Source organism: Euphorbia lathyris, chromosome 3, assembly GCF_963576675.1.
Source record: "Euphorbia lathyris chromosome 3, ddEupLath1.1, whole genome shotgun sequence".
NCBI classification, from domain to species: domain Eukaryota; kingdom Viridiplantae; phylum Streptophyta; class Magnoliopsida; order Malpighiales; family Euphorbiaceae; genus Euphorbia; species Euphorbia lathyris.
The window spans coordinates 18,677,896-18,749,984 of record NC_088912.1 but is presented as its reverse complement, the minus strand read 5'-3'; the positions used below and the strand labels follow the sequence as shown (position 1 = coordinate 18,749,984).

At 33.9% G+C, this 72,089-nt stretch overlaps 4 protein-coding genes and 1 non-coding gene across 7 annotated transcripts in view; 4 read left to right on the top strand and 1 right to left on the bottom strand.

The window, feature by feature from the left end:
- The window catches only part of LOC136223713 (uncharacterized), a 4,660-nt gene extending 2,414 nt beyond the window's left edge, over positions 1-2,246 (top strand). The window contains exons 5-9 of one of the 2 annotated variants that reach the window (XM_066011849.1): positions 1-110; positions 341-496; positions 1,220-1,299; positions 1,704-1,753; positions 1,995-2,246. The exon at positions 1-110 is cut by the window's left edge and continues 128 nt beyond it. In XM_066011849.1, coding sequence (XP_065867921.1) covers positions 1-110; positions 341-496; positions 1,220-1,299; positions 1,704-1,753; positions 1,995-2,125 — 527 coding nt within the window. In that variant the 3' untranslated portion in view covers positions 2,126-2,246. The remainder of the gene's footprint in view (positions 111-340; positions 497-1,219; positions 1,300-1,703; positions 1,754-1,994) is intronic. The other variant, XM_066011850.1, reaches the window with a different exon arrangement.
- Positions 2,247-3,864: 1,618 nt separating this feature from the next.
- TRNAC-GCA (transfer RNA cysteine (anticodon GCA)) lies at positions 3,865-3,936 on the top strand. Its single transcript has one exon. It is a non-coding gene; the product is annotated as a tRNA-Cys (tRNA).
- Positions 3,937-28,580: 24,644 nt separating this feature from the next.
- On the top strand, positions 28,581-36,177 carry LOC136222178 (uncharacterized). The gene is made up of 9 exons (XM_066009694.1): positions 28,581-29,029; positions 29,470-29,656; positions 30,155-30,288; positions 30,396-30,508; positions 31,790-32,027; positions 33,896-34,048; positions 34,856-34,935; positions 35,309-35,358; positions 35,559-36,177. The coding sequence occupies exons 1-9, from the start codon at positions 28,649-28,651 to the stop codon at positions 35,714-35,716; spliced, it is 1,494 nt and encodes a 497-aa protein (XP_065865766.1). The 5' UTR covers positions 28,581-28,648; the 3' UTR covers positions 35,717-36,177.
- A 658-nt stretch (positions 36,178-36,835) lies between these two features.
- On the bottom strand, positions 36,836-39,749 carry LOC136222179 (glycosyltransferase family protein 64 C3). 2 transcript variants are annotated; one of them, XM_066009696.1, is made up of 2 exons: positions 39,479-39,749; positions 36,836-38,186 (listed from the first exon to the last, which is right to left on the bottom strand). In XM_066009696.1, the coding sequence occupies exon 2, from the start codon at positions 38,160-38,162 to the stop codon at positions 37,161-37,163; it is 1,002 nt and encodes a 333-aa protein (XP_065865768.1). In that variant the 5' UTR covers positions 38,163-38,186; positions 39,479-39,749; the 3' UTR covers positions 36,836-37,160. The 2 variants fall into 2 exon arrangements, with proteins under 2 accessions (XP_065865768.1, XP_065865767.1); XM_066009695.1 differs by having other exon boundaries at positions 36,836-38,181; positions 39,479-39,747.
- An 8,002-nt stretch (positions 39,750-47,751) lies between these two features.
- Positions 47,752-54,257, top strand: LOC136224221 (uncharacterized). The gene is made up of 9 exons (XM_066012492.1): positions 47,752-48,087; positions 48,206-48,392; positions 49,517-49,650; positions 49,755-49,867; positions 50,309-50,561; positions 52,489-52,641; positions 52,763-52,842; positions 52,988-53,037; positions 54,069-54,257. Exons 1-9 carry the CDS (start codon positions 47,830-47,832, stop codon positions 54,224-54,226), a joined length of 1,386 nt encoding a protein of 461 aa, XP_065868564.1. The 5' UTR covers positions 47,752-47,829; the 3' UTR covers positions 54,227-54,257.
- The last annotated feature ends 17,832 nt before the right edge of the window (positions 54,258-72,089 follow it).

Here is a 72,089-nt window from a genome sequence, read left to right as displayed (position 1 = left end):
GAACTGATATTCTTGGCAGAATTGCCGCAGGTTTTCATCGGTATTCTGGGAAGGGATGCGTCGAGATAGTTTCACATGGTTTTAGCAATAAGAGTGCTTGGGATTGGCAGGTATTTAAGCATTAGCGACATCTATTTTCATCATAGATTGCCAATGCGCTACTTATTCTATATAGAAGATATAACCAACAAAAAAATGTTAAATTTTGCGTTGCACATTACCGTCGCTAATTCTAATTGTGGGTCAATAACGCATTTGCGACTCCCTTCCCGTGCCCCTATTTGAAGTAGTACTAAGTACTAACCAAATTAACTTAAATTCATCTTGCTTTTTCCTACAGACATGTACTGAACACGTAACAAAAATCGGATATGGGTACAATGAGACAATGTTCCAAGCCTCCCCTTTTGATATGAAAAGCTACATCAAAGAATGTTTTGAAGTTTTTGGTATTAAGCCAAGGCCTCATTGGATCACAACAGAATTTGGTGGTCATGTAAGTAGTCTTCGTTTTGATAAAACGAAATTATGACAAATGTTCGTTTTTGGGGAATTTTAAATATATCCCTTACTAATGGGAAAAATAGAACAAAAATTTTAAGGGTCAATGATTTTTTTTTTTATTAAGAATACACATTTTCTTTATTAAGAATCAGTGACGAAATAATATGTCGCTAAATCATTCAGTACTACAACCGGTAAAATACACCTATGGCCTATCAATTTTGGTGTTACAAACTTGACGGTTCTTAAATTTTAAAACCAAACAAAAAAGTTGTTGAGATTTGACATACAATAACATACACGTGAAATGCCGATAAATCACACACATTGAAGAATAATCATGTTAGTACCTCAAAGTTGAGGTGCCATCATGTCAGTATAAGGAGCGATTTACCAATATTTCACATGTATTTAACCGCTATTTATATTGGTCAAGTTCTATTAGGACTTTTATGTTAGTATATGTCGATGCAAGATGTTAGTTTAAATTAGATTTTAATTAGACTAATCAACAATATAACTATGATCATAATTAACAACATGCCATGAAATTGATCCTAGATTAAATGTTAGGCCTAATACATATAGGAATGTTTCATAGATTAAGGCATATTTGAATTTCCCCAAAAACGTTAGGAAAATATTTGATTCGTAACCCTAGATTCAAATTACAATGTAGAAATTTAGAATATATAAATTATATTTCTTGTTTCAGGATATAAAAACTGTACTTGAAAACTTTGGAAGCAACATCATTTTCTCCAACGGACTGCAAGACCCATATAGCATTGGCGGGTAAACCACAAATTATAAACTCATTCAAACTTCTATTGAAATAAGAGTAAAATTTTCTCCCAAAGTTATTGGAGAAAATCAGTTTTACTCTTATAGTACAAAATAACCCAATTTCGATCTCGGATAGAAATTTAGCTTTAGTTTATTTTATCGTTATGATAGAAAACCTAGTTCAAATTTATCCTTTTTTAAGTAAATGCTACGAAACTTAGTGACAGAATTCCTTATAAAGGATAAAATTGAGCTAGGATTTCTACTATGGGCGAGCTGTTTTGTACATTGAAGGCAAAATTGAGCTTCCCTGATAACCTTTGGAGAAAATTTCACCCTTATGCCTATTTCTATATCTCATTATGATATATAACCATTCTTCTTCTTTCTTGTTAAAAAAATAAAAATTACAGAGTTCTAGAAGACATTTCAGATAGTGTTGTTGCGGTATATACAAAACAAGGTTTGTTCCGATTCAAGGAAATTGTTTGAATTTAATAAGCTATATTCACATCTTGCTAGATTTTGAATAGAGCTGTTAATATTTGGCACGATAACATTATTTATAGAGATATTATTCGTTTGACACAATTATCATTTTTGTTACATTTATATCATATGGAGTATATAGATTAATCAATATGATTATGACACGATGATTCATTTTTATGCCCTAATTAATTGAGATTTGTTGTGATAATTAGGAGCCCATTGTTTGGATATAGTTTCATCTACTCCACATGATCCTGACTGGCTCATTGCGCAACAAGACAAAGAGATCAAAATCATTGCAGTTTGGATTGCAGAATACTATGCTAAAATTTCAAACAAGTAGTTAATTTAGTAGCGAATTTAATTGTACGCATGCGGACGATGCATCCAATCAATTAAAAGATGGTTGTATATTGATTTGTTAAAGATGATTGGTCGAAATGAATAATAGTTGATAAGTGGTTTCATTCTATTATCTTTGCGCATCGTATTATAAAATTTCACTTCAGAAGAACTTGAGAGATTGAAATTTGTATTAAAAAGATTCCCAAATTAGAAGGTATGAATTATCTATGTGTCGGAATTGGAATCATCTCATTTTGAGTTTGAATTTGAAAGATATGTTGTAATCTTAACCATTATTATAAAATAAATAGTTGAGATTTAATTGCTAAATTCTACAAATTAATAATTTATTTATTAAATATAAACCATTAATTAATGGTTGAAATATATTAAACCAACATTTCAAATGCCCACACGATATCAACACCCCCACATAGCAAAGGGCTAAGTTGGTTGAATAACCCTCGTGGCCGTGGCAAGGAATTGTATGATTGGTGCAAAATGTTTGCAATCCGAGCATTTTTGTACTAATTCAGCTGCATCTGTGACCATTTCAGATCCTTAAGAAAATAAAGAGGCTGAACCAGTTACACAGGAACCTAGAAGGTCTGATAGAACACGTCATCAGCCTGAGAGGTATGGCTTCATCGTTCAGATGGAAACCTTCATAATTGAATCATGGTCTGTGCAATGCAGGGGCATATCAATAAGGTGGATATCGAACTCACAATTGCATAAGTCCACCTCAGATAATTGGTTCACGCCTTCCACTTCTCTCAGACTAACTAATTCTCTTTCCGTATCTTTTGAAGATAACATTCTCCCTACCCGTTTCTTTCTTGCATTTGTGTATGTATTTGCATTCAGGGAGATCTCTATTTCTTCGTCTTCAGAAAACTTTTATCGCTTCCACATCTCCATTAAATCCTCCACCATCAGACAATATAGTTAACGATATTCACAGGTCACCAGAAAGTTAGGGGTGGCCAGAAAACCTAATTGCACTCAAAGAGTCCAATAGGCGGAAACCGCATGTTAAGGCTCATATATAACATTAGTTAGGTGTTATAGTTAGAAAAACTTTATTACCATGTGAATGATAGAAATCCTTAAGCAAGTATCAATTTGAAGAAATATATATAAAAAAAATCCTCTAAATTTATTTCCTTAACTCCAATTAATTTTTGTAAAATATATATATTTTAACTATACAATTGGAGATAAATTATATTTTTTTAAGGCAAATGATATATACAACCCTAAGGGTTGTATATAAGCATTAATTCTCCACATGTTTTCAATAAAATAAAATAAAAATCTTAATTTTAAAGCATTTATTTATATTGAAAAGATAATTAATTTACTAGTTTTTATAAATATTTAATAAAGTATTAATAAATTTTATTATAAAATTATCTTAAAAAACCAAATTAATACTAATAATAGTAATTAATAAATTTTTATTTACAGCCCTTAGGGCTGTAAATATCAGGACCCTTTTCTTAATAATAGAGATGAATCATATCTAGCTAATAATGTAGTATGCGTGGTTTTTTTTTTTTTTGATCCATAATTAAAATGATTCATTCCAAATAATTTAAGATTCTATTTTGTTGAGGATAAAGAAAAATGTGTATCTCTAATGGTTTCATCGTAATTTTCAACTGTCTAAATAAATATCTTTCAGTTACACTTTACTGTCTGTTAATATATATATTTTGCAAGCATTAAGCACATGGGTCCTTAGCTCAGTGGTAGAGCATTTGACTGCAGATCAAGAGGTCACCGGTTCGAACCCGGTAGGGCCCTTTTTTTGTTTTTATTTTTTCTGGATTTTAAACGCTTGCCACGTTACCCATCTTCCTTATCAGTATTACACATCCCACCTTCTTCTTCTTCTTAGTTTGTATTTTTCTTCTTCAAAGATTTTTTTTTTTAATTTAACAATATATATTAAACTCATTGGTATTAATCACTTGCCATTATTAAAAGGAACTTTTTTTTTATGAAAGTTAGATAAATTAGTTTTTTTAAGGAATTTTTTTATGAACTTTTTTTTCTTTGAAATTTGGATAAATTAAATTCCTTTTAAGCCAAATTAAACTGATTTAAGCTAAGACTAAATTTAATAAAATTTCATATAAAACTAAATTTAAACATATTTAAATATAATTTTATAAAGCATTATAATTAATATTTTAGAATAATTTAATCAATTTAATTTTCTTCCCCATTTTTTTTTTCTATTTTTAGTTTTTTTTTCTTTACCTAATTATATCAAATTGTTCGTATGTTGCCTTTTTTTTTCAATCATTTAGTCCAATTTAAGATAATTTAACATGATAAGAGAATATAAAAAATAATAATATTCATTCTATTTCTGTAATTGTGATAATAAGAGAATATGAAAGACAATAATATCCAGTCTATTTCTGTAATTATAATAATAAGAGAATAGAAAAGGCAATAATATACAATCTATTACATTAAAATGTTACAAGTGAAATATTAACTAGAGCCCGTACTTTTTGGATACACATAATATTACATGTGATTGAATTTGGGTGAAACCCAATCAAACACGATAAAAAAAAATAAACAATAAGTAAAAGTGGTTTTTTTTGCATGAAAGATTGGGACGCAATTAAGTGGTTAGACATCCCAACTAGGTTGGCACCCCTAACACACCAAATCAACCCGAAATATTATTAATAAAAAAAAAGAAAAATTACAAAGGGAGGAAAAGGAAAATAAAAAAGGTTCAAAACAGAAAAATTAAGGAAAACGAACATGAGCAACATTACATAGGTCGTCAAAAACAGACGATTGACAAAAATGAGGAGCCGAATGCCACTATGTAAGAGCCGTAGCCGTCTTGCCAAAATGGGCAAGTTGATCCGCCGCCTGATTGTCCTCTCGATAGATATGAGTGACTTTGCAATTCATATTCGAGAATCTAGATAAACACTGAAGCCAGTCTTGTCTAATTTTCCAGGGAGCCATGGTAATCCTTTTGTTTAGCATATCCACCGCATATGTAGAATCCGATTCAATCCAAAGATTGTGCCACCCCCGTTCCCAGGCAGATTCTACTGCAAAAATAATGGCAGACAACTCAACAATGTGCGCATAGAAACTAGAGAGGTTAATAGCATAGCAGTCAATAACAAAACCACGAGAATTTCTGAAAATCCTACCAACTCCGGTGATACCCGGCGCACCATCCGTCGCGCCGTCGGTATTAACTTTTATCCAACCCGACGGCGGCGTGCACCATCGACCAATGATAGGGTCTGGCGGAGGCCTAGCACGGCTCGGCAAATTGACAATCCATTTTGGTTCCTGAATGTAAAAGTGAAGCCGATTCTGAAGGATTTGGATTGAAGGGAGATCATTTTCAAAAATAGCTATATTCCTGATGTACCAAATGTACCAAACAGCAGTTATAAAAGCCAAATTCTACCATTTTCTCATAGAAATATGTAAACAGATAGCTCTAATCTCCCGGAAAAGATTATAAGTAAAAGTGGTTGAAAGTATATAAATGTGACTTAAAATTTATGCAAGTGATTGAAAGTATATGAAATTGATCGAATTTTACTAAAATTATTTTGAATTATAAACTCCAATGTTTCATAAAATTACATTTGAGTTAGTGAAATTAACTTCAATGTATCCATACATTTTTTATACACATAATGTTCTGAAATATTAACATCAAGGATTCCATGCATTTTGGATACACATAATATTACAAGTAGCTGAAATTAGATGAAACTGAAAGAAAACCAAGAAAAAGATAAACGATATATATCATGTGATAATGATTGAAAGTGTATAAAAGTGGCCGAAAGTATATACAATTGATTGAAAATGAATGAAATTGGTTAAATATTGTTAAAATTATTCTGAAATATTAACTCTACTGTTTCATAAAATTATACTTGAGTGACTGAATTAGATCTAGTTTTTATCAATAATTAAGAACATATTGAAATTTTAAATTTGACAAGTGTAAATTTGCAAGACTGTTTTTTTTAATTCACTTATTTGTAAGTACTTCAATATTAAATTTAATAGCTCTAAAATTGTGATAAATTTTTTGAATACAACGATAAATTAATGTTATACCTCGTAAACTTGCGAACAACATTTCTAACAACGTTTTAATTGGACTCTTAAAATATGAGGAGAGATAGAGAGAGTTAGAAATCAATTTTAACAGTTTTTTAGTAACTTCTCAAATCACTTTTTCACATCCTTTCTATTATTGAGGAACCTCTTTTCATTCATAATCCTCTCCTTATTTCATTTTTTTTATTAATACTTTATTATTGATGAGTCTATTTCCTCTCACTATTGGTAAATATAACAATTTTTAATAATTTTAAAATAAAATAACAAATAAGGAATGTGTATGATGAGTATTCTTGAAGATGATAGTTATTAGTCACTCCTCAAATTACTAAAAATCAATTGTTTATATTATTTTTAGGAAGTGGATTAAGAGTAACTCTAGTTACAAGTTTTGTTCTGAATTTTAAGCATTTTTTTTTTGAAATTTTATTCTGAAGTTTTGCCACTACGAAAATTTCGATATTTTAATGAATATCTCTATTTACAAATTACAAGTAGAGAAACTCTCACATACACATACACATCGTGATGTCGTTGATGACGATGCCACTCCAATATCTAAGTTAGCAGAGTGTAGAATATAGTACTAAGCAATGTGTACGTGTACCTGCTTATAACGTTTAGGTCGTATTTATAGGATATACATGGCAGATTCATCAACGATGTTATTTTTAGATTTCTCAAAAGACACCTGAACGTATTTTAGGTAATTTATGTTATACCTGATTTGGGTTTCCTTTATCTTGACGAGTTTTAATCTGAACCAGATTCAGATGTCTTTCCATTAGTACACATGTCTGATAGACGATATTTCTATTTAATTTAATTTGGAGACTCCTTTATTCCAAATGTCCTTATTAATCTACTACGAGAATATGTGTTTATGAATATTATTTTATACCATAACAATTTTGTAAACTTTTAAATCACAAATACACAAAACTGCATCCTTATTTTTGTAATACATCCATTAATATTTTTGAAAGGGTTTTTTTTTTCAAATATATAAAAGGGATGAGTCAAAGACTTTGAATGCAAATGATAAAAAAGAATGTGAATGTGTGGAAAATGGGGGTGGACCATTATTGAGTCTACTTCAAGTTTACTTAAGTTGGATAGATAATACTTTTCTTCTTTCTTCTATGGAAAACTCAATTTTATTATATTTGAAGTGTGAATTGGAACCTTTTTACTTATTTTTCTTACACAATCAATTATATAAGGTGATGGCATTTCTAGCAAGCAATAACTTTTCATCAATACTAAATAGTGCACTCAATTGAAAGCTATCAAAACCATTAAAATCTATATTTCACAAAAAGAAAAACAAAAGGCTTGGGGACTTAAATTTTTTCTTTTGGTTCGTAAGGGTATCCACCGCCGACAGTAGTGACTATCACCTTTTGCAGATGGTTTGCATTCTATGGATGAGATTGCTAGCCACGGAAATTCTTTCCATTCCCAAAGATGAGGATCGAACCCTAGGCTTTTGGTTAATGAAGGAGGAGCCTTTACCACTCCACCATAACTTCATGGTTTTGGGACTTCAATTATATATATATATATATATATATATATATATATATATATATATATATATATATATATATATATATATATATATATATATGTAACTACCACTATTTGAAAGAAGTAAAGCTAATGACACGTGGATGAGTTAAGGAAGATTGTGAAGTCATGCATATTTAATCATAATTTTACAGAGTAAATTATATACGTGGTGTACAACTTTTGCCTTATTTTATAATTTGGTTTACACCTTCCATTTTGCACATAAAAGTGTACAGTCTTTTGGTGACCTCCCACTAAAGTGTATAACCGGTAATTACGATCGATCAACACGAAGTCAACGCACCACGTCAGTAATTTGACCTCCCTAAAAGTCAAAATTACGGACGTGGCACGTTAACTTCATATTGACCAATCAAAATTGCTGACGTGTCGCGTTGAATTCGTGTTGACCGGTCAACTTTTGACTTTTAGAGATGTCAAATTGCTGACGTGATGCATTGACTTCATGTTGACCTGTCACAATTATTAGTTGTACACTTTAGTGGGAAGTCACAAAAATGTTGTACAATTTTATGTGCAAAACTGAAGGTTGTACACCAAAGTGTGAAAAATGACAAAGATTGTACACCACATATGTAATTTACCCTAATCTTACGCCTTGAATTACGAATGATGATTGTGTCTTGTACTATCGTTATAGGTTGAAACTAAATTTTTTTCATTAAGTAGTTGCTACGTGGGCTCCAACTCATGTAGGATGCACAATTTCATCGCTCTCTAAATAAAAAGGTACACAATACACCAAAAGGTAACATTCTCTTTGAATATTGCCTACGTACTTTTTTTTGTCTCATTTTCCCCCATTAGCTTTAGTGACTTAAGCACGGAGTAGGATCATTGGTCCATAGCCCCTCTTTGATCATTTTTCTATCTTATCTCAAACATTGAAATGATTCCAAAAATCTCACATTGGAATAGTCCACATCAAATATGTGTGGCGAGCATGGACGAAGGAATGAAATCATGACTCAACTAAACAGTCTTTTAATCCATTCAACATAAAACTAGTCATAAAGATCCAGAACTCTTGTGGATGCAAATGACATTTCAGACAGCCTTTTGTAAGTTACCTCTAAATTTGATATCGTATTTGGACAAATCTCTTCCTCTACGGGGAGAAGGGATTTCTGCTGAGATCTGTATCGACTTGCCTTCTTCTAGCAAGAAAAATTCTAAGGCCCTGACTAGTTTTGCCCTTTTTTATTTCTTCCTCGATGGGCTTGACTTCTAATGGCTTTGTTTTGAGTGATGCTATGTATGTTTCTTGGGCCATCAATTTATTTCCCTAGGCGATGGTCATTCCTCTAGATGTGGGGATCTACCATGCTTGGTGCTGAATGGAAAAGGTGCCTCCTGAATTAGACATTAGGGGTCATCCTACTATCACAATATATGGTAGACCAACATTTATAACCACGAACTCCTCTTTCAACCGCTAAGTGGGTTGGTCATCCCTGATCTCGACTTTCATGATAACACTAGCCAATAGAGGGATTGAGTATCTGCTAATTCCTATTAATGGATCTTTCGTGGGTCTCAACCTACTTAGTTCAAGGTGAGGTGCCTCGTAGGCTTTCTCATGATGATGTTGGATGAGCTTCCAGTATCCACCAATAACTTACAAACCTTGAAGTCTTCGATCCGAACTTGGATTACCACCTCATCATCATGTGTTTTTTTAGGGGTATTCATTGTTCTTCCAAATGAGAAGTTTTACCTTAACGCATCGAGCCTCTCATTCTCAGAGAGCCTTTTTCTTTTAGATGACCGCATAGGACCAGGTCCTCCAGAGATGACATTAATAATGCCTCGGGTGTGTTTATCCTTATCATGTATATATTTCTGCTTGAATTCCAAGCCTCGCCCTATTTTTTTAAAAATGATCTAGCTTTCCTCAGGCAGCCAACTTCTCTAGCTCGATAATGAGCTTCCTACGATCTTTTGTGTCGTACCCTTCATTTTTATGGAAGTTGCATTATGCCCCATTATTGTGTGAAGGCGATTTCTTCATTTTTGGAGGATAGGTTATTGTTCCTCTCTATCCAGTACAAGACTTCTTCCCTAGGAGTGTTCAAGGAGATCGTTGATCTCTCCAAATGCTCTCGTGACTTTTTTTTTAGTCTCAGTCTCTGTGGTTGCTAGGCTACCTATATACGTTGGTGGAGGTGGCCCTATCTTTCAATAAAAGATTTAGCTTGTGAGCCTCCCATTTATAGAAATGCCTTGCCCAAGTCATTAGGGCCTTGAAGGTTTGAGGTATATTGGTGGTTAGCTCTCAGGATAACTCTTTACTAAGGCAACTGTTCCTTCCATATTCAGTACTTTGACCTGAATGGCTTCCTACTGAAATCTTTCCATGTAGACTTTGAGAGTTTCATTTTCATGTTGGACTAGATAGTTGAGATCCTGCATGGTTTTTCTATCAGAGATAGACATTACTAAGTGGTCGGTGAAGAGTCCTAAAATCTCATTGAAGCTCATGATTATTTCTGCTGGGCTGCTCATATCAGTAGGAGGCAACATCCTTTAAGGTAATGGAAAATAGACAGAACATCACATCATCCGTTGTCATGGTAGTATCCATAGCTCGTCAGGAATTTTTTTTATGTGAGTAGTGAGGTCCCCTATCTCGTTTTGCTCTTTTAGCAGCAAATATTTGAACCATTTGGTCATGGGTTCGGTCATGATCCTCTTGCATAACAGTATTTCTACCTCTGTTATGCCAGGATGCTTGGAGACTATCCCTCATTAAGTGATTATACTCTTGAGTTTATCCAATTCTTTTTGGATTGCATCAAACTTGGCCTCAGAATGCTCGCCTTTTACCAAGAGGTTCCTTTCCTTGGGCGCCCATCGATCCTAACTTTTGGGTTCAATTATCTTTTCCAGACTGACAAAATAGGACTCAACAGATCTTTGTCTTGTCCTTCTATAGTTTGAGTCTAGGGTCCTATTGTTCGGGGAGGGTTGTTTTTCATCTCCAAATGGCTCGATCTCTCGAGGGATTGCTTGTTGACATTCCTTGCGTTTTGTGTGGGGGGAGTTATGTATCTGTGGAGCCTTATTAGGGAGTCTTCGTGTCCCCTTGATTGGTCTGTAAAATCCCTTAGTCGATCTCTTGGTGATCCGTCTTGCTGACGATGACAACTTCGGATAGTGTGGTTTCCGTGTCAGCAGTTGGTATTCTCAAATTTGTTCATGTTCCTGATAGTTTCCTTTACTATCTCTAGCTTATCTTTAACTTCTACTATTTGGATGGTGTGTTCTTGTCACATAACACTAACAACGTCATGAAGAGATCTCAGGTTTTCTGATGTTCGTCCGAAGATTGCGCCTAAGAGCCTTTGTTGTTAGGCATCTAGGGCTTCAGTATCCTTCACCATTTCTAGAGCTAGGTCGTGATCGACCTAAAGTTGTCGGCGTGCTTCTTCTTCCGATACAATTTGGACTCAGTCGTAGGGAGTGCACTCAAGGATGAGAGTTGGATGGAACTACTTAAGTAAGTCATTATTTTGTTCCATGTTCACCGCACTGCACCAATTCGATGTGGTTGAATCATGTAAGTCCACTTGTAAATCTGCAATTGGACAGAAACAATGTCAAAGGGGTCCATAGTCCTGCTAACCCACTTTGATATCTAAGTTAGTTTGACATAAGACTCGAGAAGGAACATAATAGTAAATAAAAGCTAATATAAGCTTAATGAATGAATGAAGTAGTGTATCTTGTATTCATGTATTTGTTCCATATTCACTGTGCTAATTTTATGTGGTTGAATAATGTACATCCACTTGTTAACCTGCCAGTAGAGAGAAATAAGGTTAAATGGGGGCCATTTTTCGGGCTAATCCACTCTGATACCTAAATTAGTTTGAGTTAAGACTTGAGGATGAACACAACAGTAAACCAAAGCTAAGGTGCAAGCTTAATGAATGAATGAAGTAATGTACATTGAGTTGTTCTTGTTGGTCCCGTGTGATTAGTTCCAAGGGGGGGGGGTTAGGAACTAATGTAACTTTTTCGTTTAATTAATGCGCTGACTTAGTTATTTGGTGAGTTTGTCAACTCAGCTTTTGGTCAGCTTGGCCAGATATGTTACAAGACAGCTTTGACCGGATATTGACTAAGGCTGTTTTACTTTGTGAGTTAGATATTGACACTCTTGGAGGTCAGCTTCTATCTCAACACTTACAATTACACAGAGTCAACTCTAAACACTTTTATATGCTGAGTAAACTTACAACATATGCAAATATATATATTGAGAGAGGGTTAGAGATTACTCAGTATCACTTATCCTGGTTCGGCCTCTCTGCCTACGTCCAGTCCCCAGAGTCCTCCGGGCTTTTAGAATCCAATACTGAGCTCTTTAAAGGTAGAGCACAAACCGATTACAAGGCAGTTGAATATGCAAGAATACCTTCCTCTATTCGTCTACTCAACTCCTACTAAGTGCTACAACCCAGCACCTAGATTTCTCTACCACTGAATGTTTACAACCAAACACTCATCACAACGCTCTCAATGTTACAATTGATAAACACTTGTTCCTTTTCAAATAAAGAACACTTTAGAAGATTACAAGTAATCGCTCTAGCATTTACACAAAGAATGGAAGATGGGTGTAAGATCTCTTTTTGTATCTAAGTGCTTTTGTATCTTTTCTCTCTTGTACTTTTGTTTTTTTCAATCGGCAATGATCCAGGGATTTTGATTGTCCTTATATAGGAGAAAATCTGGGATCGGATCATTTTGAAATGATGTAGCCGTTAATGTTAAAACGGCTCTTTTAGGAGACAGCCTCTGGTCAGCTTCAGAATTCTCAGACCAATCCTTTTCCTCTGATTTCTTCAGATGCCAGGTTTGTCTTTATCTTGCAGACTTGTCTTTTTATGCCAGTTGTCCTTTACCAATAATCCATTGACCCATACATCTCGGAATGCGTCTTTTACGCAATTCAAAGGTTTCAATTATTGGCGCAGAGGGTCGGCAATCTTTGTCGTCTTGCGAGCAACTCTTTCATGCTGTCCTGAGGATTCACTCAGCTTTGTTCATTGTCTTTGGCAACTTCTATGCTGAGTTATGTTTTAGTTAGCTCTTCTTCGTAAGACAGTTGTTAAGACGGCTTCTCATGCTGAGTTCTATCTCACTTAGCTCTGTTTGATTTTAAACCTCAATCTTTTGATGCTGGGTTCGTTTCCACTTAGCTTGGTCATGAGACTTCTATACTGAGTATTATTCCGCTTAGCTTGTTCTGTCATCTCATGCTGACTTTGTCATGTTTTACTTTTATTTTATATTTATATTTATACTCAACATTGAACAAACGGATTAGTACAATTAAAATAAAGCACTTAAATTTAATTGTCTCTTAATCATGGATGATTTTGTCAAATCAAAATCTTGTGGAAAGGTGTTTCAACAAACTCCCCCATTTTGATGTTGGCAAAATGCAAAATTATGGAACTCAGTTTTGAAATTCCCCATGATTGATTTATTTTTCATATTTCTGAAATTGCTCCCCCGTAAGGGTTGCATCTATTAACTTAACTCTAAATTTTCCAAGAAAAGATGTTTGTACTGACTAGGTTCAATCCTAGACCTTCTGAGATCTACTAGATCAGTTTTTCAGAAATGATCATTTTTAGAAACATTTTATTACTTCAGTTTACTTATGTGTGAGGATGTATACTGAGTATGTTTCATTATGATTTGTTTGTTCAATTTGGACAGATCAGTATATCTACTAAGCATGGTATGTAAGACAGGTTGGATAAAGTGATGCTTGCCATAAATTTACCATAAATGTACTTGATATAGGACACAAATATTTAAGCACAAATTTTAAACTAGACTAAGCACAAATTTTAAACTAGACTACTTCTTCTTCTTCAGACTGGCTTCAGCATACTTGCCTTTCCCTTTGTCTTTACTTCCTAATGCACCACCGGCATATTGAGTTCCATCTTAGCTTTTCTCCCCCGTTTTGCCATCATCGGAGGGAGGAGGAATGAACGTATCATTTCTAGCAGCTCTAGACAGAGCGTTGGAATAACGCTTCAACCTTCTTGTACTCTCACTTAAGCCATCAATAACTGGAACACAGTCATCCTGAACATTTCGAGGAACTCATAAGGAGCTGCTCATCATGCTGATGAGGCATTCATGAGATTTGCTGATCCAAGAGATGGACGCAGTGAGCTGAGAAAAGGATTGATGGTACATCTTGAGGAGAGCTGAGTCGTAGAATTACCGTTGAGCATTTGTGTAGCGTATTGAGCGAAGTATGGTTTGTGAGAAGCTCAGAAGGGTTTCATGAGTGATGGGGTCAACATCCATCTGTGCTTTGTTTACGTTGAGTAGACTTATCGCTTCACTCAGTTGGTCAATTGTACACTGAGAAGAAGAAGAAACTAACTCACGTGTACAAGTAAGATCAGCAGTCAGCTTGGCAAAGCATTCTTGTAACTCAGCAGATGTGGCAGATTCAGGATTTCCCATAGACGGTAGATGGGTCAGCTCTGTAGTCAGCTTAGCAAAGTGTTGGGCTAACTCAGCTGAAGTGACATATCCTGGATTGACCATAGAGAGAGTGTTGATTTTTCCTTCAAGTGAATCCATGTGATTGACCATGAGAAGGAGCAGCTCGGCCATCTTCGCAATTTGGTCTTGCTTGGGTTGCTGTGTTTGAACTGATGTCATAACACTTATAAGGTCCTTAAGCCCCTTGATTTCATTAAGAAGTTGAGCGATGGATGAGGTGTTAGATGACTCAGGATGAGCAGACCCAGCAGCATCAGAAGTGTTGAACTCCTGGAGAAGGGATTGAGCAGTTTCTACGATGCGACGGCCAGATTGAGTTGCACTAAGATAGGAAAATTGACCAGTTGGATTTGTCTCAGAAGCAGGTATGGAAGTTGAGCTGGATGGTGGTGGAGTTGGCTGCTTATCAGCTTGAGTTGAGTGATCAACAGTTGTTCCTTGAGGTAATTCAGTACCAGGAGCTGAGTTTTGAGCAAGTGGATTTATGGTTTGGTCTCCTTTTTGAGTAGCTGTGACTTCGAGTTCTTGCTCGGCAGATGTTGGATCCTCTGGAGTCTTGGCTTGTTCCTCAATATGAGTAACAGAGGCTTGATTGTTGGCCGGTTCTTTAGGAGGAGACTCAATGGTGTGGGAGAAGTATTCAAACTGAATATCAGACATATCGGTGATTGGGTCCAGAGGCGGAGAATCTATGAGTAGATCAATAACTGGTCCCTTGAAGGCCTTCTTCTTGAGCCTTTTGAATGACTTAGCTTTGGGAGGAGACAGGTCAGCTTGAATGTCATCTAGACTTTCATGTTGTGTGAGCCTATCCTCTTACTGATCATCTCCTTCTTGTTCAGCATCTTTTGCTTGATGTTGCTCAACATTATCTGACTCAGTATGAACTTCTTCCTCAACATCAGGCTGATTGGCATCCTGTTGCTGTTCTTCCTCTTCTTCTATTTGCTCAACTGGAGTTTTCTCCAAGTCAATTCCAAGACTTTGAGCGTAGTGTGTCTTGGATGTTACAACCCAATCAATGGGATCAGCTTCAACAATATTCAAGCCAGAAATTCGACGCTTCTTCTTTAGAGGTTGTTCTGGGGTGTCATCACTTCCTTCTTCAGGCTCAGCTTGCCCTTTTCTTTTCTCTGCTGACCTAGGTGTAACCTGAGGTTGGTCAGTATCAACGTTCTTGCCCTTAGCTATGGCCCGCTTCTTCTTTGGGACGGAAGAGATGTCCTTGGTGCACGTTTCAAGTGCTTTCCTCTTCTTCTTTGCCTTTGGTGACTCAGCAAGGACTTCCTTTCCTTTCTTAGGTTCACCTTCTGGCTCAGCATCATCTGCTTCTTGCTCAGCTTCGATTTCTTGTTCAGCATCATTTTCTTCCTCATCTTCCTCAGCACTTTCAATTCCTTTCAAAGGTTGGTTGAATAGCAACCCAAACAGCAGAGCCACGGTTATTTCTGTTCCCAAACTCTTAGTCTCAGTGATTGTCTCTATTTTGTGATCTTCAAGGATTTTGGTGATTAGAGAACCTAGTCTAAGTTTCTTACCTCCATGTTGAAGTGCACCAACCAGAAACATGGGCATATTGAGTGGGCTGTAGGTCAGCATGTGCCATATAAAGCACTGCTCGAAGTTGGAGGCAGACGAGGCTGAGTTGAGTTTAGGGAAGATGAAGTTGGTCAGTATGGAGTGTGCCATCTTCTGGTTTTGTCCCATACAGGTACTGGGTATCTCTCCTTTGTGGTTTTTGGGTTTGCAGAATCCCTTGACATGATCAAGCTTTTCCTTTGTTGTTCTAAACTCAGTCCCTTCTTCTGGTAGATTTAGCAGGGTTGCCAAGTAGGATGGTGTGATTGTTATCTTGTGGCCCTTGACATGGGTTACCAAGTAGTCTACATCGTCTTCATCCACAAACAGACTGGAGTAAAATTCCCTAACCAGGCGAGGATAGGTAGTTCCGGGGAGAGAGAAAAGTCCTGCCCAACCGTTTTTCTCGATCCACTCACAGAATGGTTTCTCGGGGGTGATGAAGCTGGGAGAAAACCACCGGCATTTTAGGACTTTGAGATTGTTGACTTTCTTGTGAACCTTTACCATGATTCTAGCCTTGGGTTGTTGTTGTTTCGAGGAGCTTGCTGGGTTAGCTTGAGGGTTTTTGTTAAGAACAAGGGATTTGGGATTTTCATCGGTGTGATGTTTGCCGGAATCACCACCGGAGACATTTTGAGAGTTCAACATTTTCTTTCTCAGAGATTTTGAGGAATTTTTATTTTTAGAGAGAGAGGGGTTCGAATGCCAAAAGATTCAAGTGTAAAGAGGATTAAGTGGGAAATCTTCCACTATTTAAAGAGATTGACATTGATCCTATTCGTTGAACTAGCCGTTTCACCTAGGGACGTTCAATCGACAGAGATTCTGTCATTTATGACACATTCGGCGAATGGGTTTTCCCATTATTGCTTGAGTTATCCTATGAGCTATTTATTACACGTGTTAGCGTTTAATGGTGCAAGTGGGTTTTAACTCAGCTTTGCTAGCATTTGTGATACTGAGTACCTAGTTCTATGTAGATGAAGTTCTTCTCTTAGTAACTTAGCATGGGATAATCACTTCAACATGTGTATCTACTCAGCATAGGGTGATTACACAGCATGTGCATTTACTCAGAATAATCACTTAACATGTATATTTACTAATTTTGAATTAACTCAGCATGGCAATCACTCAACGTTCAAATTTTCACATAGAATTTACAGAAGAGGATTAGACATACTGATAGCTTCACTTAGTATGTTGAATTGTTCACGAGCCAATGGCTTGGTGAAGATATCTGCAAGCTGTTCATCTGTTGGCACATAGGTCAGCTTGATCTCACCTTTTAGTACGTGATCTCTGATGAAGTGATGCCTTATGCTGACATGCTTCATCCTGCTGTGTTGGATTGGATTTTTGGACAGATCAATGGCACTTTTGTTGTCACATTTGATCTCTATTGTTTCGGTTTTTACTCCATAATCCTCAAGCTGCTGCTTAATCCATAAAACTTGTGCAACACAGCTTCCAGCAGCTACGTACTCAGCTTCAGTTGTAGACAAGGCTACTGATGACTGCTTCTTGCTGAACCAAGATATTAGACAGCTTCCAAGGAAATGACATCCTCCTGAAGTACTTTTACGTTCTAGCTTATCTCGTCCATAGTCAGCATCAGTATATCCAATGAGTGTGAAGTCATTTGAGGTTGGATACCATAAACCTGCATTAACTGAGCTTTGCAAATATCTAAAAATTCTTTTTACAGCAACTAGGTGAGATTCCCTGGGGTCAGCTTGATATCGTGCATAATAACATACTGAGTACTGTATATCAGGTCTACTAGCTGTGAGATAAAGTAAGGATCCTATCATACCTCGATAAAGTTTACTATCTATTGACTTACTCTTCTCATCTTTGCATAGGACAGTATCAGTACCCATTGGGGTTGACATGGGTTTGAAATCTTCCATATCGAATTTCTTTAACATTTCTTTTGTGTACTTGGACTGACTTATGAAGATGCCATTCTTACCTTGCTTAATTTGAAGTCCAAGGAAGAAGTTGAGTTCACCCATCATGGACATCTCGAACTCAGTTTGCATCTGTTTGCTAAATTCTTTACACAAAGATTCGTCAGTAGCACCAAATATTATATCATCCACATATATTTGTGCAAGTAGGGTATGTTCACCTTTTTTCTTAATAAACAGGGTTGTGTCAGCTTTTCCCCTGACATAGTTCCTGGTCAGCAGGAAGTTGGTCAACCTCTCATACCAAGCTCTTGGAGCTTGCTTTAGGCCGTACAAGGCCTTTTTGAGTTTATAAACATGGTTTGGAAATTTTGGATCTTCAAACCCAGGAGGTTGATTAACATATACCTCTTCATTTATGAACCCATTAAGAAATGCACTTTTAACATCCATTTGGTATAACTTAAAGTTCATGAAGCTAGCATAAGCACACAATATACGTATTGCTTCTAACCTAGCAACTGGTGCAAAAGTTTCTCCATAGTCAATACCCTCTTGCTGACTATATCCTTGGGCTACAAGTCGAGCCTTGTTTCTTATTACGTTTCCGTGCTCATCTAGTTTATTTCTAAAGACCCACTTGGTTCCTATAGGCTTTTGATTCCTAGGTTTAGGTACTAAATCCCATACCTCATTCCTGGTGAATTGATCAAGTTCTTCTTGCATAGCATTGATCCAATATTCATCGTGCTCAGCATCAGCAAAGTTCTTTGGCTCATGCATCGAGACGAATGCTACGTTGCTGAGGAACTTCCTAAGCTGATCTCTAGTCATCAACTTGTTGTAAGCAGCATCAAGAATAGATTTTTCTGAGTGTCCTCTTGGGATTTTTATTTCCTTAGGTAGTGTTGTGTCGTTTGGAACATGTGTTTCTACAATCTCTACAGGAATAGACTGGTCAGCAAATGTAATTTCAACTTCTTGCTTACCTTTGGTCAGCCCTTGTATTGATGATTCAGAGGCTCCATTTTGATCAGCGGAAGCTGAGCTTGGTTCATCTTCAGTGAGCTGAGTTGACTTTCCTGCAGGGTCAGCTTCATCAAACTCAACATGGACAGACTCCTCAACAACCTGAGTTCGTTTATTATAGACTCTATATGCTTTACTGTTTATTGAGTACCCTAAGAAGATCGCTTCGTCAGCTTTAGCATCAAATTTTGCAAGATTGTCCTTTGTATTGAGTATAAAGCATTTACACCCAAAGGCACGAAAGTACCCAATGTTGGGCTTTCGTCCTTTCCAAAGTTCACATGGGGTTTTCTTAAGTATAGGTCTTACTAGAGCCCTATTCAATATATAGCATACTGTGTGGACAACTTCACCCCAGAAGTACTTTGGAAGCCTATTTTCACTCAGCATGGTTCTAGCAATTTCGACAATAGTTCTATTCTTCCTCTCAACAACCCCATTTTGTTGAGGTGTTCTAGGAGCTGAGAAATTGTGGTCAATACCACTGGCTTTACAGAATTCATCAAACTGTTGGTTTTTGAATTCTCCACCATTGTCACTTCTGATATGAGCTACTTTTAGGTCTTTGTCAATTTCAAGCCTTTTAATCAATGTGGTGAACATCTCAAATGTTTCATCCTTGCTACTCAGCAAGATGATCCAAGTGTACCGAGAGAAATCGTCTACAATGACTAAGGAAAATTTCTTACCTCCCAAGCTGAGTGGTTGGATAGGTCCGAAAAGATCCAAGTGTAGTAATTCCAATGGTCTCTTGGTTGAGACAATATTCTTACTATGAAATGACTTTTTAGTTTGTTTGTCTTGCTGATAAGCTTTACACAGTTGATCTTTTTCAAATTTTAATTTGGATAATCCCTCAACTAATTGCTTTCTAGATAATTTGGCAAGAAGGTCCATGCTGACATGCCCAAGTCTTCTATGCCATACCCAGGAGTTATCCTCTTTGGACACCAAGCATATGTTTTTGGAAAACTGTTTTTCTAAATTTAGTATGTACACATTTTCTATACGAGGGGCAGTTAAAATTAATTCATTTGTATTTCCCTCGAGTATTTGACACTTGGTATCATCAAATACAACCTTTCTATCACTTTTGCAAAGCTGAGCTACACTCAGTAGATTGTATTTGAGACCTTTGACTAAGGAGACAGACTCAATAGTTGGGTTACCTCCGATAGTACCTGAGCCGACTATCTTACCCTTCTTATTGTCTCCGAAGCTTACACTTCCTCCTCGTTTAAGCTCTAGTGTGATGAATTGTGTTTCATCACCTGTCATGTGTCTTGAGCATGCACTATCTATATACCATAGCTTTGACTTCTCCACGCATGTCAAGCTGACCTGCATTTTAAACTATTCATCTTTAGGTACCCAATTCTTTTTGGGTCCTTTCTTGTTAGTATAAACAGGTGCAAAGTCATATTTCAGTTTGTGACGACATACTTTTATAGTGTGGCCATTTTTACCACAGAAGTCACAATAACTTACTCTTTTAGGGTGATGCTGAGTGTGATCAGCATTGTTATGTTGAGCATGCCAACATACCTTAGTGGTATGTCCTTTTCTTCCGCAGAAGTCACATTGGACAATCCGCTTGTTGAACCAACACACATCTTTTGTGTGTCCCCTTTTCCCGCAACAGTCACACTAGGTGAACTGTTTATGCTGACTAGTACTTGAGTACTCAGCATGGGATTTATGTTTATTTAAGCCTTTTACTTGACTCTGTAAGGTTGTAATGTCCTTTCTAAGTTTCTTTGACTCAGATTGAACCTCCGTGATAAACTTATGCATTATTTAAATGTTGCTATGTAAGTCTGCATTATCTTGGAGGAGATATCTGAGGTCACTCAACTTGACCTCTTCAATCTCGTCACACTGCCTGCTGAGTGATTTGATTTTCTTGTTACACTTCTTAGTTAGTGTATATAAATCACTCAAGGCATTTACCATTTTGTTTCTAAGCAAAAGTAGGGATGTTACCTCATTGTTGTGTTCCTCCTGGTCAGTTTCATCAGAGAGGTCAGCTTGCTCAGATTGAGAGTGATCAGCATCATCGGCCATAAAGCATATGTTTGCCGTTTCATTTGCATCAGCTTCGGATGATGTTGACTCATCACTGTCACTCCATGTTGCTACCATTGCCTTCTTGTTTCCCTTCTTATCCCTTTTTAGGTTTGGGCAGCTTGACTTGATGTGCCCAGTTTGGTGGCACTCAAAACATGTGACAGACTTGGAGCTGTCCTTCTTATATTTGTCACTAGACTCAGCTTTGTACCTATCGCCTCTCTTGTATAGCCGTTTGCTGTTTCTGTCATTTCTTCTGAACAGCTTCTTCATCTTTCCAGTAAACATAGCCATTTCCTCATCATCAGTTGACTCAGCTTCTGTGGAGTCAGCTTTCATCACTAGTGGTTTCTGCTTCTTATCCTCGGATTTTTCTTTAGCTTCAAAGTTTTTCATAGAGATTTCATGGGTCAGCAAGGATCCGATCAGCTCGTCATATTTATAGGTAGTCAAGTCTTGAGCTTCTTCTACGACTGTTTTCTTTGCTTGCCAGCTCTTAGGCAGACTTCTCAGGATTTTCTTCACATGTTCCTCTTCAGTGAAGTTCTTTCCAAGTCTTTTGAGCTCGTTTATAATGTTTGTGAATCTTGAGTTCAGTTCTGAGATGTCTTCATTCTCATTCATCTCAAACAGCTCGTAGAGTCTCATATGTTGATTGACTTTTGACTCCTTAACCTTACTTGTGCCTTCATAAGTCACTTCCAACTTCTTCCAAATCTCCTGTGCTGACTCACATCCTGAAATCTTATTGTATTCTACAGCATCTAAAGCACAGTGAAGCATATTTATAGCCGAAGCATTATTTTGTAATTTTCTGAGGTCATCCTCTGTCCACTCAGCTTCACTTTTAATAATTTTCTCATTGTTAACAGTTTTATAATGCACATGTGGACATTGAACAATTGCAAGCCATGCACTCATGTTTGTGGCTTGAATAAAGTTTTTCATCCTATTCTTCCAGAATGTATAATTGGACCCAAAGAATAGGGGAGGTCTAGTGATTGATAATCCCTTAGGGAGTATCTGTGTTGTTTGGTTCCCTGGAAGGAAACGAGTGCTGTTCTCAGCCATTTATGGGGATCCGCTCAAGATGGTTATATCTTTGAGTAGTGAGCTTAGGCTTTGATACCACTTGTTGGTCCCGTGTGATTAGTTCCAAGAGGGGGTTAGGAACTAATGTAACTTTTTCGTTTAATTAATACGCTGACTTAGTTATTTGGTGAGTTTGTCAACTCAGCTTTTGGTCAGCTTGGCCAGATATGTTACAAGACAGCTTTGACCGGATATTGACTAAGGCTGTTTTACTTTGTGAGTTAGATATTGACACTCTTGGAGGTCAGCTTCTATCTCAACACTTACAATTACACAGAGTCAACTCTAAACACTTTTATATGCTGAGTAAACTTACAACATATGCAAATATATATATTGAGAGGGTGTTAGAGATTACTCAGTATTACTTATCCTAGTTCGGCCTCTCTGCCTACGTCCAGTCCCCAGAGTCCTCCGGGCTTTTAGAATCCAATACTGAGCTCTTTAAAGGTAGAGCACAAACCGATTATAAGGCAGTTGAATATGCAAGAGTACCTTCCTCTATTCGTCTACTCAACTCCTACTAAGTGCTACAACCCAGCACCTAGATTTCTCTACCACTGAATGTTTACAACCAAACACTCAGCACAACGCTCTCAATGTTACAATTGATAAACACTTGTTCCTTTTCAAATAAAGAACACTTCAGAAGATTACAAGTAATCACTCTAGCATTTACACAAAGAATGGAAGATGGGTGTAAGATCTCTTTTTGTATCTAAGTGCTTTTGTATCTTTTCTCTCTTGTACTTTTATTTTTTTTCAATCGGCAATGATCCAGGGATTTTGATTGTCCTTATATAGGAGAAAATCTGGGATCGGATCATTTTGAAATGATGTAGCCGTTAATGTTAAAACGGCTCTTTTAGGAGACAGCCTCTGGTCAGCTTCAGAATTCTCAGACCAATCCTTTTCCTCTGATTTCTTCAGATGCCAGGTTTGTCTTTATCTTGCAGACTTGTCTTTTTGTGCCAGTTGTCCTTTACCAATAATCCATTGACCCATACATCTCAGAATGTGTCTTTTACGTAATTCAAAGGTTTCAATTATTGGCGCAGAGGGTCGGCAATCTTTGTCGTCTTGCGAGCAACTCTTTCATGCTGTCCTGAGGATTCACTCAGCTTTGTTCATTGTCTTTGGCAACTTCTATGATGAGTTATGTTTTAGTTAGCTCTTCTTCGTAAGACATTTGTTAAGACGGCTTCTCATGCCGAGTTCTATCTCACTTAGCTCTGTTTGATTTTAAACCTCAATCTTTTGATGCTGGGTTCGTTTCCACTTAGCTTGGTCATGAGACTTCTATACTGAGTATTATTCCGCTTAGCTTGTTCTGTCATCTCATGCTGACTTTGTCCTGTTTTACTTTTATTTTATATTTATATTTATACTCAACATTGAACAAACGGATTAGTACAATTAAAATAAAGCACTTAAATTTAATTGTCTCTTAATCATGGATGATTTTGTCAAATCAAAATCTTGTGGAAAGATGTTTCAACAGTTCTTACTCTATTTATACTATGATCGAGTTGTAGAAGACGGTCATGAGTTTAGGGACGAGATGTGCTAGGTGTAATCTATTGATTGGTGAACATGCGTCCGATTTTGGGATCAGATATCCCTTAATCCCACTAGGTCTATGATTTACGGGATCAAATGTGACTCAAGTAGTGGATGGATCCTTACCTAGGTCTTTTTATACTTTCCGAGCCAAGGTCTCAAATACGGAGTCGTATTGACCAGCTTTGTCATGGTGACGTTACATTTTCTCTTTTTCCGGGTGATGGCTCGGGTTTCGTAAATGCCACGTGGCGAGTTTATATTCGTGTGATAATACCTTCTTTGATTTAATCTGGAATCAGAATCAGATTTCTTTTTGTTCTTTAATTATTGGAATAAAAATTAATACAAAACTTAATAATAATAATAATAATGTTGTATATACTTTAATATATATTTTATAGAAAGAGAGTAGAATATCTTAATTTATTTGCAATATCAATAATAATAATAACTATCAACTTGTGTAGTTAAGGGTCTAAAATCTAAAATCTATAATCTAGATTTCGAATTCGAATCCTAACATACACAGAAAGTTTAATTGGAAGATGATCATATAAAAGAGTAGCACCATATAAAAATACTTATTAAATGATATATAGTGACATAATTTAGAATAGGGAAAAGTACAAAAATAAACCTTGTGGTTTGACCCATTTTCGAACTGCACCTCTGTGGTTTAAAAGTTTGCAAGTTGGTACTATGAACTTCACTCCGTTAGCAAACATATACCAAATTGAGTAACGGTGTTAAAAGTCAAATGAAAAAGAGTTAATTTGGTCCTTATATTTATTTATTTTATAAATTAACTCCCCTTATTATCTACTTAACACAAACAAACCCCAAAATTAAAAATAAGAATCAAATACACCATCTTCTTCACCTCTCTTTTGATTTTTTGTTTCTTTCTCACTCCTCTCCCAAAATTAAAAATAAGAATCAAATACATTCAATTAATTAGAATCCACTACTTTAATCAATTCAAAGACCAGCCCTTTCAGTTTCCAACTTCCTCCAACTTCCATAGAGAAACAAAGCCCTTTGAAAAGAAGAACTATCGTTTTACCCTCTCAATTCCAAGATCTGCTAGGGTTCTTCAACAAATCATGCTATTCTTTCTATAATGCATATCTTTTTCTCAAACGATGCTATATTTTTTGAAGTTCGCGCTCACTTTCTTGCTTCTTCCAGTATCTGTTCTTCCTCAAACCTGCGATGGCCGGAGCATCTTCACTTTCAAGATGCACCATCGTTTCTCCGATTCACTTAAAAACTGGTCTGCTTCCGTCAATGGCTACTTCCACTTAGGGAAATGGCTAGCTAAACGAAGTTTTGAGTAGTATGAGGAATTGGCCCACCGTGATCATATCTTACGCGGCCGTAAACTCTCCAATGGAGATTCTCCGCTTGCTTTCTCCGATGGGAATACCACGTTTCGAATTAGCTCTTTAGGATTGTGCGTTTCGTTCTTCCATTTGATTCTTGAATTGTTTTTTTTGTTAATTATAAAATAGAAGTAATTCCTGGTGGATATTTTTGTAGTTTGCATTACACGACGATGGAGTTAGGGACGCCGGGAGTGAAGTTCATGGTGGCGCTTGATACCGGTAGCGACCTGTTCTGGGTTCCTTCCGTCAATGGATTGGGTGAAGTGTTGGGTCAAGTAAAAGTGAAAGAGACCGAACCATTGACGGAAGAGGCAGTGAGGACTACTTTGAGAAGGGCTATGAATTACTATTCACGTGGATTCTAATTAATTGAATGTATTTGATTCTTATTTTTAATTTTGTGAGAGGAGTGAGAAAGAAAAAAAAATCAAAAGAGAAGTGAAAAAGATGATGTATTTGATTCTTATTTTTAATTTTGGGGTTTGTTTGTGGTAAGTAGATAATAAGGGGAGTTAATTTATAAAATAAATAAATATAAGGACTAAATTAACTCTTTTCCTTTTGACTTTTAACACCGTTAGTCAATTTGGTATATGTTTGCTAACGGAATGACAACTTGCAAACTTTTAAACCACATGGATGCGGTTCGAAAATGGACCAAACCACAAGGTTTATTTTTGTACTTTTCATTTTAGAATAAGTAATGCTGACCTCAAATAGTGCGATCATATATTATATCCAATTTCTGTCATTATTAATCCCTTCCTCACAATTTATTGCGTATTTAGTTGTCATAATCTTTTTTCTTTTCTAAGTTTAATGGAATTTATATGGAGAGAAAGCATTACTATAAAATAAAAAAATCACTTTTATTTGATACCACATACTAATAAAATATAAATAGGGATAATTTGCACAATTTTCCCCTATTATTCTAATTATATGTTTGGAATCTTTTAAAAATCCCATTTTTATTACTCTAACAGATAATTAATTCTAATTAATAATAAAAAAAGAACTTTGAGTCATTTTTTTTCCTTCCATATTTAGTTAAACAAATTAATAAATTATGTCTATAAAACATCAACTTAATTTAGTTCGACGATGCACATGCTTTTTCAATTTTGTCACCGACTATGTCTGAAATAGCATAATTATTATTTTAATTACAATTAGTATACATTCCTGTAATTACCAATCATAATGATGCAAATCAAAATCAATGCCAGCTTTTATTATTTTGACCAATTGGATCCAAAAATTCATATGCATTGTCATCTCAACATTACTGAAAGATACTTTTCCAACTGAAAATTAATCTAAAAATTAAGCATTTTTTAAATAAAATAATATGCGAAATGTTATACTACCTCCGTCCCATATATGTCATTCTAGAGATTTTTACACAAATCAAGAAATACAATTAATGTAGAGTTTAATTAATGAATTTTACATTAGTTAACTTAAAAGAAAAATCATCTCTCATGTAATGGTTGGGCAATAAATATATTGGAATGTTAAAAAACACATAGATCAAGATAAAAAAAATTTAATGCTTGGACCAAAAAACTAAACTAAAAATTCTTAGAAAACCAAAATGATTTATATTTTGGAAAAAAATCACTTTCTAAAACGACTTATATAATGGGACAGAGGGAGTATAATATTATTTAGGGTCCTGATATTTATAGCCCTAAGGGCTGTAAATAAAAACCCATAAATTACTATTATTAGTGTTAATTTGGTTTTTCTAGATAATCTTATAATACAATTTATTGATACTTTATTAAATATTCATAAAAACTAGTAAATTAATTATATTTCCAATACAAATAAATGCTTTAGAATTAAGATTTTTAATTTATTTTATTAAAAACATATAAAGAATTAATGCTTATATACAACTCTTAGGGCTGTATATATCATTTGCCTATTATTTAATCAATTTTACAATTCATAGTTTAAAGATTGTATTGATATTGTAATTTTTTATTTATTTTTCTAATAACAATTTATAGGTTATTATTATTTTCTTTAAATTAGTAGTAATATTTTTTTTTTTATTAATGATGGATAATTTTTTTATATTATATATATGTATATCGTAATTTTTTAACATGTATTGGATTTTTTGTCCGGATTAAAGTCAGATTCGGGTGGAATCCTAATTGAATTTAGATATTTATCTAATTAAGAAATTCGATAATTAAGAATTCTAGTTGAAATAACTCTACCTAATTAATTAGGAAGACTAATCAGAAAATTAGAATTAATATCTGAAATTGTGAATTCTTAAAGGACAGGGAAACTTAGCCTATAAATAGAATGATAGGTCAGACATAATAAAACAATCAATTAAAATCAGAGAAAACTCTTTTCCTCCCCTCTATACAATTCCATTTTTTTCTTCAAGCATGTTGACTATTTTTTCATAATTTCTTATTTTTCGTGGAGGATTAGATCTAGTGACTAAAGGTCTATGGCTGACCGGTATTGCACACTATCGTTTAGCGATTGCAATTCTTTTTTATGATAGTGGGTCACATGTATAGAACTAACTGTCATTGTTGTTGATAGCACTACCACTGCTATTGGAGCGAAGAGTATATCAAGAGCTAACTTTTTTAGACGAGCATAGAGTTTAAAGATGTAGGGTTCGTTTGGTTTATCTGCTGTATGTTATTGCTGTTTGCTGGTGCTGTTGGAAAAAAAACTGTTTTTTCAAAAAGCAGAGATTCTCAGCTTTTGTAAAAAAAAAAACCGCTTTTCAACTATGAAAGGCAAATAAGATGTGTTTAACCAAATACTTAAAAGTTTTCTTTTTAAAGTGAAAAGACAAACAAGTTGAGGAAACGGAGTCACCAAACATCTCATATTAAGCGATAATTAATACAAGTTTACAAACTCCATTTTGAAAAACTAAGATTCTAATATATTTACAAATAATTAATCAATTACCCATTTAATATATTAGGAATTTAATCACTAAAAACTGAATTAATCAGAAATTTAAATATTTATTTTCCGAAAATTAATATTTTTTTAGATATTAAAATTAATAAGATTGGTATTTAAAAAAGAAAAACTAATTAAGGTTGGTTTGAGTAGTTAAGGACCTCAAGTCGTATAAGCTAGATTTCGAGTTCGAGCCTTAGGTTCTATTTGAAAACAACAAAAATCACTTAAATTAATAAATTAAACACTTATTTAGTTTAAGTATGTTTGATAATGATTTTTTATTAACCACTTAAATGATTCAATTAAGCTACATATCACTTATTATGTTAAGTTAAAATATTTAACTTAAAATTTTAAATTAAACATTATCAACTAATATTTAATATTCAACACTTATTTTTAATATTTATTAAAACATTTATATCATTTATTAATTTCAGCAGTTATTTCAGTTTTATCAAACAACACCCAGTGTATACAACTTCTTTTAATTGGAAGATCATCCACCTGAAAACTCCGACGAGACTTGAACCGAAAAATCGGACAAACTATAAAAAAAAAAAGACTATATAAGTAATTGATTGTTGAAGATTTAATGTGACAACCTTCAACAATATTCTACATCTGAACATCAAATCTTAATTAATTTCATACCATACCATGTATCCACCATTTATGTTTCTTCTCTTCTTCGTCTTCTTCCCTCTAACCTATGCAAGGCTTGCTGTTCCGAGGCTTAGTCCGACAGGTCCGATAAGAACATGGGAACATGAAAATTCAGTTATGTCTGAATCAATTTCAGAAGACATGGAAACTTATTTCTACAACCAAACACTTGACCACTTCAATTTCAATCCCCAAAGTTTCGACACTTTTCAACAAAGGTATGTCATTAATTCCAAGTATTGGGGTGGCCGGAATTCCAATTCTCCGATGTTTGTTTATCTCGGAGCAGAAGCTCCGATTGATAATGATCTTCTTGTTGTTGGATTTTTAACTGATAATGCTGCCCGGTTTAATGCCCTTCTGGTCTACATAGAGGTACGTTTAATTAATTAATTAATTAATTAATTATCAGTCTTTTTAATACTTGTGGTTTAAAAAAATTAGGATTGTTTACATTAATAATAAATCTCTCTTGTACCATAAATAATGTTAAAAGTGAGAAAATATTACTAAACGGTAATACAAAACGACGTATAAAAAAACCAATTGAAAAATATAAAACGATAGTATAATAAAAAAATGAAGAAAGTAATTAAACCTAACTCATATCGTCCAGGCTTATTTCTATATATATTTTTTGCAGTTAAAAATTGGCTCCATCATATGTTTTTTTTTTTTTTTGACGAAACCATCATATGTTATTTAATTAGAATTAAGAAATAATTTTTTATAACTATTAAAAAAATCTAAAATAAATGACAATATAAATAAAATAGGAAATTATTGATTTATAATAATATGAATTTATTTTTCAGCATAGATATTACGGGAAATCAATTCCATTTGGATCAAGAGAAGAAGCATTTAAAAATTCCAGCACAAGAGGGTTTTTCAACTCGGTTCAAGCTATTGCTGATTATGCTGAAATTATCATTTATATCAAGGAGAAATTCGATGCTCGGAATTCTCCTGTCATCGTGATCGGCGGATCATACGGCGGAAGTAGGTGGTTTTTTTAAAAGATTTTTTTAGGGTAAATTTACAAAAAGACAGAAAAAATTTGGTGATTAATTCTGAATGATTTTTGTTAAATCAATTTTACTTTTATAAAATTATGAATAAATTTAAGGTTTTTTCTATTTAATAGGGATAAATTAATTTAGAAAAATGCAAATTAGGCTTATTAAAAGGTAAAATACATCTATAGCATTTGAACTAGAACATTATTTATGTTATGTCCCCTAATTACTTAAAAAAAAATTAAATTTTATATTGACTCTTTTGTTTTTATTTTCATATATGTCAACTTCAAATATGCTCAAATATCCATTTTATTTTTTATATAAAGTCTTGTTTACACTTTCTTTTTATAAAAGATTGTGTGTTACATTATTCAACACCATGGGGCACAAAATTAGACGTCAAGCCTCTTTTTTTTTTTCTATCTAATTACTGTTTTTGTTAATAATTTTAATGTTATTTAAATAATATTGTTGGTAGTGCTGGCATCGTGGTTTAGACTAAAATACCCTCACATAGCACTTGGAGCATTGGCATCATCAGCACCAATTCTATATTTTGATGATATCACTCCTAGTGATGGATACTATTCTATTGTCACCAAGGATTTCAGAGTAATTTCTCCCTCCTTTTTCATTTATTTAATTTTTTTGAGATTTTTTTTAATTATGTTAATTAGTTAAAATGTATAGTGATTAATTAAATTAAATTCCTTTTGCAGGAAGCAAGTGAGAGTTGTTACCAGACAATAGTGAAGTCATGGGCAGAAATTGATGAAGTTGCTTCTAAGCCCAATGGACTTCAAATCCTAAGCAACAAATTCAAAACTTGCAAGTAATTATTTAACTCACTTTATTTTAAATTTATCAATTATCATGTTCGAGTCGTGTTTGTATCATATCATTTTCAGGTTCATGTTAAAAAGAGTAAATTCAAACCAAACTAAAAAAATTTCGTATCACAATCGTGTTATTCTGTTCGGATCAGTGGGTTTTCGGGTTACATGTCATTTTTTTATACATATATATTAATGATAACTTTTTATGATACTATTTTTAAATACTTTATGTCATTTTTATACTAGTATGTTAACACTAACCATCGAAAGTCACCTAATATCATGTTAGAGGTCATGTAATGTGTTTATAACAATTTAGGTTGTTCGAATCATATTTGTAAATAATAATTATAATTTTATTATCTTTATTAATAAACTTACATATAAAAACATGAGAGAATATAATAATAATTTAACATATTCGTATCATTTTCAGATTATCATATCAACAGTAACCCAACCAAAATTTTTGTGTGTCAGTTTCATGTCAACCCTAAAATGACACATTACCTACTAAGCTAAACTCAAACATTAAAACTGTGTATCATATAATCAGGCCGAGTGTACTTTTGACACCTCTACTTGATTGTATATGCATAAAAAGGAAGGTAAAATTATAGAAGGTTATTGAATTTTGTAGTCTGTTTTATAAAAATTACGAAAATTTCATTTTTAAATCGAACTTACTTAAATTGTTTCCAAATATATACGTGTTATCATCTGAGTGATCCATAACCAATTTTTACGTACCTATGTAAAACTTCTTAAAATTAAGCTAGATTTGGAATACAAAAGTAAGATTGAGTCGTTTTTAACAAACTTTGATAAATTTATCGTCTATCTAGTTGAATTTTGTAATTAAATACAAATTCAATGATTTAATTAACTACTCCAAGCCTTAATTAAATACAACCTCAATGAGTTAATTTTATATTCATCATATAACATCCTCAATTTATGAAGTCCCCAATTTATCAAATACCCATCAAATTTTTAGGTCAAATCACCAATTTATCAAATACCCTATTAAAGTTATAGGCCAAAAATATCTAATTTATCGAGTACTCAATCAAAGTTTAATCAAATCACTAATTTAACATCCCACATCCTCAAATTTTGTGGAGACAGGGCCCGGAACCACCCCTGGTCGGAGGGGTCCGGCCCCCTGTATCTACCCATGATGATTCATTATGGACTCTCATATTATGGTTTCTAAACTTTACACTTTACTGACATAATGACTTATTTTACTGTTGGTATTGTTTTTGTTTTGATAGAGCCTTGGAGAATTCAGATGAGCTAAAGGACTCCCTAGATTCAATGTATAGTAGTGCAGCACAATACAATAGGCCACCAACATACCCAGTTAATATGATGTGCAAAGGCATAGATGATGTTAATGATGTTACACTTTCTAAAATATTTGGTGGTGTTGTTGCTTACAAAGGGATTAAATCTTGCTATATTAATCCACCCACTAATTCTACTGAAACAACTATTGGTTGGAGATGGCAGGTACATATTTTTCCATCATCCCATTTTCACCCACTATACTTAGTGCCTTTCTCAATTGCATCCACTTCTCTTTTAGTGCATGCACTCACATACTCACCATATCTTTATCAATCAAAACACTAACTCCACTATCTACGGTGACCATTTTCTGATTATCGTGTCAAGATTATGTTATGTTGATAGGAATAAGGTATCAAAATAGTTTCGAGATTTTTCAGGGGTGCCAATTTAGCCGTAGTGTATTCATAGCACTATTTTAGTGTCGATGTTTGTTAAATAGTACAATTAGGGGATGTTTGGTTCACTAAATTTAAGCTATGGAATGAGAATGAGAGTTAATTATTCCCTTTGTTATTGTTTGGTTAGTCAAATATAATTTAGGAATGATAATCTCATTCCCCAACTATGAGAAAAATTGATTCCATCTACTCTCCGTGTTAATCAAATTTCCATTCCCATTCCTGGTTGATTTATTATAAATTAAAAAAAAAATTACATACCCACAACTTTGTTTCTTTTTTTTTTTTTATTGTGAAAAACCCACCCACGTTTTGGAATGGTTATTTTTCAAAGTTATGCTTATGTTTTTTGTTTTTTTCAAATGGTTTTTTTCCTGGTAAGTAAATGATGATTATTATATTTATATATTACTATATCAATATTATATACCAATGTTTATTTTCCTTTGAATTTATAATACCATTTTTTATTTATAATAATACTAAAAAGAATAATCAGTGAAAAGACCATTAATTTTATTTTAATATATTAAATTTTTTACAATAATAAATGATTTAATATTTTTTATATTTATTTTTAATTGATATTATAATAATAATTATTTACAAAATTTATTTTTAATAAATATTGTATCCATTCCGATTCCGATCATTAAAGAACCAAACAGCTTCAAAAAGAATTTCATTCCGATTCCAGATTGAACCAAACATAATAAATAAATAGTCATTCCGATTCTGATTCCGCCAGATTCCGTTTCCGATTCCGAAGTTTAAACCAAACACCCCTTTATAGCTTTAAGTAACGGAATTTGACGTCTTAATTTTTGTGAAATTATAACGATTTAGATCCAAGTTCTATTACTCAGAGATATGATTGTTTCATTTCACAAAATAATATTGTTTTGTATATTGTGGCTAAATGGGCACTTTCTAAAAAATCTTGCTGTTTTGATAAGTAGAGACTTAGTATATGCAACTATAATTGATTCCAGCATTCAATGTATTAAATTGAAAATTTGGAGGGCAAATTATTAGAAGCACCCGGTTCTCCATGTCAAATGGAGGACATTCCATACATATTTTGACATATGTAATATGGACCCACACATATTATAAGAGGCTCCATTATTTTAATTATTACGTGGAGTCACAATACACGTGTCCAAATGTGAACTGGGGGTCCTCCGAGTGACATGGAAGACCCGATGCTTAATATAAGAACTCATTTCGGAGACTTAATAAAAAAAAAATTGAAAAGATCAAGGGCTCAAATGCCTTTTTCCTTAAACTTATGCGAATATTTTTGTTGGGTAACGAGCAAAAATAGCCTCAAACATTTGTGATTAAGAGCAATTTTACTATTCCTTACACCATAAATTTTATAATTATGTTTCTAATATTTGCAAGGTTTACCAATTTTACGAATCTCTTTATCTCCACTTAATTTGTTCATTGTGTTATAACTAATAAATAACATATCAAAATATGTGTATTCTCGTGGAAAAAAAATATATCATATGTACACGTGTTTCTAAAATGATGAAGAACACAATATATAACAAAATTTATGCAATATATATATATAGTGATACTGATATTTAAAGTTATTTGAAAAATGAAAATGAAAAGACATGTAGTGAGATGGTGATACCAATTGGAAGAGGAAATGACACAATGTTCCCTCCTTATCCATTCGATCTCAATGCCTACGTTGAAGACTGCAAGGACTTTTATGGTGTTTCTCCTCGTCCTCATTGGGTCACTACCTATTATGGAGGCCATGTATGTTTTTCTTTCTTTTTCTAATTTTTCTCCAATATTCCATGTTTTTTATAAATAGAATTTTAGAAAATTTATGTATACATTACCACATCGAGATATGCTTAGAGCTAGATTCTATTCACGGGTCGGGATACCCAGACTCGTATCCATTGAACCAGGCTTTAAAAGGAAAAAATAAGATTAGATCTGCCGCAATCCAAGCCCGACTACATCTACCTATTTTATACAAATTTGGGATTTATAAAAATAGGGAGGGCAGTCAAGCCTGACATATTATATATATATATATATATATATATTTTTTTTTTTTTTGGTAGAAAAGGAAAAGAAAAACGAATAACAACAAACTACCCAGGAATTAGCCTAGGGAAGCTAACCCCAATCCTATCTTCTAAGAGAAGATGAGAGATGAAACTAGGGGAAACAGGAAGGGTAGTAACGCCTAACGTCCCTTCATGGCCCGCCGCCGCCAAGCGATCAGCAACACGATTCTGCTCTCTAAAAATGTGTCTGAACTCTACGAACTCAAAGGAGGAGCAAAGCCTTATATTAATATTACATATATAAAAATATAATTTAAAAATGAAAATTATAGGGAGGTAACCGATTTGGGCTGCACTGAGGATATAATTTCCAAGCCCAAGCCCAAGCCCAAGCCCAAACCCAATTCAATAAATAAAGGAGTAGGCTGAATATTTTAAGGTAAAAGTACAATAGTCCGGCCCAACCCAATCATGAACATGTTTATATACACTTTAACTTTATCAATTATTACTATTAATGTCCATGTTTAATTTCCCTTTGCAGAGCATAAAATTAATTCTACAGAGGTTTGGTAGCAACATTATTTTCTCCAATGGATTAAGAGATCCTTACAGCAGTGGCGGGTAAATATTAAAAATTTACAGTTTTTTTTTTTTTTAAATTTCTTTATATCTTTACTTTTTAAAGATTTTATTTCAAAATTCCTCCTATTTAATGATCACGTAAATTTGGTCATTCACCGTTAGATTTAGACTTATTAAAATTTTAGAGTAGAAGTTCAAAACATCCTAAAACTTATATTTAATCAATCTAGATCTATCGGCGAATGACCAAATTTATATGATCACAGACCTATATATATTTTAAAATATATTTTATATTTCTATTCAAAGAATAAATAGAAATCATTTTTATTAATAGTATTTTCTCTCATTATATAAATAATAAACTCCAGTAAGATTAAAATTATAATGTGTCATTTTCTACTTGTAACAGGGTGTTAGAGAACATATCAGATACAATTCTTGCCGTCTCTACAACCAACGGTATTTTCTTTATGTCTGAATCCGATATTTCAATCACTAGATTCTTTGCTTCTAAACCAGTGTTTCAAACACCAGTTTTGCACGCACTCTGACAATCCAGCTCAAATTCCTTTTACCCTATCTTATTTAAAGAATTTTTCTCAGAACCCGATAAATAACGAATAATAATGATTATTAATACATAAAAATTTATGTTGCAGGGTCTCATTGCTTGGATATAGTGAAAGCTAATGAAATAACAGATCCAGATTGGTTGGTTGCACAAAGAGAAACTGAGATCAGTATAATTGATGGATGGATCAACAAATACTATGATGATCTTCTTCACATTAATACTACTTCAGCTAAGATGTATTAAAATATTCATGTCATAATTCAAAATTGTGGCACAAAGATAAACTCAGATCAATATAATTAGGGTAAATAACTTATTAGTCCTCTAGTTTTTACCTAACACACTGTTTAGTCTCCCTATTTTTAAAAACACATTATAAGGTCTCTAACTTTTGCCAATATTAACCCTTTGGTCATTTTGTCTAGTTTTTTTAGACTTGTAATCGTTATATTTTAGCATAAACAGATATATATAAAATAACAGAGTAACAATGTCAAATTGTATTGTACCGTGGTTGTCCTAAAAGCTAAGATATGATCGGATAAAAATCTAAAAAAATAGATAAAATGACCACAAAGTTAATATTGGCAAAAGATAGGGACCTTAAAATATGTTTTTCAAAATAAGGGGACTAAACATTGTGTTAGGTAAAAACTAGGAGACTAATAAATTATTTACCCATATAATTACAAAGATAATAAGCATATATATCCAGCATTTATTCATGCTAACAGTTTGAAAGAGATTTTCGGGTCCGAACTGAACTCGAAACAATGGAAGCACAAGCTTATCATAGTAAAATGAAGTGTCTGTTTTATTCTTAAAGCAGATATAGAGTATTTAGTAAGGATTGAGAGACCGCTACTTCATAGCTATTTTAGAAAAAAAAAAAAAAAATCAACTAATATCTACCCCCTACTAGTAGCGTAAATAACAAATAACTACAAATATTAAACACCAACAGTTGAACCAAATAGGTCTTAAATGACGTTTGCTTTTCCTTTTTGCTGTTTTACTTCAAATGGTAGATTTATTGTTGCCGTTTATAGCTGTTTTGAAAGGAAAATAAGATAACATTTATTTGTTAATAAAAAATGATATAAACATTGAGAAATATTACTATATATCCTCTTATATTTTTAAATAAATAGCAAAATTACATGTGACAGGTGAATACGATGACAAAATGACATCATCCCGATTCAATTGACAGGATTTTTTTTTTGAATTTAAGTTAGAATTTGACTCATTAAACACTAACTCGATAATTGACATAACACGAATATGACTCACTTAGAGGTGCACATAAGTTCAAAAACGAAAAGTCTAATACTGTATTGCCAAAATAATTAACATTACAGATTCGAACATAAAAATCTGAGTATTGTATTACCAAAATAGATGTAAAACCGAAATATATCCGAACCAAATATTTCAATTCAGTTTTAAACTGAAAAGAACCGAATTTAGATAAAATTGAAAATGCAAATAAACATCACTGTGATTCATCAATATAACTTCTAAATCAAATTCACCTATATATACATACAAATAAAATACACCTAAAGTTATAACCGATTCCGAACTGAAGAACTAAAAAAACTGAACGAGAAAGCCGAATTGAGTCGGTTCTGTACTTCAGTTTTAACCGAATAATGCACACCCCTAGACCGACTTACACGAATTTTCACTCGAATTTATCGCATAAAACCAACTTGCCTCCTTTCATACATAAACCTTGTTCACCAACTGAATTAACAACCTTTCCATAACTATACCTCAATGGCATCCTTCCCAAAACCTTATGAAATTCTCTTATACAATCCCCTCTTCTTTTCCTATGCTCACTTCTCCGACTACTCAACCCGACTGCTTTTACCCCGCCCCCCTTCAAACCAATCCGTCGATCATCCGCATCATTACGAGCATCTCCCCAATCCCGAACCCTTGTTGCCCCAACCAATATAGGCCCTATGTTTTCCTTGTCAGCAACCACAAAGTTCATCAGTATATCCTCACAGTTCTGCATTCGATCAACAGTCCGCCTCATTTCGCTCATAATCGATCCGCCTTTGCAGCTATACTCGAAAAGGTACTGGCTTTTTAAGATCATGAACTTCGTAAGCACAATTGAGTACTTATTGGGATGCACTGTGTATATCCATTTCTTCGATAAGAGATCGAGATCGTGTGATCTAACGAAGAACCCGATTAAACGATCGGTATTCGATCTCCAAATCTGAAAAGCGAACTCAAAAGATTTCGGATCTACCTCCACATCGTCATCACATATCAAGACAGCTTGTGTTTCGATGGATGATCGAGGGAGGAACCGGTTGTTAAGGCTGTTTGAGTGTTGGCGGATGAGCGAGATGGTTGCAGTACCGAAGGATGATTGGGAGAGATTATGTGCCAAATCGGACAGTGTTTGTGGTGGAGTGGAAGGGTTCCCCCAGAGGACTAGCACGGAGGATACGAGTGGTGAGGCAGAGTATGAGGCAGCAATCATCCGAAGGAGAGGAATGCGTGACTCGGAGTAGCCATTGATAAGGACAGTAATCTGATCTGGTCGGAGGGTTTGCGGGTTTAACTCACTCGCAGCCTCACACACGTCAGGAGGAACATTGCGAAGAGAGAACACGCCGAAAGGGAGTAGAACATATAAGCATAAAGACAGTAACAAAGTCATCTTCAATGTGACATTATACCTGAACTATTGTAAAATAGATTAGTGCATCAGTGGATAACAACAACAACAACAAAGTCTTAGTCCTGAAATGATTCGGGGTCGGCTAACATGAACCATCATAGCAATTAAACATTCATATATTCCTAGCCATAAATCTACATCCAGAGTTTCATTCAGGCATAGTTACTAGGAGCATTAAGACGCAAAGGGTCCCGAAGCCTTGGTGCAAGACGCAGATGCCCGCTTTTAAACAGTGGAGATTAAATGTGTCCAACGCTTTAAAAAACCCCCCAAAAAACCATATGACAAATAGGCGCAATACAAATAACCACGGCTATGTGCACAAAGGCACGCCTTGGGGATCGCCTGAGTGACAATGCCTGCCTTTGGGGTGCTAAGGCGCTTGGCCTAGTGCGTCTGCCTAGAGCCTTAGACACGCCTTTAACAACTATGCATTCAGGCTCTAATTTCCTGTCTCCTTTCACTTCAAGTGGGTAAGAGGAAACAAGGAGACCTAGGAAGTCCAGCTGAGCCTATCAAAAGTCCATGTGATCAAGATCCAACTTATTAACGCCGCCATTTTAAAACACATCTATATATATTGGAAATACATCACATACTAATATAAATCAGTCACTCCTCTCTATTTCCAGCGGAGGATTCAATTCATTTTTGTCTTCGTCACCATCTTTTAGGATCGACCTTGCTCAGACCTTCCACTACAGCAAAAGACTCACTTCACTCACCAGTTGTTGACTGATGGTGGTTTTCACCTGATAAGTGACTCATCAAGTGAATTTGGTCAGTCGCGGTTAGATCTAGGAGTTATGAATCTAAACCCTAAGATGATTTTAATTTCCACCATATGACGGTGATCGACCAAATTCACTTAGTCGGTCAGTCACTGCCTAGGTCAAAGTTACTGTTCTAGCTGATTCGTCCCCTAATAACACATTGCATATAGAGAGTCGACTCAGATACCAATTACAACATCGTACAATACTATGTAAAACATCATCAGTTTTAGCCCAAATTCAACTTAATGGTCTCACTCCTTTAAAAAGTGTTCACATAGAGATGGATTTCGTTTTCAAATTTTCTAACCAAACTACCAAATTAAGATTATATTCTAAACTAATAAACTACAGTTTGCTCTAATCTACACAAGCTCTGTCATATGAGAACCCCAAAAAAAAAAACCCCAAAACAAGATAAATGAGTAAGCATCGAATCAATATATTTTCTAGCCATAGAAATTAGTATCCATTATCAGAAATTACCTAGTTAAACACAGATTCTTGCAAATCGAAACTTACCTAGGGTATCATCGAAAGAAACACGATCAAGACGAAGTGAATCCAGTGAAAAGTGAGCTCGAATCTAAGAACATCGTCTTCACTTGGGAATATATTCAGCCAAGAAAGGTCTGCAACTTTGACCTTATTTTTTCAGTGAGATGAACTACCCACATGTAATTCAGTTCCAATCTTTATGGGTTTTGGTCAGTTTTGTTGGGAGTGCAGAGAATTGAAGGAATTGGAAGATGGTCAAATTTTTGGACCTGAAGAAGAAGACGAGATGAGAAAGGGGAATGAGTTATTTTGCGCTGAAACGCAGCGTATTGCAATCGTCAAATTTAGGGGTACCGGTTAAATGCACCATTGGTCACAGAACTTGTATGATCGTCACTCAACTTCAATTTGTTTCAATAAAATCATTCAATATTAAATTTTCTCTCAATTAGATCACTCCGGCAATTTTGGTAATTAAAAAAGACATCGGAATGATACGATACCTGACACGTCCGTATGAGTGAAATTAGATCTCCGACTGGCAGCTACGTGCCGATTATTTTTATGAAAAAAAACTAAATTTTGATTTTTTATTCATAAAAATAAACAACACGTGGCAACCAGGTGGTATATATGTGAATGCCATGTGTCGTTTCAGTTTGAGATCTGAGTTGACTCATGCTAACGTGTCACCCTTCTCATCATTTCAATTTTTAATTATTAAAATCACCGGAATAGTCTTATTGAAACAAAACTTGAAGTTAAATGACTTTATTAAGACAAATTGAACTTAAATGATCATTTTAAGACAAATATATAAATCAGTAACCTATGGTCCATTTAATCTGTACATTCATGGTTTTGTACTAACATTATAGAATATTTTTTTAAGAAAAAAGAGTATATTAATGCAACGTAAAGTGTAAAACTGCATAAATAAAATTTGGTGGTATATCTGATCGTTCCATAAATCCTGCTACAAAATAGATAATTTTAGATAATTCGTGAGTCACATTATTCGTAGAATGACTAATAAGCTTGACAATAACATCATTAAAAGAAAAAAATAAAAAATTAGAGTCCTCTAAAATAAGATTATATGATGACCGAAAAAAGAGATTTTATAAGATATTCGACCACTATTATTGCATCAGCATCAACATCAACCAAACAATCATTCAAACTATAATTTTTGAGCAACTAAGAATCTTTCTAATCCCGAGCCTCTCCATCTTTAGTCAAGAAATTAATCATTTAGTTAAACCAATTATAAATTAATTTTGATTTCCGATTCAATCTCGTTAACTCCAATTCTGACAACATTACATTGATTTTGATAGGTTAGAGCATACATCAAATGTATGCTAAATTTAAGAGTCCAATTATGTATACTGAGCTTATTAAACAAACCTCTTTTAGTATTTTCTTTGAAACAACAAACTTTTTTATTAGTTAATGTTATACATCGGGAACGTGGTAATTAAAATTTTAGAATATATATATAGGGGTCAAATTTTTTGAATGCAAGTCAAAAAGAATGTGAAAACGTGAAAATTATGATAGATACCTTTGGAAGATTAAAAAATTTACACACGTTCAAAGTTGTTATTTTTAAAAATAAATATATATATCCTATTACAAAATATAAATCACTAATGAATTAGATTATGAATTTATGATGGATCATGGAATAATAAAATTCACAAACAAAAACGTCACAAAAAAATAAAACAAGAGAATAATAATAATAATCTTTACAAAAAAAAAAAATAATAATATAAACAAAAATGAAAGAAAAACCTTGTAATCTGAACTTTGAAAAAATTACCATTTTTATAAATATTTTTATTGTACATTATCATTGCAACATGAAAATGTTTTACAGTAAATAGATCCAATTTTATTAAAACATAGCAATTGTCGTGATTAAATCCATTCATGGGTAAGTTGTACTGAATTAATGGATTTATATCTACACATATTTAGTTCATATATAGCTAGATTTAAATTCATTTGGTCAATCAGGATTCAGGTGAGCACTACTAAGATTCATTATTACTTTACACGGTTTGATTTTATATTTAGAATTAAAAATAAATCTCAGAGTGGAGTCTATATACCTTACATTTTTTTATTAATAATAAAAATTAAAATTTAACTTAAAAATAAGTTAAACTTTAGTTTTATATATTTTTATTCACAAATAATGATAATTAATATGAATGGCAATTTTATAAATTCAAATAGTCTATATCTGATCTAATATTATTTTCTTGAATCCAAAATGATCCATTGGACGTAGTTTTAAACGATATGAATAGATACACATAGACAGATTGTCAACCCATAATTAGTTATTAGTAACATTTTTTTTTTTTAACTTTTTTAATGGAAACATGAAGAATTTAAACAGAACAAAAATGCTATATCTTTTTTTTTAAGAGAAAAATGTTATATTTTTAGATAAAGAGGAGAAATATATATGTAGTTCTAGAAAAAAGGGGTGAAAAACATGGGAAGAATATTTTTGTTAAACTTTTCAAACCTATCTGTGATTGGCTGCTTTAGGATGATGAATTTTTCACTTTAGGACTTGGGTTGTAGGTCATATATTTGGTGGATCACTATTTAATATTTATTTATTTACTTTCCCACCATATAATAAAAAAATTATTAAATGGTATATATATATTTAATATTCTGCATAATAAAAACATCAAGCAACTTTTGTAATTTAACTTTCCTTAATAAAAGAGAAGAAAAAACTTTTGTAATTGATTTTTCTTATTATAATTGAACTCAGAAATTTAAAGTTAAGATAAGCTATTAGAAATTTAATATTTTATTCCTTAGATTAATTTAAGTACGAATAATCTAATAAAATATATTATTTCAAAAAAAAAATTATTTTATTCATATCATTATCATCTAAGATATATTACTATTTTTATTTTGCGTGAGTCTTCAAGACATCTCTTTTGTGGATCTACTTTAAGGAGGAAGAAGGAATCTTCTTCCTTCTCTCGTCGGGTTAGGTTTACTGTATTATTTTTTATTGTATTTTTTAATCTGTGTTTATATATTTTTGTTGGAACTCTTTATCCATTTGAATTGTATCTACTCGCTATTATTCTGCTATTTATATATTTTTCGGATTCAACAAGAGCAAAAACAATTTATTTTATACGTGGCAATATATCTGCATGTTTGCAACAAAAGAAAGGACTCAGATCCGAATGTTCGGAATGGTCTAAATGATGAAGATTCGATTGCCGTTGCTTTTCTGCGGATTATGATTTCAATGAAGTATATGTGTTATTGTTTTTCTGTATGTTTTCTACCTTTTATGGATTTTATTGCTTTTTGTAATCGTTTTCATCCCATTGTGGATTTTATAAGGTTTTTTACCTTTACTGTTTCTTGTTGTACTTGTTCTTTTCGTATCTAATGAAGATGTAGACATTTTCATAAAAAAAATGACATAATAATTCGCAACTATCTTATTTTTATCTATATCACAATCTTTTATATTTATCTTAATTTCAACCTTTATCTTCATCTTTATTCCGATTTAATACCAAACGGCCTTTACAAATTTTCATTCTCTCTTTATTAGAGCATTTTCACGAAACTATTAGTGTGCACTCTAAATATAATATAAACAATGGACTCTTAACCATTTAAGAGTATTAAAATACATGACATCTCCAACAATACTCATACTCACTCATTTATTTTTTATCATTAAAATTATTATGTATTGTTATCTATACTATATATAATTACGGAAGCAGAGAGAAATGAGAAGAAGTGTTTTAGAGGTCTTTTTGATGAGTTGTCAATGTAGTAAAAAATCAGATTAAAAATATTTAATTAATTAAAAATAAATATTTAATTAATTAAAAATAACAAATTTATATTTATATTAAAAATAATAAATTTATATTTATAATATATTAAATAATTACTAGCCTATTAATTAAAATAATAAAAGAAAGCAAGAGTTACGGGAAGATGAAAAAACACAAAGCAAATCCAAAAGTCACAAATAAACTTCTATATAAAACATGATAGATAGTATTCCACCATTATATTCATTGGTCACGATAGATAGTATTATATTTCTAAAGGTAAATATTCGATTTTTTCATATGTTGTAGTTATTTTGTTCTCAATTATGTTGTTGTTTTATTTTTATTAAACAATAGTTGTTATAGTTTCATCTTTCAGATTCATTTCTGTTGTCACCCAGGTTCTATACCTCTCGCTATCTTATTCATGTTTTCTTTTTTATTTGTCTTTTTTTTTCCAAACTGATAGCTTCAATTGAAGAAATCCGACAGAAATAGAAGATGTCTGAACAACTAAAACCGGAAAACACAAAATTGTCAAAAATTACAAGAAATTCTTATGTTTCTCAAGGTAATTATTCGATCTTTTTTATATGTTGTAGTTATTTTTGTTCTCAATTGTGTTGTTGTTTTCTTTTTATTAAACAATAGTTGTTATAGTTTCATTTTTCAGAGATGAAATTTCATTTCTGTCGTTACCCAGGTTCCATACCTCTCTCTACCTTATCCATGTTTTCTTTTTTATTTATCTTTTTTTTTTCAAAATGACTAAAATAAAGATTTTGTAAATTTGTATTCTTTTTTAGTATATGTTCCTACATGTTATCGTTTTGATTGTTAACTCTAACTAAAATTTAGATTTTCGTCTTTTTATGAACTCAATTTTTAGTTTTAATTGAAGTTTGATTAATTTTTCTAATTCAGAACATATTGAAATCCACTCATTTTTTTAGTTTGAGTTTAGCTAATTGATATGGATTGTATTTTTTTATTTTTATGCATTTTGGTACAAATATATATAAAGTTTCACACGATAGTTGTTCATTGAAGTTTGAGACATATTAAATAAAATATTAAAGAGATATTGGAACAATGAAGTTTATTTCAATATAAATTATGTTATTTTATTATTATTATTATCAAGAAGTTATCTTTTCCCAATTTTCTAGACAAGGAGATTGTAAGCGTCTAATACGCTTGATAAGATGTTTATTCTTGAAGAATGTGGATTATGCTAGATACTAATTCAAAATTAAGGTAAATAAAAATAAATTTTGATGCTCAAAATCCTAAAAATGTACATTAATTATGGATATTGAGATTATTGCTTTTGCAATATTGGCTTATATAATTTTTAACTATTATATTATGGTTCGTACAAAATTGTTTGTATTTCAAGAGTTTTTAACATATGAAAATGAAATATGATCGTAGGACAAATTATTGAAAAATATTAATTAAGAAAATATTATTATTTGAATCTCTTCAAATTCTCAAATGTTGAGCATAATGATTCTAATTAATATAATTAATTTCACATATTAATTATAAAGGTGCCCGCTATGGTAACTTTGTTTTTTACAAAGTAACCATAGCGGGCACCTAATTATAAAACGTTTTTTTTGTACTGAGTGGTTACAATTGCGATTTAATTCTATTTAACTAAAATTAATTTATGGACTTAATACTTCATTAAGAAAAAATAAAATGTTTAATTAATGGGCAAAAAATATTTTCACTCTCCTCTTTATACGCTTATGTCTCGACATTCTCTCTTATTTTCAAAAAAAAAAAAAAAACCCGAGAGGAAGATGGTTCTCTCCTAATTATCTTTTTCGTCCCTTCATTTTTTTTCAATTCTTTTGTTTGTTTTTCTTACTTACAAAATTCAAGAATATATAATTATTAGAAAATATTAATGAAGTCAAATAAGTGATATCTGCGAGTATGGCTGATATTCTATATAGTGAAAGAATGAAGAACAAATTGATCGAATGTCTTGATGAGATATTACGAGATGAAAATAGGAGAAATCATCATCTTAAACTGATTCAATTAGATATATTGGGTTATTGTAGCAGAATGAATAATTGAATTCGAATACTTGGTGATCATGAAATTCCATCAACCAAAATAATTATCATCAAGATGAATTTGTGACTAATTCTTACGAATTTTATTTTTTTATATGTAACATATTGAATTGATAAAGTTTCTTCATATGCAACATTAGAAAAGTATTGATTGTAATAGTTTATAGAATAATATATTGATGTTGCTTCCATTTTAACATAGATTGTAATTCTTTTGTATCGTAAATATAATATTTAATTTTAATCGTAGTTTAATTCAATTTTTGTTTAACCTATATTGTGATTCTTTTGTATCGTAAATATAATATTTAATTTTAATTATAGTTTAATTCAATTTTTGGTTTTTTATTATATTCTAATATATTTCTTAATTAATCTGCTATTTTATTATTATTGTTTCACAGAATATTTGGAATATGAAAATGTATTAAAATTCCTAAAAAGTACAAATCATTGAATTTTGTAAAAATAAATAAATCATTCATCTTTAGTTAAAATTCTATAAAAAGTAGTCAATTATTTTTAAAATTAATTTAATTTGAATTATCATTAAAAAATATATATTAATTTCAAATATAGATAATATAAATTTTTTTCATAGCATGATATAAAATTATTTAAAAGTAAATATGTCAATTTATTTATTTGTCTAAATTATATAAAACTTTCATACCCCGTGCATCGCACGGGTTTGCGACTAGTATTTACTAATAGTGAGAGAAAAGAGACTTTTCAATAATAAATTGTTAATAAAAAATGAAATAAAGAGATAACTGAGAGTGGAAAGAGGTTCCTCAATAACAGAGAGAACATAGATTTTTAGTGATTTGAGAAATGACTAATAATTTATTGGAGTTCATTTTTAAGCCAAACTCTTTAAAATTTGACTTAAGAACCTAACTAATGAGTCTCTTGAATATGCTTTTATTGAAAAATATCTCTCCTTCGTGGATTTCTTTTTGAAATTCTTCTTGACTCAACTCTTGAAATTGATTTTTCTTCTCACCATTGTTGTAAATTTTAAGCTATAAATGCTCTGATACCATGTGAAAATAATAGTAAGCAAGAAATTAAATAATCGACGATTGAAAAAAAGACTAAATTGAATAATGAAAATTGCTTAAGGACTAAAAATGATATTTTCTACCTTTATATAAAAATAACACAACCTTAACATTTTTTTTTTTTTGTAAAAAAACACAATTAGATAAACTTTTGGATAGTCAAATTTAACTTGCTAATCCAAAAAGGTGGTCACTGAATTTATATGGTTATTTTAAAATGGTTATTCAATTTCAATTTGTCTTAATAAAATTATTCAATTTTGAGGTTTGTCTCAATTAGATCATCCTGGTGATTTTAGTAATTAAAAAGCATCGGAATGATGACATAGATGACACGTTAGAATGAGTCAACTCAGATCTCTGATTGAAATGATACATGACATCCACGTATACGTTATCTGACTATCACGTGTCGGTTATTTTTATGAAAAAATCATAAAAACAACCGACACGTGGCTGTCACATTTCGTTTCGGTTAGAAATTTGAGTTGATTCATGTTGACATGTCACCCATATCATTATTTCGATGCATTTAACTACTGAAATTGACGGAGTGACCTAATTGAGACAAAACTCAAAATTTAGTGATCTTATTGAAACAGATTGAAGTTGAATGATCATTTTAAGACAAGTAAGTTCAGTGACTAATGATACTTTTAACCCAATCCAAAAATGACATAATTATTATAAGAAATATTATTCATTTTATATTTTTTAGATTATCAAAAATGGCGAATACGATATGAAAACGTCACAAACCCGATTGAAATTTACATAGTTATGATATACTTATGAAACCTTTTATGTCTATTCATTGTTGACCTAGAGGGTGTTTGTTTTTTCTCTTTTTATATTTTTATGTACTAACAACAATTGAGAATTATTGTTTTACCAAATACTAATATCAATAAGAAAACAACAAACAACAACAGTAAACAACAAATCGTAACAGCAAACAACAACAAAAATCATCCGGTAAACTAAACAGTCAATTAACCCTAATATGAATATGTTTAAACTTTAAAATAATAAATACCAATATTGACTTAGACTTATAACTTTTTATATATATAGAGAGAGGTGTACCCCTAACTACCAACAATATTCTTTTTGTTTTCACATGCTAAAATTACTATATAAATACATTTAGTTCTAAGATTTGATGTCACAACAATCACCAACATTGTATTTGTCCACATTATTTCTTAATTACTAAGATGTCTCCAAACTTTTTATTTCTTCTATTCTTGCCTCTTAACTTTTACTTTTTATTAATCTCTGCAATTCCCACTTCAAGGTTTCATGTTCCAAGGCTTAGTCCGACAGCTCCAAGAACATTGGAACATGATTCTAGTAAAAGATCACTTATGTCTGAATCAAATTCAGAAGATCTGAAAACATATTTTTATAACCAAACACTTGATCACTTCAATTTCAACCCGGAAAGCTTCCAAACATTTCAACAGAGGTACCTAATAAGTTCCAAGTATTGGGGAGGTGGAAAGTCCAGTTCTCCAATATTTGTTTATCTTGGAGCAGAAGCATCTCTTGATTTCGATCTTCCTTATGTTGGATTTCTCAGCGATAATGCTGCTCGCTTTAATGCTCTTCTCGTTTACACCGAGGTATATGATTATTTAAATAACGCGTGACATGATTATTTATCGGGTGCATAATAAATTAAGTGGTTGGAATAGGAAATATTTAACGGATCTCTTTATATACGTACTAATTTATTTGCAGCATAGATACTATGGAGAATCAATTCCAATGGGAACAGAAGGAATGGCACTAAGAAATGCAAGTAATAGAGGATATTTGAACTCTGCACAAGCTATTGCAGATTATGCAGAAATTATCATTTTTATCAAGCAAAAATTCCATGCTCTAAATTCTCCGGTCATCGTCATAGGAGGATCCTATGGCGGAAGTAAGTCGCTGCACCTTGTTCTTCTTTCGTACTAGAAAATATGTGCAAATATAACTCTAAAGTTGTTCGAGAATAGCAGGTTTATATATTCAGTACTTATTTTTTGAGTGTTTAATTTTCAGTTTTATCAATCTTAGTTGATAATAACTTACATTGGAATAGGTAATTTTTTAACTTAATTGTTTGGTGAAGAGCTTTTTTGGAGTAAAATTAGAGGTTTGAGTCACTCTAGATGTTTTGACTAGTCAAACCTCCAAATTCCAATATTGGTGTTTGGTGAAAATGGATTTGAAAAAGCTTATTGAATTAAAAAAACTAATTTTAAAAAAGCTGGTTTTTAAGAGTTTTTTCAATTAGCTTATTGCTCAATCTCTTTTAGAGGACATTTTTACCCCTAATTACTACCATTTAACCCAAATAAAGGTTTTATCACGTCTTTATTTATCATTTTACACAATCAGCTATTAGCTATCAGCTAAGTTTTACAAATAAGTTTAGACAATCAGCTAGTCAAATCAGCTAACTAATAATCAACTAACAGTTAACAACTATTTACCAAACAAGATCAAAACTCAGTTAACATAACCTTACTCATTTGATGCGTCTAGAATTATAAATTGCATTCGAACCGCTAAAAATGAAAATTGAAATGCTGATGAAAACTTAGAGACTTGTTTGATAAACCACTTAATGACTTAAATTAAAATATTAAGCATTTATTTAATTTAAGTGCGTTTGATAACAATTATTTCTCTACCACTTAAATTAATAAATTAAGTTAAAAAGCACCTATTTTGGTAAGTTAAAATATTTAACTTAACATTTTAAGTTAAACATTATCAACTAATATTTTTATAATAATTATATCACTCAATATTTTTCAGCACTTATAATATTCAGCACTTAAAATTCAGTACTAATTTTCTTGGCACTTAATTTTCAGTTTTATCAAACATCTTAATGTGATTAAAAAAAAAAATTCAGGGGCTTCATGGGTAATTCAATGCATAAAAAATGATCACGTGATACTTTTTTTCTTTTATTAATAATGTAAACCTTTTGTGATTAATTACTTTTATTAATAATTTAAACTTTTTGTAATGTTTGTTTTTTAAATTTAACAGTGCTGGCTTCGTGGTTTAGACTAAAATACCCTCACATAGCACTTGGAGCTTTGGCATCATCAGCACCTATTCTTGACTTTTATGATATTACTCCTTCGGATATATACTATTCTATTGTCACCAAGGATTTCAGAGTAATTTCACCCCTTTTTTAATTTATTTATTATTTTGAGATTTTTTTTAATTAAGCAAATTAGTTAAAAATGATTAATTAATCTAATTAATTAAATTATTACAGGAAGTGAGTGAGACTTGTTACCAGACAATAAAGAAGTCATGGGCCGAAATTGATGAAGTTGCTTCTAAGCCCAATGGGCTTCAAATCCTTAGCAATAAATTCAAAACTTGCAAGTAATTATAACTAATTCACTTTAATTTACATTCATAGATTCTTGAAAATCAATTTTACTTTTATTTTGAGGAAATTTAGTTCAATTTTATTCTAGTAAAAAAATTTCTTTTGAAAAGAGCAAAATTGAGTACGGATTTCTATTATGGAATACGTCTCTCATACTCTTATATAAAAACACGCACACAAAGCCTTGTCTGTTGTCAATTCAAATGGGCTCATATTAGCCCGTTTCGCTTGAAAATCAAATTTGGAATCCAGTCCAAATTGGTCAACTTTTTTTTTTTATAATTAATATTAATAGGTCAGACCGGTCTGTTTTTATAAATTTCATGAAAATATACAGAGTTAGACAGATTGAATGTTATTTTTTTTCTCTATTTAAGAACATTTTCAAAAGGAGATTATAATTATAATTTTATTAATTTTGCTCTTGTATGTAGACCTTTGAGAGATTCTGGCGAGTTGAAGTTCTACCTAGACTCGATGTTCTGTAATGGCGCACAGTATAACGAGCCACCAAGATATCCAGTTAACATTATCTGTAAAGGCATAGATGATGGCATTAATGGCAATTCTGATTCTGATATCCTTTCCAAAATATTTTCAAGTGTGATTTCTCTCCGGGGAAATAAATCATGCTATATTAATCCACCCATAGATGACGCTGAAATAAGTCTTGCTTGGGATTGGCAGGTCAATTTTCAATAATTATTACTCGTTCGATTATTTTTTAATTTTTTTTATTATCATTTTACTCCACAAATAAATAAATATAAATATAAAGTGTTTGATTAGTATTAAAAAACAACTATTATCAACTGCGCTGCTCCAAATCACATCATGCAAGCCTGTAAGCTCCCTGAGCCTGTCCTCAACGACCTTGATAAAATTAATCGGCGTTTTCTGTGGGGAGAGTCTGGGGATGGGAGGAAGATTCACCTGGTCCCTTGGAAGGAAGCCTGTCAGCCTAAGAGCAGGGGGGGTCTTGGTATAAGGCAAGCTAAGGACAATAATAAAGTCCTGTTAATGAAGCTTCTTTGGAGAATGTGGCAATCCTCCTCCTCCCTTTGGGTTCGTCTTCTGTGCGGCAAGTATAGGAAAGATAGAATCTTTGGTGGCCCGAAGGAGAGGGTTGTCAGCTGTTCCTTCCTCTGGAAAGGGCTTAGTGCTGTTTTTGCTGAGTTCTGTACGGGGATTGGCTTGGAGGTGGGTAATGGGAGATCCATTAGTTTCTGGTATGACACCTGGATTGGTGACAAACCGTTGATTGAGGTGTGCATCGCCCCTCCGCCGAATGATCTCCTCTCCTGGAGAATTGCTGATGTGGTGGACTCGGAGGGAGACTGGATCTGGTCTAAGTTCGACTCCTTTCTTAGCCTGGAGACCCTCCTTAATATTAGAGGTGTGAAGATTAGTAATCAGGAGGAGGATAAGGACAGACACTGCTGGGCCTTGACTAATAATGGTTCTTATTCTTGCAAATCGGCCTATGAAGCTTTTACCCCTAATAGGGCTGATCCTCCTTTGGAAATTTGGAAGTCCATTTGGGCCCTCAAAGTCCCCTACCGCATTAGGAGTTTCCTATGGCTGGGAGTCAAAGACAGGCTCCTCACGAATGCAGATAGACACAGAAGGCACTTGGCTGTATCTGGTGCCTGTAGCAGATGCAGCGGCCATGTGGAAACCTTGTGCCATGCTTTGAGGGATTGCCCGAATAGTAGAAAGGTTTGGGAAGGGGTCCTTCCTCACCACATCCTTCCTTCCTTTATGGGGTTCTCTGATATTGACTGGTTCTCTGAAGGCGTTAATGGGAATTTGTTGGCTAGTATGGAGCACGGGCTATTCTCTTCGCTATTATTTGTCACCAAATGTGGAAATAGAGGAATGAAGAGTTATTTGCTGAGAAGACTGTCTTTATTCCTGACCTCCGGTTTTACTTCTCGAAAAAACTCTCTGTTATTACAAAGAGTTTTGAAGGAGAGCCCCTGGTTCACCCCTCCCCGGTTAAAGAGGTCCAGTTAGTTGGTTGGAGGAAGCCCAGGGAAGGGGTTGTCAAGTTGAATACGGATGGCTCCTGCCTTAGTAATGGCAGAATTGCTGCTGGTGGAGTTCTTCGGGATGCTAGTGGCGCCTGGCTGGCTGGGTTTACCCATAACTTAGGTACGGGCTCCTCCTTTACTGCAGAGCTCTGGGGGATCTTGTCTGGCATTAAACTCGCCATTCGCATGGGTGTTAAAAGACTTTCGGTGGAGTCTGACAATTTGGAGGCTATCAACAGGATTTCGGATAGACATGCTGTTTGTCTTAAGAGTCAGAATCTCATTAAAGCCATCTTGAGGCTTCGTCCTGCCTTCGATTCTCTTACCTTCTCCCATATTTATAGGGAGCAAAACCGCGTGGCGGATCGCTTGGCAGCTGCTGGGCATGGGGGGATGTTAGGTGTTTCTACCCTTTCCGTTCCTCCTTCTTTTCTGTTACCTTCTCTTCTTGAGGATAGGATTGGGGTCAGTCTTCCTAGACTGATCCCGGGTTAGGTTTTTGTTTGTTTGTTTTTTTTTCTTCCCTTCTTACCAAAAAAAAAAAACAACTATTAATAGCTATTTTTTTAAATTATTATTAGACATGTAGCGAGATGGTGGGCCCGATTGAAAGGGGAAATGACACAATGTTCCCTCCTAGTCCTTTGGATCTCAAGGGCTTTCTTCAAGAGTGCAAGGACTATTATGGTATTTCTGCTCGACCTCATTGGATACCTACCTATTATGGAGGCCATGTACGCTTTTCTTCCTTTCGTTATTATTAGTATTCAATTTTGGGTAATATTAAAATCTAGCCCTTAAAGTTTTTGAGAAAATCAAATTTTACCCAAAATGTTTTATTTTTTCACATTGTAGGACATAAAACTAATTCTGCACAATTTTGGTAGCAACATTATTTTCTCAAATGGATTAAGAGATCCTTACAGCCGCAGCGGGTAAACTTCCTTATATTATATATTTTTGTTCAAATAAAATATTGAAATATTCTTTAGTTTTGCTGATAATTAAGTATATATTTCTTTTATATAAATAATAAAACATAGTAAGATAAATTAATATGTCATTTTTTATTTATAATAGGATATTGGAGAACATATCAAACACAATTGTTGCCGTCTCTACGATCAATGGTATACATTTTCTTGATTATACCTCCATTTTTATTTATGTATACATAATGTAACGTGGCGGAGCCAATCCTAGCAGAAATTGGGGGACTACCATGGGGTGGCACCACCGTTCCTCAAGGGTGGCGTTGTAACATCCTGGTCCAATACCATGTAGATATTATCCGCTCTGGCCCAATTCCAACACATTGGGCCTCACGGCTTTAAAACGCGTATGCATGTATTGGATTCACATCTTACTAATAAGCCTCAATCACTCCCTCTCCATTTCCGATGTGGGATTCAGTTCATTCCTACCCCCATTACCATCCCTTAGGGCCGCTCCTTGGTCAGGCCTTCTACCCCGGTGCCACCCACTCCGGACCGGGTCGTTACAGGCGTCGTCAGATATAGAGGGTTCTAGACCCTAGTTAGCTCTGTCTATATGTATATGAGCTTCCGTCGAAATATGGTCACAAAATGTATTTCAAAGTTAGCGATTGGTTTATTTGCGACCAACAGCTAGTCTCTAACCAAATTAGATATATGAATTTCTTCATTGATTCTGAAGCCAAAAAAATGTCGCAAATGATCGGTGCGACCGACACCTAGTCTCTAACCAAATTAGATATATGAATTTCTTCTTTGATTTTGAAACCAAAAAATGGTTGCAAATAATCGGTCTCTATCTTTGCCACCGATTTGGCGACTAAAGTGTTGGTTGCCAACTGTGCAACGGTAAAGAAAGATATAATCCCAAAGCTTTAGCAACCATATAATTACCAACTGATTCATTTTGGTTGCTAATTATACAAGTTCGATTGCTAAACCATGTTAGAGACCATTTTAGCAACCATATTGTTTTTGGTTGCTAACTACCATTTTTCTTGTAGTGTTAATCTTACTCTTATTCTCTTCCATTTGGGTTACACATAGGCTGCATAATTGTCTCTACATATGGATTGGATCTGGTCCACAAGACGGATCAAAATTCCGATAATAGAACTATTTTTAATTTAGAAAAATGTTAGTAATTCATAAAGTTGTTTTTGCAGGGTCTCATTGCTTGGACATACAGAAAGCTAATGCAACAACAGATCCAGACTGGTTGGTTGCGCAGAGAAACACCGAGATTAATATAATTGATGGATGGATTAATAAATACTATCATGATCTACTTCAAATCAAGAAAACCTCTAGAAAGATGATTTAAGAAAAATCAAGTCACGATACAATTACGACAATTATACGCGAATAGCATAATTCTACTATTATAAGTGATTAAAATGTTGTTGCTGGTAGTTGTTAGATGTGTCGTTTTGATGTATATTGTGCTATTTCGTTATTGTTATGTTAAACTTTGTTTAAATGAGTGAAAGTACAAGATTTGCAACAAAATAGTTATGTTGCAGTTTAAGTATATTCTAGTCGGTTTTTTGTTCTGTTTCTGCCTTGTTGGTTGAATTGAGCGCGTACTAGAAATCGCGTTGTCAATTCTGTGTGATGGTGTGATTTTTTATGCGCTCTGAATTACGATAAGATGATTATGTTAAAAATTAAAGGAGGAACACACTTCAAATTCACAATTACTCTTATGGGGATAAGAAGTAATTGAATTGAATGCACGAAACGCAATGATATAGGTCATTTGCGTCGGTCCTCTATTGTGGACCGACGCAAATGAGGCTATAAGTAGTTTTCTATTCCTTTCTCCATCGTTTTCCGCATGTCTCTCCCAAGTCCGACAGACTATTTGAACAACTAATTAATCTCGCACGAATCTCTAATTTTCTCTCTAATCGATTTTTTAGGTCTTACGGATGGATTACTTCTCAATGAAGTTTCCAAATCAATCAAGTTAGGGTTTTAAGGGTTTTGTTTATATCTTCAACTCTCCTTAATTCCATTCAATTGTGATTATAATTTTTTCTTCTTTTTTTAATTCCTCTCTTGGTCCTACTAAAAATACAAATTAAAGAATTTGGTTCTTATTAGACTTATCAAGAGGCGAGTTTCTCTGTTTTTTTTTTCATGTAATTTCATCTTCTATTGTGCCTTGATTTTCTTTTAATTCAATTGCATGGTTTCGTCAAAATTATTATTTCAATTATTTTAAAGTCAAAGATAAATTCTTAAGAATTGGGATTAAGAGAGAAAGGATCCTCCATCTTCCTTTGAAAAACTCTATTCTTAGACATCAAATAATTGATTAGGGTCAATTCTACAATTAAAAGTAATTTATGGCTTAATTAATTAAAAGGTTAATTACAAATAGATGCTCTTTGCTTATACGGGGTTGCAGATGAGTACTTGTGGTACTAGAGCCAATTTTCTGGCTCAAAACTTCTTTTGGCAAAGATGCAATCTCAAGACTCTATGGAAACTACTGACCGGAAGCTTGAAGAAATGAGGAGGCTTATCATAGAGCAGAGACAAATAGAAGAGCAACTCAGAGAGATGAGAGCCTCCCCATAAAGTTTCAAGTTTGAAGCATTAACCGTAATGTGACCATGGGCCGGAGGTCCTAACCGGGGGAAGCAGAGATCCCAGAGGCCCAACCACAAAGAAGTTTCAGTTCAGCTAAGGGATGGAGAAAATTATTTTATTTTAAATTATAAGACTGCATAAAAATTAATTAGAAAACTGAAATTGAAACCGGATGATAGGTTAATCAAAATCGATGGGCTAAATTATGATTTTTTATTTCAAAAACCGATGATTAACCGAAACCAAAAAATAAATTGATTATGTATTGATACACATGAAACTACTATAAATATATGTAGAACTTTAATTATTAATATATAACTATATGGGTTCTCCCAGAATTTAGGGTTGGGTTCTTCCTTTTCTGCGGAGCTCTGGGCTATTCTTACTGGAATCAATCTTGCTAAAAGGCTGGGTGTTAAGAGGCTCTCTGTGGAGTCTGATAATTTGGAAGCAATCAAAATGATTTCTGAGAATCATTCTATGGGTCTTAACAGTCGCAACCTCATCAAAACTATTATAAGGCTTTGCTCCTCCTTTGAGTTCGTAGAGTTCAGACACATTTTTAGAGAGCAGAATCGTGTTGCTGATCGCTTGGCGGCGGCGGGCCATGAAGGGACGTTAGGCGTTACTACCCTTCCTGTTTCCCCTAGTTTCATCTCTCATCTTCTCTTAGAAGATAGGATTGGGGTTAGCTTCCCTAGGCTAATTCCTGGGTAGTTTGTTGTTATTCGTTTTTCTTTTCCTTTTCTACAAAAAAAAAAAAAAAAATTAATATATAACTATACATATTTATTTTTATTTTTAAATTAAAAATATTAAAATAACATAAAATTTATTTGTTTAGATGATTTTATTAATTGAATTTAAATATAAATATTTTTATTCAATATTTAAATAATTATATGGTTATTTTAAAATAAATAATTATAGATTTAAAGTGATTTTTTCCATGCACTGATGGCTATACGATCGAAATATATGTTAATCGAAATATGGTTAACCGAATTAAATGGACTAGTTAAATTTTTTTATTAATGGACTGGTTAACCGACCAGGTCCACTCTTAATTTGTTCTCAGAGAAATGCATATTTGATGATACAAATTTATTCTTAATATTTTCAAACATGACTAATTTTACTCTTACTTAATAAAAAATATGAACGGACTAATTTGACAACTATTTAACTGATATATATATATATATATAACACATTCCAAACAAGTTTATCATACAATAAAACAATTTCTATTAATTTTGGTAGTTTGTAACTATGTTAATAATAAAATAATTTTTTTTACACTTTGACTGTTATTTTGTAATTAACTTATATATGACAAATTCTGTTATTGACATTATAACATATTGTTTTTAACTATATTAGCAACACATTAAAAAATTTAGACGTAATTGGTGTTTGTTGTGATAGTTAAATAACGGTCAAAGCAGTTTATTCAATTATTTTATTTATGTAAGAGTAAAATTAATCTTACTTGGAAATGTTAAAGGTAAATATGTACTTTTATTTTATACGTTAGGGTGTAAATTCTCTCGAGTAAATTTGGATATTACTTCTTATATTATATTTTATATTATTTTAACAAATTAATTGAGTCTACTTAATATAGTTTTTAAGAAGAATATATATTGTTTACATATTGAAAACGTGTTACGTTGACTTTCTCACATTATAGATAAAAATAAATCATGTAAAAAAGGTACTAATAGATAAAAAATATATATTATTAGCTATCACAGTATTTACAGGGATATATACCGATTTAAACATGAGAATTGTGAAAGTTTTCTTTTAATTATTAATGCTGTTTTTCATCAACATATATTATTATTATTATTATTGATGTGGGAAATGTACTAGGATTTTTGGAATGTACTGCACTTACTATTCCTCTCAGTTGAGGAACCAGAAATCGGGCAAACCTCAGAGAAAAAAGTATAGAAAAGTATGAAATTAGGGTTTTAGTACAAAGGTGTGTATACCTTAAACTGCATAATATGGTGTTAGGAACAAACCTTATAGCTTGGCACATGTCATCCTCTGAATGGAGAATATTTATTGGCAGCTCATGACGATTTTCGTAGGCCAAACTGGCATCCCATGATTCCAAGTGTGGAATTAAGGATTGATGCTTGTGTGATTTGAAACTTCTTTTTCGTTGATCCACTTGGCTCAACAACAATTTATCATTGTTCAGCCTAATCCAACGGCTCTCATTATGACACACGCGTCTTTATATTTTCTAATGGAACCATGTTGTCTAATTTCATTTCCAGGAATTTTCACATGCACCTTAATGAGCAAGTGAATTTGCTCATTCACCGTTAGATATAAGCTTATTAAATCTAAGCCTCAGGATGCTTTGAATCTCCACCTTAGGATTCTAATAAGCCTAGATCTAATGGTGAATGAGCAAATTCTACATGCTCATTAAGGTGCATGAGATCAAGACTGATTGCCTATCTTAGTTGAAGAAATTAAGGCACCGCTAGGGATGTAAACGAGCTTTGGTAGTTCGCAAACTATTGGAGCTCGGCTCGAGTTCGGGCTCGGTTCAAACACTAACGAGCTGAGTCCGAACTTTCTCAGGCTCGGTTCAAAAGCTCGCGAGTAGACTCGATTATTTTTAATTACTATATATATATATATATAGTTCATTGGTTAGTATTAGTTTTCATCGCAATTCACAACTCAAATAAGATTTAACCCATAAAAAAATGACACGAAAAAGCATAGGCATATGAGGCTTTAGCTAGATAATTAGGTTTTGATAAGGAACAAAACATATTACAAAATTTAATATATTTCATTGTTTGAATTTTTTTCCGAGTTTGTGTTTTCTGACCACAAGTACCATCTACTATTCTGGAATCTCGACAATAACATGATTATTTGATAGAATTGGAACCCTTGCTTAGTTCATTCCTTTCACTAATATTTATACAATAATTACAAATAAATATCTCTATAATTAAGGCCCTAACTAGGTAATTGAAATACAATCAAATTGTGATCTTCACAAGATTTTATGGATAGAATATGGTAACAGATAAAATATGGTAATAGAAAGTTGACTTATTCTAATACACCCCCTTAGTCGAAACGGGAGGAGGATGTACGTTGAGACTAGAGCGAAAGTCTTTGAACAATTGAATTGGTAGACCTTTGGTGAAAATATCCGCAATTTGGTGACGAGAAGGTATATGGAGAACTCGAACTTGACCACGTGCTACTTTCTCCTGAACAAAGTGAATATCCATTTCAATATGCTTTGTGCATTGATGTTGAACATGATTTCCCGAAAGGTAAATGGCACTCACATTATCACAATAGACCAAGGTGGCAGTGGGGAGAGGTTGGTGAAGCTCGAGGAGGAGGTTGCGGAGCCAACATGTTTCAGAGACGACATTGATGATGCCTCGGTATTCAACTTCAGCACTAGAGCGAGAGAGTGTGGGTTGTCGTTTTGCAGACCATGAAAGAAAATTGTCACCTAGATATACACAATAGCCGAAAGTTGACCGTCGGGTGTCCAGGCATCTGCCCTAATCCGCATCGGCGTAGGAGACCAATTTGTTGAGTGATGTGCGATGAAGATGAAGACCTAGATGAAGAGTTCCTTGAAGGTACCTGATTATGCGTTTGAGTGCATTCATGTGATTGGTGCACAGATCATGCATAAATAGACAAATTTGTTGCACGACATAAGCGATGTCCGGCCTCGTGAGAGTCAAGTACTGTAAGGCTCCGACAAGGTGACAATAAGAAGTGGGATCATGATACAGATTTCCAGAGGAGGTGTTGAGCTTAGCTTTGGTGTCAGCGGGTGTGAGACACAGTTTGTAGGCTGACATACCGGCTTTCTCAATAATTTCAGCTGCATATTTTCGTTGAGAGAGAAAGAGGCCACCAGATGTGCGAGTGACAGAAATAACCAGAAAATCACTTAGAGGACCTAAGTCCTTCATAGCAAACTCGGCCCCAAGTTTGGACATGATGGAGTCATGAAGTTGATCTAAAGAGGAAGCTAAAATGATATCATCAACATAAAGAAGAATCTAAGCAATGTTAGCTCCATCACGATAACTAAATAAAGAATTATCACACCGACTGTGAGTGAAACACAATTGAGCTACAAAATTCGTAAACCGTTGGTACCATGCACGGGTGCTTGCTTAAGTCCATATAAGGACTTTTTAAGTAAGCACACATAAGTGGGATGAGCCGGATCACAAAAACCTGGCGGTTGAGACATGTACACCGTTTCATGTAGGTCACCATGTAAGAAGACATTCTTGACATCAAGTTGGTGGAGACTCTAATTTTTAGAGAGAGCGATGCTAAGAACGGCTCGGATGGTGGTAGGTTTGACAACTGGACTGAAAGTCTCCCTACAGTCGATACCAGCTTGTTGTCCGGCACCATTGCCGACAAGGCATGCTTTGTGATAAGTAAATGAGCCATCTGAATTGTATTTAAGCCTAAAAAGCCAGAAACTTGGAATAACATTAGCATTAGACGAACGGGGTACTAAGACCCACGTCTTATTTTTAATGAGAGCGTCGTATTCATCGTGCATAGCTAATTTCCAATTATGGTCATTTAATGCATTATTATGGCTAGTGGGTAATGGTGAAGGTTTTTGTTGGGTATGAGTGTGTAGGTTCAGAGGCTGCTTTGGTTTGAAGATGCCATGTTGAGCTCGGGTGCGTATCTGAGGAGAGTAAGGTGGTATGGGTATCGGGGGGTACTGTTGGATGTGAAGTAGTGGGTGGTGAGTGGGGAGGAGTGGGATTTGGATTTGGGGAGTGAGGAGAGGACATGGGAGTGTTTTGGGAGGCTTGCTGGAAACGCTCAAGCGAGAGTGGTGGGGATTGGATCGGGAAAGTGGGCTGGGCCGGAGAGCTGCGCACGGCAGGAGAGTCGGGCTGGGCCGCATTAGGCGTAGCTGGGTCAGCAGGAGGCTGATCTAATGCAGTGTGGTCCAAGATTGGAAGGGCAGATTGTATGGTGGCATGTAGGGGTAGTAGTCATGCACTTAGAAAGTCATAGGAAGATGAACTAGGTTGATTGAGATTAGAGGAGGGAAATTTGGACTCATCAAAAATAACATGTCTCGATACAATAATTTTATAAGTTGATAATTCATAACACTTATATCCGCGATGATGTGATGGATAGCCAAGAAAAACAAAAGGTGTCGAGCGGGCTTGTAGTTTATTACGGGATGTGGATGGAATTAAAAGGTAACATAAACAAGCAAAAACCTGAAGATGCGAGTAGCTTGGAACTCGATGAAAGAGAAGGGTGGTGGGTGTTTGAAGGTTAATTTGGTTATTAGGAAGGATATTTAGTAGGTAGGTGGCCATGTGTAAGGCATGGTGCCAAAATGAGGTGGGAAGGGAGGCGTGGGCTAGGAGAGTGCGAATGATGTTGTTGATAGTGCGAATCTTTCGCTCGGCTTTCCCATTTTGCGGAGATGTGTAAGGGCATGAGAAGCGAAAAGTCATTCCATGAGAAGCACAAATTATGAAATGACCTATTGTTATATTCTCTTCCATTGTCACATTGCAAACATTTTATATCTCTTTGAAATTGGGTTTTGACATAAGCATGTGAAAATGGAAAACACATGTGATTTGTTAGCAATAGGAAAAGTCCATAAGAAATTTGTGCAAGCATCAAGAAACAATACATAATATCTATGGCCACCCGAACTGAGTGTGGGTGACGTCCATAAATCATTATAGATAATATCAAAGGGCATAGTTGTTACGGATTGAGAAGCATAAAATGGTAATTTAACTTGTTTCCCCAAAGGACAAGATTCACAAAAAAATTATCCCGAAATTTGTTACAATCAATCAAATTAGTCTGACGAAGGGAATTAAAAATAGGAGCACCTGGATGACCAATATATCGGGAGAGAAAGCTGCAAAAGAAGATAGCGAGGAGGTGTTGAACACGGAACTTGTTGTCACAAGATATAGATCACCTATGCTATCACATCTCATTAAAGGCATCCCTGTCTGAAAATCCTTCACAGAAAAGCCAAACGGATCAAATTCAACCGAAACATAATTATCAACAGAAAATTTGCGTACAGAAATAAGATTTTTGATGAGTTTAGGAGCATGAAGTATGTTGTTTAAATTTAAGGGTGGGTGTGGTGAGGGTAATAATGCATCGCCACAACCATAAATGGGAATTGTATTGCCATTTCCAACAGTAATAGTGCGATTATTTCTCATATAAAAATAAGGTGTGAGAGTACCTCCATTTGCCGTCATATGCGACATTGCTCTGGTGTCCATATACCATTGAACATCAGGTTTTTGAATGGAGAGGGTGTGCATAGCCTCATCGATGTCCGTTGGAGCATAAGAAGAGGCACTTGGGGCTGTTGAAGCGATATGGGCTTGTTGCTGTGGCCTTGGGCCCAAAATACCAGCCTGTTAAGGTGGGCGGGGAGTTGGGCAGTATTGTTGGGTTGGGTACGGGCAAGGCGGGCTGTTCTAGGCACCCCATTGAGCCTTTGGAGGTGGATAGGCCCATGGGGCAAGGGAGTACTGAGTCCCATACTGTTGGGCATTGCGACGCCCACCCCCGCGATTTTTACGCCAGTTTCCACGACCCCCATATCGTCCGCTGCGATGAGAATTCTGACCATAGTTAGGACGTGCATCATGGTTAGTTAATGGAGGGTGGTGATCGGGTGGAGTGGTGGTGATCATGGCAGAGGGCTCTGTTGGTCCCGTATAACGTGACAATGTTAGTTCCAGGGGGGGATAGGAACTAATTAAAATTTTGTCCGTTAAGGCTGACTTCTTTTCTTAAGAAAAGGTTTACACAACGGCGCTAAGTAGTTTTAAGACATAAGCTTAGTCAACTGGTGACTAAGACTGTTTCTTTCTTTGAGTCAGGAGATAGCACTTTGAGTCTATTCCTGAACTCAGCTTCTTAGTTCACTCAACTCAGCGTGAGTTCGTTACTTAGTCAATTTTATAGCAAGCAATATATAAAGGAGTTTAAGGGTTAGAAATATGTTACTCAATAGACATATCCTGGTTCGGCCTCTCCGCCTACGTCCAGTCCCCGGAACGCGTTCCGAGCTTTTTGAATTCTCTACTGAGCTCTTTAAAGGTAGAGCACGAAACCTTTTACAATAGAAGCTGAGTATACAAGAGTACCTTCCTCTATACCTCTACTCACTCCTATAACTACCGCTGAGTACTATAACCGAGTACTCAGCTTCTCCTTTCTATTCTTCTAGAAATGATAAAGTGTTTGTCCTAAACAACAATTGCTAAGACACTTTAGATGAATGAAATCACTCTAGACTTTTACACAATGATTGGAAATTGGTGTAAGATTTTGCTTTGCTTTTCTCACAGAACTTCAAGTATGAATTTGGTCAGCGTTTCGACTAATTGAAGATCTGCGTGGAATGAAGCAATTGAGAGGCCTTTATATAGTGACACTTCAAGCACCGGTAATTTCGAATTTCGAAATAACCGTTGGAGGCTAACGGCTTCCTGTCGTTGTCACTCAGGATGTACTCAGTGTCGTTGGCCAATGAGATTCTTGCATCTTCTGTCTACGGCAGTGCTCAGCAGTTTTTTGTCAGATAAACAGAATGTTTCGACATTTATGGCAAAGTCTTCCAGACAGCTTCCCGCGCCTTCTGAACTTTACCCAAAGTAGAAATACTTTGTCTATAAGTTGGTTCTGTTCTACCGCTGACCTGACTGCATTGTCGCTTAACTCAGCAGCTTCCTCTTGAAGCTTTTGTTAGAAGGCTTCTCCATCCTTCTTCATGCTGAGTCGTCGTTTCACTTGATACGACTGCGTTTTATCTTCTTGGGCCATGAGGTCTTGATCTGTTGACTTGGGCTTGACTTACACTTATGGGCCTTTAGGCTTTTTATCTTAATGTCTTATAAATCAATAAACTCAACATTGAACAAACACATTAGTGTGAATAAATCAAAGCATTTAAATTTAATGTGTTAGAATATTTTTTATCATTTACTTAAATAATTTTGTCAAATCAAAATCATGTGGAAAGATGTTTCAACAGGCTCAATCGAGGAGGCTGCCTTCTTTTCCCTCACTGTTTCCTCAAGCACTAACATAGACCGGGCTTTGTAGAAGGGGGGAAGAGGGTCACCATGACGGATTTAGGAACCAACCGTAGCATATGCATCCGTGAGCCCGGAAACGAGTTGTAGCACAAGGCGATCATTAGATACGGGATTGCCAACATTTGCCAATTGATTAGAGAGAGACTTGAGGTGTTGGAAGTATGTGGAAGCATTGGGAAAATCCTCCATTTGGAGGTGAGAGAACTCTTGTTGAAGGTAAAGGGCTCGGGAATTTTTATTATCCGAGAAAATTTCTTTCAAGCGAGACCCCACCACCTCTGCAGTAGAGTTTGGCTCGATGATGGTGTGGAGAAGATCAATGGATATAGTTCCATAAATCCATTGAAGAACAACGGAGTCAATACGTTTCCAGAGAGCATGATTCGTTCTTTTGGCAGCGAGGTATGCGGCCTGTTCCGTAGCATCAGTAGGCGTGATAATATGATCCAGGACTTGAAAGTCTTGGGCATGGATTTTGAATAGCTCTGCCCAAGTCGTGTAATGTCCCTTTTCGATTTCAAGAGGAACTTTGATAAAAGCAGTAATATTAGAAACGGTAAGGGCTGGATGTATAGTAGAAGAAGGAGTATTGGATTTCTCAGTCATGGTGGCCGGCAGGGAGGGAGAGGATCGGCTTCTTTTAGAGGGATTAGTTTGTAAACCCTAATCTGCTGATACCATGATAGAATTGGAATCCTTGCTTGGTTCATTCCTTTCACTAATATTTATACAATAATTACAATTCCCTATAATTAACGACCTAACTAGGTAATTGAAATACAATCAAATTGTGAGCTTCACAAGATTTTAGGGATAGAATATGGTAACAAATAAAATATGGTAACAGATAAAATGGTAATAGAAAGTTGACTTATTATAATACTATGATAGAATTGGAATCCTTGCTTGGTTCATTCCTTTCACTAATATTTATACAATAATTACAAATAAATATCCCTATAATTAAGGCCCTAGGTAATTGAAATACAATCAAATTGTGATCTTCACAAGATTTTAGGGATAGAATATGGTAACAGATAAAATATGGTAACAGATAAAATGGTAACAGAAAGTTGACTTATTCTAATATTATTTTTCTTTATAAACATTTTAAACTCATATGGAGTATGTTATAAGACTTTTTTGTTTTCTACGCTACTTATTATATGCATGTATGATGAATTTGGTTAAAGCTCGATAGAATCCCGACTCGGTCAAAACTCGGTCAGATTCGGTCAAAGCTTGACTCAGTCAAAGCTCGGTTCGAGAGGGCTCGGCTCGAGCTTTAACGAGCCAATACTGAGCCTACCTAAAGTTCGGTTCGGCTCGATTGGTTTACACCCCTAGGCACCGCCACTCAAAGGCTAAGGCTAAGGTAGGGGTAGACGATCGAAGCTCCAATGCTCAGCACTGAAGAAGTTTCTCTGTTTAAGCAGTACGACACTACGAAGGTGTATATTTGGTATACACCATGTACAGAGTTTATTGTTTCGTTACCTTATTAACTTCCCTTTTCTTCATTTTAGTACATGGAGTAAGTGTATGCTCTAGATGTCATTCTTCTAAACATTGAGATAGCTCGTGATTTAGGACGCATATCCTTAGTCCGCACGGAGAGAGAATATTTGCAAAGATTTTTTGTTTAGAACATGAAGAAATTATCCATGTCTCCTGCCGCCCAAGTATGTGCCTTTGCCATTTCCTGCTTATATTTCGGTGTCCTAGTTTTTTTGACTTCTTTGTTTCTAGGATATGGCATCTACTAAGTGTTGGGGTTTAGTGTCCTATAGACAATTGTTCTAGGATACAAACTTAATGTAAATGAAGTGTTCTTTATATCGTTTGTTTTAATGAGATATGTTTTCATGACTATATAAAGGCAATCCCTTTTAAGAACTAAATAAAGTCTAATAAAAGGAAATCCGTAAGTTTGTTTAAAGTGATTATAAAGTGTTCATACAAGCATGAACTGAGATGAAACTTTATAATAAACTAATAAACTTAAAACCACCCCAAGTCAAGTAATATGTTTAGGATTGACATATCACTGCTGAGACTTGCATGTAACAATGTCTTCTGTCGCGACAGAAAGCTGATCTCACAAGCTTCATATATACAGATATCTGGACAGTTACATGGATCCAATGAAAAGGAGTTCATTAGGATTGGGGGCCCGACTTGAGATAACATGATGGGTAGATTCATCCTTGTCACCTGTTTATCTCATTGGTATTAATAGGTATAAGTAATCCTCAAACTCAAAGGAATGTTAATTAGTAATTCTGGATTACGGAATGTGACGCTTTGATCCTATTGTAACACGATCCTTAACAGAGATGACTCTGGGGTGTGAACGGCAGACGTTGGGTATCACAGGAAGTAATTGCAGGATAGTTATACATTGGATTGAGCATTTATCACTCTCGATAAATGGGAGATATGTCCATGGATCGCTTGTGGAAGACTTGACTCTAAATCCTTGTAAGGTGATAGCTTAAGATTGAAATGCAGATTTCTCTTAACCTGTCTAATTGGAGTTGACTCGGCCTGTACAAGTAAAACGAACGTCTCGCTATATGTGACTTGACATTATCCATAGTCATAAGATTCATTTCAAGGATGTAGTTGGTAAAGGATCGAATTATACTATAACTAATACGGAAAGGTCAACGACAGAATCAACCTGTCTTCTTATAGCTCTGGGGGAATGTTTCGGATTTTCCAATCACATTTTGCGTACTCATTCCGTTATGCAAAGATTAAATATAATTCTGTGAAAAATTAATTTAATAGTTGCATACGGCTAGAAGCAATAAGAACCTAATGGGTCACACATAAGACTTGGAACCCAAAAGAGAAATAGATGTTAATTAATTGACGGAAGCCCAACTGAGCCCAATAAGGCCCAGTTAATTAGGGGGGGGGGGCGATTTTATGTATATTAGATACATAAATAATTAATTTGATTTTATCAATTCTAATTAGATTAGGATTATGAATTAAATTAATTAAAGGATAAATAAGTTCGGAGTTTTAATTAGATTATATTACTCCTATTATTATCCTATAAGGTTACTAATATTATCTTTATATTTAAGATATAATTATAGATAATAAATAAGAATTATATTCCGAATTAAATTCTTATTCAGTAACCTAATTCTATCTAACTAGGGTTTAGATACAAGAGGATATATATAACTCCCTTATGCAATTTTCGAAATACCCAAAAGCATACTAAGTGAGAGAATTTCGACCCCCCTGTTCGAGGACGAGATTATCTACCGCTTCCTTCCGTTCAATTGATTTTCATCTCTTTCTCTTTATCCTTGATCTTGTGTTGATTAATTAGAGACAATCTAGTTTGGTTGTTATAAACGGTTGATTCTAACTTGATCTTCAATTGTTTTGTTTTGTGCTCGGGAACTCGAAGTAAGAGTTGTGGGCACTTCGTTTGCAACGGTAGATAGAACATCTGAAAGGTATTTCTTTTATCCCTCTTTATATGAAATAACGATTAACGGATCTTGGGTTAATGGAAATAGGTTAAAATTTTTATATTTCCGCTGCTATACGTTAGCCTATTTTCCTTCAGTGGTATCATAGCCTGCGTTAAATCCGTTATTTCATATATGAAAATTTAGAAGTTTTTCAATCAGGTTGAATAAATATTTATAGTTAGGTTAATTAAAAAAATTGTTTTGATTAATTAGTTCTAAAGATAAATAAGTTTTAATTAATTGATAATTAAAATAGTTTATGCATATGTTCCTAATTATTTCGGTTGATAATCATTATAACAAAATCTATTAGTTTTATAGTTAGATTGATAAAAGTTAATTTTATTGATTCTAAAGATAAAACAGAAAATTTATAATAGGTTTTCCTATTTTATGAAAATCGTTTTAAAACCATTTTAAAACTGATATATATATATTTATAATTATATTTAAATAATAAAAAAAATTTGACAGCAGCTCGGGTCGCGCCTCATGGCGCAACCCGGCTGCTGTCGCGCGGCTGCTGCCTCACGGCAGCAACCGCGCGCGGCGCCTGGCCGCCGCTGCCGCAAGGCAGCGGCGGATCAGACGTTTAGGGCTGCTGCCGTCGGGCTCGGCCCGAGACCCACTTATTTTAAAACCGTTTTAAAATTATTTTTAAATATATATATATATATATATATATATATATATATATATATATATATGTTTCAGAAATTAATAGTTTTCTGTTTTGATTATCGAATGAAAATTTATTTAAAAGTTTGTTTTACCTATTTGTAAATCAAAAGTATTAAATGAATTGAAATCAAAATAATTGGGACATGCATAAATTAAAGTTTTGTATAGTTACATTAATCTAAAAGGTTAATATAGAAGATACGAAACTATTAGAAGTAAAATTGGATGAAAGTTAATTTGATGTGTTAATGTGATTAACCTAAATATTACATAAAGTATTTATGTAATCAACCAATTAAATTTATTTAATTGAGTCTATGTATGTTTGGAGTTATGGACATATTTGGACCCTCTTTTAGTCTTTTGGTATTTTTGAAATAGGGCCTGCGAGTCATGTCTTTCTACTATCTATTGTAATTTCTCCTCTCATCTAATTCCCTTCAATTTAATTGAAGTTTTCTTTAATAGAATAGAAATTAATGTTGGGGTTTAGTGTCCTATAGACAATTGTTCTAGGATACAAACTTAATGTAAATGAAGTGTTCTTTATATCATTTGTTTTAATGAGATATATGTTTTTATAACTATATAAAGGCAATCCCTTTTAAGCACTAAATAAAGTCTAATAAAAGGAAATCCGTAAGTTTGTTTAAAGTGATCATAAAAGTGTTCATACAAGCATGAAGTGAGACTAAACTTTATGATAAACTAATAAACTTAAAACTACCCCAAGTCAAGTGATATGCCCAGGATTGACATATCACTGTTGAGACTTGCATGTAACAATGTCTTCTGTCCGACAGAAAGCTGATCTCACAAGCTTCATATATATAGATATCTGGACAGTTACGTGGATCCAATGAAAGGGAGTTCATTAGGATTGGGGATCCGATTTGAGATAACAGGATGGGTAGATTCATCCTTGTCACATGTTCATCTCATTGGTATTAATAGGTATAACTAATCCTCAGATCAAATGAATGTTAATTGGTCATTCTGAATTACTGAATGTGAGACTTTGATCTTATTGTAACACGATCCTTAACAGAGATGACTCTGGGGTGTGAACAACAAAGGTTGGGTGTCACAGGAGGTAATTTCAGGATATTTATACATTGGATTGAGCATTTATCACTCCCGATAAATGGGAGATACATGCAAGGATCGCTTGTGGAAGACTCGACTCTAAATCCTTGCAAGGTGATAGCTTAAGACTTGAAATACAGATTTCACTTAACCTATCTATTTGAGTTGACTCGGCCTGTACAAGTAAAACGAACGTCTCGCTATATGTGACTTGACATCATCCATAGTCATAAGATTCAGTTCAAGGATGTAATTGATAAAGGATCGAATTATACTGTAACTAATACGGAAAGGTTCAAGACAGAATCAACCTGTCTTCTTATGGCTCTAGGGGAATGATTACGGACTTGCTAATCACATACTCTGTACATCATTCCGTTATGCAAAGATTAAATATAATTCTTTGAAAATTAATTTAATAGTTGCATACAGCCAGAAGTAATATGAACCTAATGGGTCACACATAAGAGTTGGAACCTAAAAGAGAGATAGATGTTAATTAATTGATGGAAGCCCAATTGAGCCCAATAAGGCCCATGGACCATGGGGGGTCGAAATTCATGTATAATACATGAATGATTAATTTGATTTTTAATCAATCATAATTAGATTAGGATTATGAATTAAATTAATTAAAAGATAAATAAGTTAGGAGTTTTAATTAGATTATAATACTCATATTATTATCCAATAAGGTTATTATTATTATCCTTAATATATTAGATATATAATGAGATAATAATTAGGAATTCTATTCCGAATTGAATTCCTATTCAGTAACCTAATTCTATCTAACTAGGGATTAGATACAAGAGATTATAAATACCCCCCTATATAGGAATTTCGGCGAACACAAGCTAAAATCCCTAGAGTGATTTTCGAAATCTACTATAGTGCAAGAGAGAGAATTTTCGACCCCAGTTCGAGGACGAGATTTTCTACGGCTTCCTTCCGATCAATTGATTTCATCTATTTCTTTTACCCTTGATCTTGTGTTGATTAATTAGAGGCAATCTACTTTGGTTGCTATTCAACGATTGATTCTAACTTAATCTTCCTGTGTTTTATTTTGTGCTTGGGAACTCGGAGAAGAGTTGTGGGCACTTCATTAACAACGGTAGATTGATCATCAAAAGGTAATTCTTCTTATCCCTCTTTATATGAAATAACGATTAACGGATCATAGGGTTAATGGAAATAGGTTAAAAATTTTATATTTCCGCTGCTATACCTTAGCCTAATTTCCAACAATTAATATGTAATTTCAAGGCGCCATGGAGAAGACGGAGGACCTAAAGAGAAATATGTAATAGTTAGTATTTCTCTAGGTTTGGCCTTTTATTCCATCTCTGGCTCGACGGAATAATTTAGATGATATGTCCATAACGCCAATGTATGTGTCTGATGTATGCTAAAGCAAATCAAGACTAAGTTATATTATGAGACTTAAAATAAAATCCCTCACTAATTAAAAGTTAAGTAAATAAGCAAGTTATTAAAATCGGTTGTCCCTCCCTAATATTATAATTCAGCTGGCAGTACTGGGGGCCTTTGGGTTGTTGAGCAAACTCAAGCTCGGGGTCTTATGGTAACGCCTGAATTATCGAAAATCATTTTTCATGAATATGGGGTAATACTTAAATTAGATTATGATAATTGGATGAGCAAACTCATGTTGTCATAAACTAATGGGCAATATGGTTGGGATTAATATGAATATCATATTAGTTACTAATGTGGTTAGTAACCCAATAACATAGGAATCACATTAAAGATGTGATTGATTACATGAATCTACCTAACGAATGAGACTAGCTTGTTGAGCAAACTCAAAGCGAAATCTCAGGAGTTAGGATCCTAGCTCACTAAAGGATTTGCGAAATTCTTCGAATTAATATGGAGGGCTATTAATTTGGAAAAATAGTGGGAGCAATTTAAAATAAACTAAAAGGCCTATAATTTTAGATTGATATACTTTAAAGCAAATAAATAACATATGTTTACTCTTTCTCACTCTCAGATTTAATTAAAAACTCTTAAAATCATGACTAACACCAATCTGCAAAATATACTTACCGATAACAAGTTGAACGGTTCAAACTTCACCGACTGGTTTCATAACCTCAAAATTGTTTTGAAGTTCGAGAAGAAAGGGTATGTACTTGATACACCGATACCCCCTTACCCGACGGATGGTGCTCCCTACCAAGAATTTTATGCTTACTTGAAGCATAAGGCTGATGACGATCATGTAGGAAACATCATACTTGCATCAATGACACCGGAATTGAAAAGGCAACATGTAGAAATGGATGCCTATTCCATGGTCGCGCACCTGAAAGAGTTGTTTGTGAATCAAACTCGGTGCGAACGCTTTGAAATAACAAAGCAGTTATATAGATGCAAGATGAAGGTGGGCACATCTGTAATGGCACATTGTGCCAAGATGATTAGCCTTATCACCAAGTTTTCTAGTATTGGAGATGCGATGGATCATGAACTAAGTGAAAACTTACTTCTTCAGTCCCTCCCTGAGAGTTACCCGCAGTTCATCATGAACTACCAAGTGAGTGGCTTGCAAACCTCTCTTGAAGAGCTTGCAAATATGCTCGAGACAGTCGAGCCCAATATGAAAGAAAACGAGGGGATACCGGCCCTTGCTATTGAAGGATCAAAGAAGAGGAAAGGGAACTCTCCCAATCCAAACCATCCTAAGAACGGCAAGGGGGATATGCTCACCGAAACAAAGGGAAAGGAAGTGAAGAAGCCCAAAGGAGAGTGCCACTTTTGTGGTGAAGAAGGGCATTGGAAAAGAAACTGTTTGGTGTACCTAGCTACCCTTAAGAAAGGAGAAGCCGGGACTTCAAGATCTGGTATGTTTTATATTGAAATAAATACAATTTCACAGTTTGAATCTTGGGTATTAGATATCGGATGTGGATCTCATATTTGTATGAATATTCAGGGACTCAGACGGATTAAGGAATCGAAGAAAGGAAGCATAAACTTGTGAGTAGGAAATGGAGCAAGAGTTGCCGCCCTCGCCATTGGAGATTATGCTTTAAATTTGCCCTCTGGGCTTGTAATAGAATTAGGGAACTGTTTGTATGTTCCAGAAATGTCTCGCAACATTATTTCTATTAGCCGTTTTGTTGAC

What these genes read in the sequence shown, in the direction of transcription:
- LOC136222178 (XM_066009694.1), top strand. Translation starts at nt 28,649, where the DNA reads ATGTATCCACCATTTATGTTTCTTCTCTTCTTCGTCTTCTTCCCTCTA. An exon ending in CCCTTCTGGTCTACATAGAG is followed by an intron (nt 29,030 to 29,469) that starts GTACGTTTAATT and finishes TTTATTTTTCAG; the next exon opens with CATAGATATTACGGGAAATC. An exon ending in TTGTCACCAAGGATTTCAGA is followed by an intron (nt 30,289 to 30,395) that starts GTAATTTCTCCC and finishes TTCCTTTTGCAG; the next exon opens with GAAGCAAGTGAGAGTTGTTA.
- LOC136222179 (XM_066009696.1), bottom strand. Translation starts at nt 38,162, where the DNA reads ATGACTTTGTTACTGTCTTTATGCTTATATGTTCTACTCCCTTTCGGC.
- LOC136224221 (XM_066012492.1), top strand. Translation starts at nt 47,830, where the DNA reads ATGTCTGAATCAAATTCAGAAGATCTGAAAACATATTTTTATAACCAA. An exon ending in TTGTCACCAAGGATTTCAGA is followed by an intron (nt 49,651 to 49,754) that starts GTAATTTCACCC and finishes AAATTATTACAG; the next exon opens with GAAGTGAGTGAGACTTGTTA. An exon ending in GTCTTGCTTGGGATTGGCAG is followed by an intron (nt 50,562 to 52,488) that starts GTCAATTTTCAA and finishes AATTATTATTAG; the next exon opens with ACATGTAGCGAGATGGTGGG.